The sequence below is a fragment of the Mytilus californianus genome, unplaced genomic scaffold (genome assembly GCF_021869535.1).
Source record: "Mytilus californianus isolate M0D057914Y unplaced genomic scaffold, xbMytCali1.0.p SCAF_22, whole genome shotgun sequence".
In the NCBI taxonomy this organism is placed as follows: domain Eukaryota; kingdom Metazoa; phylum Mollusca; class Bivalvia; order Mytilida; family Mytilidae; genus Mytilus; species Mytilus californianus.
In genome coordinates, this window is record NW_026262671.1 from 6,653,013 (window position 1) to 6,725,101 (window position 72,089).

A 72,089-nucleotide genomic window follows, 5' to 3' on the forward strand; every position below is an offset into this window, starting at 1 on the left:
ATTATGTAATAAGTTGTATTATCTAACTATGTTGGATTTTCTTCTAAATCAAACTGTGTAAAACAAATTAATCCTGTGCATATATTTGCTTTAATTTAAAATCATATAAATGATCTGGGTAATTAATTATCTTCACTTTTCAAAAAATTACAAATGGAAAATAAACTAAAATCCCACGTTTTAAAAAATGCAATAGACCACAAGTTTCCTCTTTTACAAAATACTGGATCGTGCTCAGAAGTAAAATAAAGTTGACGCAGTTATAATTGATAAAATGTGCACTGAAAACCAGAAGGGTTGATGATTTGTTTGTTAAGAGTTGTTTCATTAGCAATCATACCACAATTTCGTTTTCTTATATTACATATACGTTAGAATTGTCACTCGATAATCATGTTGTGCATCATTGTTCATATTTAATGATCCCTTTGATAATTATATTATTTCGTTATATTTCATATGCATTCTATTCCGACGTAAAGTGTTTATAAAGGTGGAGTTTGAAATTTTATTTGAAGTTGGCGGCTTTAATTGGGCAATGGCAGCGTCTATTTATTTTTCAATTGATCATAAAAAATATTGTTGAATGTTTGCGTTATTTTTTTCCCCAGAAAATACGACGTAGAACACACATTTTGCAAAATCAATGTTTAGGACTTATGCATTTGATACGACAAAAAAAGAAAAAACTTTGAAATCAGCCTTAGAATCATATTTTTATAAACTTCAAGGTCAAAACACAAGTCTTGTTAATGAACTGACTTTCATCATAGCTTGATTTAAAGCTGTCAGTTACCTTGTTGTACTACAAAATGTCAGAGAAAAGTTTATCTATATCTGACCAGGTACTGTTCAATTCCAGATATATATGATTGAAAAACAATTTGCAGCAATTCTTTGTGTCTTAAAATAAAACAAAAATTGTTGTCGTCGTCGTCGTTGTCGTCGTCGTCTTCGTCGTCATCATCATCATCATCATCATCATCACCATCATCATCGTCGTCATCGTCGTCGTCGTCGTCATCGTCATCATCATCATCATCATCATCATCATCATCATCATCATCATCATCATCATCATCATCATCATCATCATCATCATCATCATCATCATCATCATCATCATCATCATCATCATCATCATCATCATTTTATGCTGACCTCGATTCGAATGACTCAGCGCGAGGGTTTTCGGATGGTAAATGCTGTTAAAGAATTTTAGTCAACCATTAACACTAGCACGTTATGGATAAATGTATGAGAAATTTATATTTTTAATATTACAACGAAAGTCTTTGTAATAAAGTTTTTTTTTTTTTTTTTTTTTCATAAAACAACTAAAATTGGCTAGAGTTGACGCAAAATCGCTATTTTCTTCTGAAAATGTCTATGAGAGACGTTTCTTTAGTATATATACTTGTATGTAACTTTGGTTAAGGATTTTTTTTGCTATTTTGATATCTTTTCACTTTGAAAAATTTGTAATACAGAGTGAAAAGTAATATCACAAAAATACTGAACTCCGAAGAAAATTCAAAACGTAAAGTTCCTAATCAAATTGAAAAAAATCAAATGATAAAACACATCAATCGAATGGACAACAACTGTCATAACCCTGACTTGGTACAGGCATTTTCTAATGTAGATAATGATGGATTGAACCTGACGTCAGAAAATGTAAACGTCACATAGGAAGAAATTTTGTCGTTCAAAGTATTTAAAAAAAAATTATAATTTCACATGGGGAATGCTGGTATACAAGGTTAAAAAAATCAAAAGTTAAGTTATAATTAATTTCAGACACATACCGAGATTTAAAATTATCCAGAAGTTCTTTAGAATTTATAAGAATGCACAAATGGTATTACCACTACGCGAGTAAAATAATTTTGTCGTTTGTCGTTCAAAGTATTTTCAAATTTATAATAGAACAATAACATAATAACATATAATAGAACAATAACATAATGACATATAATAGAACAATAACATAATGACGGGATCTTACCAAAAATGAAAGATAATACAAACACATTGATGGGATGTATAAGTACCGAGCCACGTCAAATGAATATCACAGAAAACAGTGAAAGTAATATTAATAATTGAACAAAGACAAATAAAAGAACAACACAACACGTTGTTAAGATGATAAATAACGTAAGTACGCAGAATCTATACATCAAGACCATAATGTATTTTTTGTGAAGTTGATACGGAATATTTATCAACAAGGTCTTGGTACCTTCCGATGAACTTTTTTAGAAAAATAACGAGACGTTCTTTGACATACCACAGGCTCATCAACTTTCTGCTCAGACACTGGTGAAGTCTGAGTAATGTATATCCCATATGCAGGTGAAGTTGGTATATTTCTACTAAGGTGGGGGGAATTTATAATTTCAAAATTAAAATCGTCTCGTTTGTCATATATTCTGTTACTGAGATGACTGTGTATGTCAAATTCGAGATATAAGTCTAAAAATGAGACGGAGGAAGCCGTGTCTGTTGTCTCTTGCATTTCTAGTTCTTGGGGATATATTACTGAAACAGAACGGGTCACAAACTTTAATAATAATTGTGCATTCCTTTATTTAAATGATAAAAGATTTTTTGTAATTATTTTTTAAACTTAAAAATATCAAAATATTAGATATATAAAAATCATTGTAAAAATTAATTACTAACATTTCTTTAATTCAACTTGGTACACATAATTCCAAAAACAGGATGCAGCTGTGATTTTTATACAATGGTGGCTTATCCTTGCAATCATTTACAGGATTCATGCATAGTGACTTAGTATACGAGAACAGTATGTACTATAACAATTTAAATGCAAATCCAAGCAATTTGATATAGGACGAATAGTTGTATGTGCTAGATTTAATTTAAGTTGCCTTTCAGTATTAAAAAACTCACTTATAAGGGGAGCAGGATTTTTAATTGGTGTTTAACATAACACCAATTCCTAGTAAAGATCTAATAGACATAGAAAACGAGGACTTCGATGAGGCTTGATTTTTTACCTAGACAGATTATAATACCGACACTGAAATTGAAACTGACAAAACAATGGCAGAGACGGACATAATATCTGACACAGACACTGAAACTGATGGCGAATTGAACAGTCATGATTCAGCAGACAAAAATGAACCAACCATTGAATTAGAAACAGAGACAGTTATGGTAATTTAATTAAGTAATGCTATCGCCATATGGCTGATGAAGCAAGTGTCAGCATGACATCTACTGGTATACGTCATCGTGAATGGGCGCATTCTAAATTGTACGTAAAATTATTGTAAATAAGGAATTTATTGGTTTAACTTTTTTCTAAAATGTCAATAACCTTTTTTCCAATCATATTTGATGAAGATGTGTTCCTAATTTTCTGTAATACTACATTTATTGGATAATCCTGGATAATCATAGGACTGTTCTATGTTCCTTTGGAATTTCAACCAAAGATGAAGAACTGGAATTTCCATCCCTGTATTGGATACCTAAACTATATAAGTGTCCTTACAACAACGGTATATTGCTGGGTCTTCCAAGTGCTCAACGAAACCTCTTTCTGAATTATTTACATCTATTTTATCAGCAATCAAAGCGGGCTTCAGAGTTATTGTGAAACTGCCTATCCTATAGATGGCGTGAATCAGATGTGGATACTAAAGGTTGCACTTTGTAAATACAGCTGTTTCTCAAACCACGCCTCTTTTGGGGAGATATATAATATTCATAGATATGTTAATTTGTTAACGTGCTGGTTCCCATTTATGATCTCTGTGTTTCATTTCATAGAGACATCACTTGGGAATGTAACCAGTATAGAAAAACATGGTAGCGCCTAAATTTTAATTCTTAGGAGGTCCAAAAATGGAGGTAAGGGTAGTATAGATTTTTAGTATAAGTTTAAACTCTTAGAAGTTCAGGGCATATAAATGTTGAAAATATGCCGCACAGCCCTATATTTTGACCTTTGAATAAAATAGTAGTGCATATAAACTTTCCTTTCTAGGATATTATTTTTCACGAAACTTCATAGTAAAGTGTCACAGTTTTAGCCGCAAAGGGAGTTCCTATGGGAAATTGCATTGTCTATATTTACAGAATTGCAACCTATATAGGGTTAAAAATTAGAACATACAGAATTTCACAAAATCTTGTTTATCTCAGAGATTTGTAAGGATTTAACTCAAATATGAAGTTTTATAAATACTTCATGAAGATTGAAAAAATCCTGGGCCTAAACTATGATGAGTCAGCATAAATTCACAGTTTACAGTATGCATTGTTTACTTAAAGCCCTGAATAAAAAATAAATTCATGATATATGCCTATTTGTAATTTAAATTGTTTAGAAGTGCTTATATTTACTCTTCGCAGTCATTGCAACTCATTGATCCTTCTTAAATATTTTTGGTGGGGTGTTTTTGTCCTGTCGATAACCAAAAAGTAAGCCGTAACACCTAAATGTGCTTTTTTGTGACTGCGGCATAAAAAGTACAAGCTAGAATTACAAAAAGACCTCAATAAAACTTACAATAGTGCGTTCTATCCTAAATATGTACCAATTATTCCACATTGCTAGAAACAGGGAAAAAAATTAGGAAATGTGAGGCCCCAGGGGCAAAAAACAGAGAAAAATGCCTCCCCTGGGTCATAAAACAGATAATTTAACTTCTAAATGCTATGCTTTTATTATTTTAAAGGTCTTTTGTAAGGAAAACAATAACTGTGCTAGGAAGTTATGCAAAAATCAGATGTAAGCAGTCATTTCTATCAAACTTTTAGTGAATTTATGCACCAGACTGATATCTTCATAAATACAACTTTTGCAAATATGGCTTTGTTTAAACACTTGTAGTTCATATATTAACTAACTTATGTTAGATATATGGTTAGGGATGATACTGTTGTAACATGAATTCTAAACTGACCATTTGAGGCAGAAATTGTGAACTTTCATTGACAAATAGGCATACAGTAAGATGTGGACTGGAGACACAGGCAGGATTGGATACTTTGTATAATCTTGAATGTTGGAATGATTAACTACTAAACATTACATTTATAGTATTTTAAAATGCTTTCAATTTGTTATCAGAATAGTTTCAAACAGGTTTTAGACAGTTAATGTCAGAAAACATGCACATAGGGTAAGCTGGCAATTATTAAAGTCTTGTTTTCAAATTCTTTAAAAAATTGAAACAGGGGTAGGGGTATAAAATGTACTGTAAAAGGAAACTTAGAGTATATGCAGTGATTTCTTTAAGGCTATAATTCTGATAAATAAGTATTGTTTTGAGAAAAAATGTTTTTAGAGAGTTTTCTATTTGAATAAATGTTTGTATAGGTTGCACTTTGTAAATACAGCTGTTTCTCAAACCACGCCTCTTTTGGGGAGATATATAATATTCATAGATATGTTAATTTGTTAACGTACTGGTTCCCATTTATGATCTCTGTGTTTCATTTCATAGAGACATCACTTGGGAATGTAACCAGTATAGAAAAACATGGTAGCGCCTAAATTTTAATTCTTAGGAGGTCCAAAAATGGAGGTAAGGGTAGTATAGATTTTTAGTATCAGTTTAAACTCTTAGAAGTTCAGGGCATATAAATGTTGAAAATATGCCGCACAGCCCTATATTTTGACCTTTGAATAAAATAGTAGTGCATATAAACTTTCCTTTCTAGGATATTATTTTTCACGAAACTTCATAGTAAAGTGTCACAGTTTTAGCCGCAAAGGGAGTTCCTATGGGAAATTGCATTGTCTATATTTACAGAATTGCAACCTATAAACTTCCAAAGATCTTTTAGAGTACATACAATCTAAGATTCTCTCATCTTGCAATTGATTAAAAACATTTGACTTTTCTACACTTTACACAAGTATTCCCCATTCCAAACTAAAAGACAAATGGAAAGAGTTGGTATTGCTTTGTTTTGGTGGAGTTCTTGTTGCTCAGTCTTTAGTTTTCTATGTTGTTTCTTGTGTACTGTTATTTGTCTGTTTGTCTTTTTCTTTTTAAGCCATGGCGTTGTCAGTTCATTTCCGATTGATGAGTTTGACTGTTCCTCTGGTATCTTTCGCCCCTCTCTTAATGTGTTCTTATTTCCAATGCTTCAACAAAACTTGAGACGGTAGGATACATTGCGAAAAATAGTGACGTTTAACATGTTTGAAGTTCAATAAGTAGGGTTATCCCTTAACAGATAATACACTATTTATTTCAAGACGTCAGGTGGCATTCATAAATATTTTTGTATCCACATTTTATAGTTTGTTATATAACCATATTTGTAAAAGGATATGATGCAAAACGCTGACATGGTTAGTTGCTTTTTATTTAGATAAAGGTAAGTTTTACTTGGAATCTTATCCAATATTGTAAAGTTTACAAAACAAGATGTTTAACCTCATAAGTTTAAGTTTTGACTTTATTCTATCAAGATCATTTAAATAAAGTTATGATATGTATTGTATAAAAAAAACCAAAAGGTTTATTTTTCTTCTACTAGTATTAAATCATAGAATTATGATTAACGTTATCATGTGCATTGTATTAACTGAACAAAATGCTCATTGTTCTTTTTCTGTGATATGATGATAGTCATACTAAGTAGAATCTAAATCATAATATTTAAGGATCTGTATTTGCCATTCGTTATATATTTCTGAAACATTTAGGTCAATATAACATATTCAGAGTATCATAAGAGTGTTAAGCAATCTAGAAATGATTGACTTTTACTTAGACATTGGGTGTTCCTTTTTATTAACCGTCTTTGAAAATGTGTCATGTTTTGGGAATGATAAAGTTTCAAATAGTCAGAGCCCAAAGGATACAAGAAGAAAAAGACGAGTTTTATTGATTCATATAACATTCGGATTAGTATTTAATATTGCTGCCTTTATAACTGTCTGTGAAGTTAACAATGACATAATGAACGCTTCTCTGGGATTATTTATTACTATTGTGGTGTTTACTATGATAGCATATGTTGTTATTACAGTATCGGTTTGAATTGCGTATGTTGATCGCCACGATTCGTTGTTAGACCACATGATATTTTACAGACTTTATGAAATAGAATTTGATATCTTAGTGTTCATCTACAGTCTTTATTTATCATACTGGGAGATTACAGAGTTTACAACCGCTACAACTGTATTTTGGCTGCGTAGATATTCTTGTTAATATAATTATACTGGGAAGGAATGTGTATGACTCTAAAGAAAAAAAACGATGCTCTCTTGTATATTTGTTTTGGTATCTTTCTTGCACCTTTAGTACCATTTGGTTTTCTTATTATTATGCTTAAAAGGAAAGCTGACCGTTTGCGAGTTTCAGCTGATCAGAATTCATCTACTCAAACGGACAAAGAAGTGGCGTAGCTAGTCATAATTCACAATGACAGGGAAGGCAACCGAACGATAATGAAACAATAATCTATATCTTTCAATACAATAGAAACTGCAAATAGATAATCAGTTTATGAGGACTACTTTGAAGCAGAAACATTTTATTGAAGTAATAGTGTAATGTATAGTCATTTAAGATATTTATCATGACATGACTCCGATTGTGGCGACATTTTATAGGTATTATGATATAAATTCTTATATTTTGGTGTTATTCTATAATCTTGTTTAATAAAACTTGTTCAACCGCGGACATCACAAACAAAATATAAAGTCATGATTTTTGGTGGTATTTGCTACAATGGCGTATATATATTAAATGTAATCAAGCTCAAAGGACACTTAACAAAGTATTTAAGGTAAGTTTTTTATTTTTGTTGTATTTTATTGATTGATTTATTTTTTGCAACTTTCGTTTTCAAATGTAAACACGCCACCATTGTGACCGAATACGTTTTGCATGACCCATTGTCTTATTAAAATAAACTTAAAATATGGGCTTGGTCAAAAGTACTTCTGGAACCATTCAAGTTTAATTGAACAATGAGATTGAACAAAGAGATTGTACTGGTTTTGATTGAAGATCAGGTTTTGAGAGGCGGTTACTGGGTCTACTTCTCTCTCATGCATTCTAAAACTATGTTAATTTAATTGATAAATGAAAGTGTTGTTATGATATAACACTTAAGTGCATAAAGGTTATTTCTCACACCATTATGACTTCATACACAAATTGAAATATTTGACTTATATCATAATTAGTGTTAAACTAAAGTCTTACCAAAAGATTAATTTAGAATTAAGAAACGAAACGGGAATGTGTAAAAGAGACTGCACCAAAAAACATATAAAAAAGCCCAAAGTTACCATACATACATAAACATTGTATTTGAATAAATCTTGCATCATAATATATGTTAGGAAATACCTTGGCTCATATATAAAATTACAAGATTTCCAATTGAGACTTATTTTCAGTTTTGCACTTAAGGAAAGAACTTGGAGTCAATATTTATTTCACTTTCTATATATTGAGTGTCGGAAATGAACTTCTGGAATATGTCACTACTTTAAGCTTCATAATATACGATAAAGGAGGAACATGTGTATTAAATATGTAATAACATTGCCGATGTTATCAGATGTACCTGACATCTTTGAATTAGAAGCTATTTATATTCTTAATCATTCGTAAATACGTTAGATATTTGTCAAATCTAATTTGTTCTCTCTATGAAATAGACTTAAAGGCAAAATCACAAAAATACTGAACTCTGAGGAAAATTCAAAAAGGAAATTAAAGTCCCTAATCAAATGGCAAAACCAAACCCTCAAACACATCATCAAATTAAACGAATGGATAACAACTGTCATATGCCTGACTTGGTTCAGGCATTTTCTTATGTATTACAGATGATATCGGATATGTTCATTATGTCGTAACTACAATACCCTTCCCTTTTCCACGAATGTGACCTTCCGAATTAGACTATTTACTGGATTTGTAATAACATAAGCAACACGACGGGTGCCACATATGGAGCAGGATATGCTTACCCTTCCGTAGCACCTGAGATCACCCCCAGTTTTTGTTGGGTTTTGTGTTGCTTAGTCTTTAGTTGTGTCTTCTATACTATTATTTGTCTGTTTGTCTTTTTATTTTTAGCCATGGCGTTGTCAGTTTATTTTTAATCTGTGAGTTTGACTCTCCCTCTGGTATCTTTCGTCCCTCTTTTATGTTGAAAATAGTGGATTGAACCTGGTTTTACAGCTAGCTAAACCTCTCACTTGAATGACAGTTGCATCAAAACCATTGTATTGACCACGAAACAAACAAACACAATAGGTAAACATGTCAAAAATAGGGGTATGTTATAATCTTAATCACAATAAAACAAAACAAATATAACAAAGAAGCATAAAAAGGTCTACGTCAAATTTAACAACCTCATTCATTGCTTATTTTGACAAAATTAGCTAAATGGTATATTTTCGCCAAAAATGTGTGTATGCATTACCTAATATTTAAGAATTTGAAAAGGATTCGGTGATGGGTGTCTCAGTTGCTTACTCCTACCACAAAAGGATCTAAATCACCCCTTGATCTGAAAGATATAATTTGGTAGATATGTATTAATTAAATCTATTACGGAAATTATGACGGAGAATTTAAGCGCTGGAAAATCGTATTAATTGGGAATATATAATCAATACTGCATATAAATGGAAGATTCGCAAACTAGAAGATGAACTGATAGTTGCAAGTCAGGATATGAGGCGGACTTTTGTATATCTAGTGTATTCATCATTTTACTTTCTTTATGATAGAAAAGTTCAATATAGTTTCGAGCTTGAGGTAAAGGATACAACATATACAGTGTCGTCTGTCTCATATCGTTACTTACATCTAGAAATTGACAATGAGGGTTGGATTGAAAACAAAACTTTACGACCAAAGAGATGATTTCAGCTTCCCAATTGTGAACTTTGCATTTCTATGAAGCAACATTCCAGCAGCGCCTGCATACGGAGTATATATCTCCTAATTGAAACGATATTCCCGGACTTGTATTTCCTATCATGATTTTCTTCATAGAGGATTGCTGCTCACAAGGATCCTATTAAACCAAGAGCTCCAAATGGTGTAGTTGAAATCATTCCTTCGTACCTTTTACAGACGCCATCACGAGTCGGTTGACCGTTATGATAACCGTCTAACAGATGCTATCGGATATAATACTTATGTTGTAACTACAATCTCCTTCCCTTTTCATGAAGGTGACCTACCGAAATTAGACGATTTACCGGGTTTGAAATAATATGAGCAACACGACCACACGGCTTACCTTCCGTAGCACCTGAGACCCCCCTGTTTTTTGGTGGGGTTCGTGTTGCTTAGCCTTTAGTATTCTATGTTATGTTTGTGTACTATTATTTGTCTGTTAGTCTTTTTTACTGTTAGCCATGGCGTTGTCAGTTTATTTTTCGATCTATGAGTTTGACTGTCCCTCTGGTATCTTTCGCGCATATTTTCCAAACCTTGAATTATTCAGTAAAAGAACATCCTTTAAATGGCGGAACGTAAAATCAATAGATATCGCTAGCTTTTTATTCTTTTTGAAAAAAATCTGTATGAATAAATAAAGGCAACAGTAGTATACCGCTGTTCGAAATTCATAAATCGATTGAGAAAAAAACAAATCCGGGTTACAAACTAAAACTGAGGGAAACACATCAAATATAAGAGGAGAACTACAACACAACAGAAACACAACATTAAAATGTAACACACGCAGAAACGAACTTTAATATAACAATGGCCATTTTCCTGACTTGGTACAGGACATTTTAATAAAACAAATGGTGGGTTGAACCTGGTTTTGTGGCATGCCAAACCTCCCGCTTTTATGGCAATGTTAAATATAGTATTAAAACGACAACATTACTTGACATCTATAGATATAAGAATATGTGGTATGACTGCCAATGAGACAGCTCTCCATCAAAGTTACAATTTGTAAAAGAAAAACCATTATAGGTCAAAGTCTTCAACACGGAGCCTTGGCTCACTCCGAACAGCAAGCTGTAAAAGGCACAAAACAAGTGTACAACCAATCAAACGGGAAAATCAACGGTCTAATCTATATAAATAAAAAAGGAGAAACAAGAAACACTTTAGAACAAATGACAACTACAGAACATCAGGTTCCTGACTTAGGACAAGTGCAAACAAATACTGTGGGTTTAAACGTTTTAACAGATAGAAACATTCGTCCCTACCTGCAACAAACGTGTATAGAAAGTCACACCATAAAATATCAATTGAAATAGGTTGACTCAATAAAAAAGCATATTGTCACAAGTGAACATACACTGAACGAATAAATTTGATCTATGATACAATATAAATACAAAATCAATAAAATAAGGGGTGAATAAATAAAGGCAACAGTAGTATTCCGCTGTGAGATTTTCAATAATTGCAGAAAGTCAACCATAACCTAGAACAAAATGCCGCCAAATAGATTAATATACATAGTTTAATTAAAAAATACTCCAAATGAATAAAGAAACAGAAACATGTCAACACAAAGAGGAGAACATATGGTGCCCAAGGGAATGCCGATTTTATATGAAATGCACGTCCTCTAAACGAAAAAAGCTCTCTTGTCAATGTTTATAATTGATACTCCTTGTCCACATCATGCCATATGCACTGACCCTCTTTATGAGTTTAAATGTCGCTCTGGTATCTTCCCCCCGTCTTTTTTAAATGAGAACGATCAAAACCGACTATTTAAAATCCGAAACAGTTGATGAGCTGTATGACAAAAATTAAACTAAAAAAAATATAGCCAAATTAATTTGAGGTAAACTTAACTAGAAGGAATTGAAACATAAGATTCTTAGTAATTTCTAAATTTCTAAATTGACAATTTCAGAAAGGAAGGGTAGACATATATCATGTTAGTGTCGAATACCGACCTGATGATACCCTCGTGTACTTTTTGTGCACCAGCAGCGGTATTGACCCAATGTTTGAAAAATAAAATCAACACTTAATGTGATAAAACAAAGTAACACATGTTTTTATAACTATTAAGCAAAAAAAAAGGCAACAGTAGTATAAGGGCGTTCAATAGTCAAAAATCAATTAAGCGAAAACAAACCCCGGTCACAATAAAACCCTGAGAGAAACTATAAGAGGAAAATGACGAAACAACAGAAACATTCAAATGCAAATAAAAGAAGACAACATACATAGAAACTGACATTTGGTCTTATGAGTAATAATAAATACCAATGTCGAAGAGCAGCACAGTTGTTTGTCATAGGAATTCTGATTATGGGGTGAAAATGTATTCACAAAAAATGACAAAAAATTTGATTCTAGTGAACATGGTGAAACAATCAAGCATTATTAGGTTTTCACTTATTAGTTGTTAACAGTAATCACTTTGTTGTCGATGCTTGTGTTACATTTACTGCTTGCAATAATGTATGTTACAAACTTACCATCAAAAGAAGCGCCAACCATTCCTTCTACTGCACTAGTTTCTGGTACATTTAAAACGTCTATTGTTTTCTGGTGTTCCTCTCTGAGGAGAACATTCATGATATCTGTTGCTGAAACATCTATGCCTCCTTCCCCTGGAAAACGAGTTTTTTGTTATTTGTCAAAAGATTCTTTTCAGTAAATTCTAGACGAGAGTAATTCACTTATCTCATAGGGTTTGCTACCTTATCATTTAATATGACTTGTCATAATTATTTTTATTTTAGCGGTGTTTTTAACGTTGCCATATAAGCGGAAGGTTTGGCAAGCAATAACACCAGGTTCAACCCACCATTTTTCTTAAAATGTCCTGTACTGAGTCAGGAAAATGGCAGTTGTTATCAAATAATATTCTGTTTCTATGTGTGTAAGCGTTTGTTTTGTAGCAGTTCAGTGTTTCTGTTGTTCCGTTGTTTTCCCGTTATTTTTCTCTAGTTGATGTGTTTCCCTCGGTTATGGTTTGTTACCTGGATTTGCTTTTGTTCAATTGATGTATAACTATTGAACAGCGGTAAACTACTGTTGCTTTTATTGATCAAAGTTAAAACGGAAAAATATTGGGGATGTTACTGGTGCAACCGAAAAGGCTGACCATACTGGGTTATTTGTGTTCAATCTATCTTTCTTATTTAAGATTTATTATTTTTGGTGTAGTGTTTTTTTTTTAACTGTTGTTTGTCTTCCATGTTTTTTTTTCTAAGCAATGGTGCTGAATGTTTTTTTCTTTCTTCAACTGTTGAATTTTATTCATCCCTGTTTGTAGGATGCTTATATTTATAATAAGATTCCAGCAGTTTTCCATTTATGTTAAAATATATTTTTGAAATTTTCAACCGGAAAACTAAAATCTGCATATGATTATAACAATCAATACTGAAATTTCAATTTGAATAGAATATTTCCTTAACTGATACTTAGTAACCGATTATTTGTGTTTGTGTGGAGCGTTCTATATAACTCGGCTAATAAAAATGTCGACATAATCAGTCTCTCTCAGTTTGGTTTAGAGTTCAGTATGTTACCTTGTTTATGTTGTGTCTTTTTAATCGAAATATAAAATTCATGAATTTTGAATATCGGAAACCTACTGCTGCCTGATATACCAGTAATACTTTTCATTTAAAAATCAGGCACTTTACGGAAAAATATACACAAAATACCGTTATCTCTCATGAATAACTGATACGACTGATTCTTGTGATACTTTATGAAACAATGTGTTTTCTCACCTACGACATTCCTATATGGATTTTGTTTATCGTTTGCAATCCAATTATAACTCTTACGAAATTTCTTATCCCTGTCCTTTACCTAATTGAAGTACAATACATGAAACATTTATCTTATGGTATATATCTACATAATACTCGTTGTCGTTTAGATATCCTAATGATTTCTCCAAGAAAAAAAAATAGAATTCTAATTTTCACTATATTAAATTAGTGTAAATCAGAACTCATATTTTTGACGTTTTAACAATACAACTGCGTACGTACTAGTGCAGTGCAAATAGACGTCACACTAAGATTAAATAAACGTACAAGACTAACAAAGGTTAGAGGCTCCTGACATCAGACAGGCACAAAAATGCGGCAGGGTTAAACACGTTTTGTGAGATCTCAACATTCCATTATACATCTTGCTAATGTAGATTAAACAAACACACAGCAAAACGCACAGTAAAACTCAGGTCGAAAGAAGTCCGAGTCCGATTTTAGAAAAGGTAACAGAGAACTAAGCAAAATAACAATGATTCATACATTTACAAAGGACTACCAGCTGTTACTAGCATGCCAGATCCAGATCCGAATTAAACTGATTCAAAGATTAAGTTTCCATCATATGAAATTAACGCATAATCAATCACGTTAGGTGTTTAGTAGCATACAATCATAAAACATATGAGAGGAACATAACCCGTGTTTGCCAACAACTGGTTTTAGAATAACTGTGTTTATTTCCGATGAATACCAGCTTTGCGTGAATAAATATCAAATCCAAAATAAGACATCGTTTATAACCTGACAGCAGTGTTGTAACTATACCCCTTCTGTTTAAAGGTTTAGTTACCTCTGAGGTGTATGGCGACATTTTAACTATCATTTACCTCAGTTGAGTCTCTGAATTACACGTACAGCATCGACTACTTGTTGACTGGTAAATCCCATCTCCAAAACTGTTCTAGCTGCAATAGTCTGCAATATCCTGTGCTCTGTATGTTCTATATTTGTTGTAGAAACAGAATTATAAGTATTATTTACCCTAGAAGCAGACATGGTACTATCATTATTAGGAACTGTTTGTATGCCCAATGAGTTATTTCTGATATTTACATGGAAACTTGGTGTGCACATATTAGTGTGATCCGAGCCGGAAGTGGAGCCATGGTTGCATTTTTGTCAGATTTAACAGTCATATCCTCTTGTGTCTTTTTAGGACTGTGAGTGCTGTTTCCTTTACTTCTTTGATCCTGAAAAGCCATAAAACATCGACAAATATAGTTTTGCATCTACAAACATATCAAAGCTGTTAATTCTTTTTGCAAACATACAAATAAAACATGTTTTTGCGTAAAATTTTACAAATGCTCTGAACTATCGCGTGAAAAATGAAAGGTCGATACCTTTATGCATTTGTCTTTTGGCAAATCTTTTTGTCGATAACAGATACGGCTCTTGCAAACATACTGGTCAATTTTACATTAAAATGTATTCAAGTAACATTAGGTGTTTCTAGATAAACTCACCTTAGATACCAGGATTGAATGTGTGTACTTTCGCCAGACGCGCGTTTCGTCTACAAAAGACCTATCAATGACGCTTGAATGAAAAACAGTTAAAAAGGTCAAAATGACAAACCTTAAACCCACTTCGTAGGCACACATTTAGAATGAATCAATTATTCTAAATAAAAAAGTTTATCAACTCTTGCTATATATCATAAACCTTCCATTCACAATCGTTGAGTTATCATTTTTTAACATAATGATGACGAAACCAAAATGACTTGTAAACCATTCCGCATCGAATAAAATAGATATGCAAAACAATTTCGCAAAGAACAAATTATATGTAAGACATTTTCCTCATGAGTACGCAATTATTCATTGAACTTAAAGAAAATTAGAAAACCTATCTACTATATATTGCAGTTACCTGTATAATCTTAAATCCTAATATATTCGATTAAATATACGTAAAGCAAATAGGAATTTGAAGGAAACCTGCATCAAAACGGACAAAAAGAGAATATCAAGACTAGTTCTAGTTATATTATATATACACAAATCATGTCACATCATGTACCGTAAAACAAAACATAACTGATTGGATCACGATGAAAAATAAATCCAAATTTATTACAATTAGTGCAAATTCTATTTTTCGTGCCCCTTTTTAGACAATTTAAGCAAACAATACTAACAGACAACAGCAACACAATGATATTTGATATCCTTTTTTTGCATATTGAAATATTCGCAATAATAGAATAGAATATTAAGAAAGGTATCTATTCTGAAGCAATTAAATTTGCACCGTAGGTGACTATGCATGAAGGTATTAACCTTAGACTAATAAGAATTGTGTTTTACATGACGGTTCAGGCCATACGGTGATTTTTTTTTAACGAAAATACGCAAAAAACCCATTTTCACCTACTCTATTGAAATATGTACTAAAAAATATACCTTCATTTGCTGCTTTAAGACATAAATTCTTTAAAGACATTTATTTCAAATTTCGTTTTTTTTTTTGACATTTCAACCCCTTGGATAGACACATAACGTTTTGGTTTAAAAAAAAAAACACAAGCGGATTTTTGTAGAAATATTAGGAAAATCTTCTTAACATTAATATGCTCTAAATTTGTATAAGATTTCTTTTGAAATAATTCGTGAAAGTTTCATTATTTTAGAAGAATAACGCCATATTTTGCCTAAATTTAAAAACAAGTCATTGGTGACTTTATCATAAAAATTGATACAAATAATCTTCATACGTAATAAAAACCGTAATGCCACTTTTAAAAAGAGGGGACTCGTTTCCAGTTAAACCAGTCTGAATGATCAGTTTAAAAATGCATCTTTTCCCGATATGTCACAGTTTGGCGGTAGCAACGTCATGATTCACCTGTAACTGTATCGTATACCCTTAAAAGTACAATAATAATAATAAAAAAAACCAGAAAGTTTCAAATGACTTAGTGTGCGATATATGAAAAATTTACTTCAATTTGAGGGTTGAAGACCCGTAACTCTGTATCGACAGAACATAAATGTTCAAAAATTAAAAGGAAGCATTATTTTGTCAAATCAAAAGTAATGTTATAATTTCATGACTATTAATTGAGGCAAATTTGAGTTGTCAAATAAAATGTAAACATTCATAGTAAAGTATCAAATAGAGATAATTCCGGTTGCCCCTTGTCAAAAGTTTTGTATAAAAAAAAACACAGATTGACCAACGAATGAATGAACATTTTTCTAGGATTTTGCTTTAGATATACAGTCTGAAAGCGAGTGTTTGGGACAAATGCCATGACATAACAGAAAAAAATGTTGGTCTAGTGACAATGGTAGCAAAAGCTGATGTGCTGATCATTCAAATTAAACAAAATATGTTTGGGTAAACCGATATGTTGTATAAAAATCATGCAAGTTGGGTCAGTTTTAAAAGCTTTGATGAGATACAGACCAATCGGCAGTCAATGTGAAAACATTCTAAATCATCAAATTAATCGTAGGCACAATTTTATAAAAGCCTTCTTTTCATTGGAAACATTGCCTTTATGTGCACATTGAATTTAACATTTCAAACATAGAATACCATGTTATGCTTTTTCAATACAGCTTGTATGAAGTTCTCTCCCTTGTTTAGTTTCAGGAAGCCACATTGCGTGAACCAGCGTGCATGCTCAACCCATGGGTCATCGCCAGAGTCCCAGTGTCTCAGTCCTCCGCCACAATGGAAACTTCTTGTATAGTCATTGTACCCAGCAAACAGGAATCCAGCTAACGCCACCTCACGTGGTGTTTGGTTTAAATATCCTGGCCAACCTTCAAATGAACTTATTCGTATTTGAAGAGGAGAATGGTTTACGTACCTTGGAATTTGAGTATGAATACCGATATCTTCATAATTATTATTAGAACCACTTGCATTATTATATGCTGTAGAATTATTTTTTATAATAATATTCTGTGAATTGTTTTTGGTGGGAGCTTTATTACTATTTATATTACTATCATTGTTTTGAGCACCTTGAGGTGAAAATAAAGTAGGTTGATCTTCCACAATATCATCGTCAAAATGTCTAGCAGAGGGATTAATATCACTAACATGATGATGATGCCGTGCGCTGGTTAAAATATTAAAAGAACCAATGTTTTTATTTGAAGGCAACGTTACATTCCCTGTTGATGTATCATTCGGATAAGATGATTGTTCTTCCAATCGCTCCTGTTTTCTTACATTTTGCAATTCCTCTCCAATAGTGTCTTGCCTGTTACCATTCACAACGAGGTCATATGTAGGAGATATTTGTCTATGAATATGCATAGGATCATCACCGGAAATCCAGTCACGGTAAATTACTTCACATAAAAAACATTAAGTTTCAGTAGAATTCCCCGTGGAATAAAATCCAGCTCCGGCGAGATGAACCATACTTATGTTTATATTTCGCGGAAAATTACTTAGTTAAAATAGTCGTAGCATTTCAATTGACATCGAGTCATTAGTTCTTTGACCCTTTGCAATGCAATTGAAGTACTTATCCATGTTAGAATACATAACAGTTTAGTCTTAACAATAGAGAGATATAGAATCTCAACAGATCACAAACACATCAGTTTTGCCAGTTATGTTTTGATTGTCCAAATGATTTGATATGTCTTTCTCCAGTTGATATTACAATTATTTACAGTAGAACTAGCCTTGAATTCAAATCGTACAAAAGCTAGCTTTTTTCAAAGTTATCTGTTAAAGATACAGAAACTTCTGGCTATCTACTCGGTTCATTTTTGTAAATTTATATTTTCTTTGTTTATTGCACAAAAATCAGTCATAGTCATGTGAAGAGGTTTTTAATTGTATGTTTTTTTTAGATTTTACATGTCTGCATTAATTGTTAATCTCTTTGATAAACACGATGCAGAAGATTTACTGTAACAATGTCTGTGAACGCTATACCTGCGGCAGCTTTCCAAGACGGCTTCGATGATTGCTGTAAAGGAAAACATTGATCAAAATATAATCATAACATATTAATTTTCTTTGAATATAATTGTGGAGTTAAATACTGTAACGAATAAGTGTTATACTCCCTCACTCTATACACAACTCATCATCAAAGTTAGACGGAATTTGAAATATTACGGGAAAAAAGTGTTTATTATACAAAAGATGTATCAGTGACTTTCAAATTAAAGCAATTGGAAGGCCAAAATCGATTTCGGAGCTTTAAAAACCAAATATTTTATAAGATTTAAAAACACAAGAGGTCTTACTTTTTTCTGAAAAAAACTAATCTTGGTTCAAAGTCTCGGATAAATAACTAAAAAATAACCATGTTTTTTTCAACCTAAATAATCAATCTGTTAAAATCAAAGGGATAAAATAAAGATATTGCTTATACAGTCTGTAAAAGCAGGACCCTGTCCAATACCAAATATAAGTTTCGACGGGATTTTTAACCATGCTTCTAATGTATCTATTGTGTATCAATGGTTTTGAATGGATGACAATAAGCGTAAAATTCTCCAACTCACCGTCTGTAACTAAAGAAGCAGACATTATGAATTCTGGAATGTATTGACAAATTTTGTTATATTTTGACGGCGGACAAGAAGCCAGAAAACGCCTTGTGTTTACGTTTGACGCCAGAAACATACTTATGACGTCACCTAGTTTAGGCGCAAAAGATGATAACATCTTTCACTGAATTTTCGTTCAATGAAAATTTTACAATTAAGTTATGACTAAACTTGAATGATTAGTTTATTTTACATTAGAATTGAAATTACTGAATTGTATATGAAGCTTTCGGACATCCATCGGTAGTTTAACTGTCGCGTATATCCGTTTACCCGTCTCTGCTATGCGTCGCCAGGTAAACTCAATTTGCGACATTAAAACTACCGATGGACGTCATCAAAGCTTCAAATACAATACTGTTATCTCTTAAGTGTTCATCACTATAAATTGATACATGTTTGTTTATGTTTTAATTGATTACAAACAAAAGAAATGATACTACATAAAAAGATAATTTCCAAGATGAGAGGGTGTGCAATAGAGACGAAAGATATCTGAAATACAAACTAAGATATTTCTAAACTGTTAAGATGATAATATTTAGGAATAAGTTTTCAAAGGAACACAATTATTGCTATAATTTGAAAATTACCTGGATATATCCCACATACGCATTTTCAAAGTTAAGAAAATAATCCATTTGCACAGTGTGCAAAGATATCCACAACACTGATACAATGCCATCGAAATAAAAAAAAACATTACGATATATCATATGCGCGCATAAATCTTAACATGCTATCAAAAACTTTTAAGATTCACGTTCCACCACTTTCCACCTCTTTTAGTACGTTGTTTTCTGTCATATTACATGTATAAGTAGTACAATCTGGTAATTTCCAATAATACAATCTACATTTAAAAAGACAATTGATATACAATCTTTAGATTATTTTTAACTCTAATAGTTACGTATCTAAAAATAACCTAGGGCTTTACCTGATTGATTGACTTGTTGTTGAAAATTTTCAAATAAACCAAGTTCAATGCTATTGTTTATAAATGTTAAACGGACATCCTTTTATCACATTTGATATCAATCATTTAGATTTGACATCACTGCATACCATGTATTTGATTTCTTTTTTTCAATTCATTTTACTTTGGTTTTTGTTTTGATCGTAAACTATGATTCTTCTTCTTGTTGACCTTAAACTTTCTATATGATACATAAGTAATACGTAAAGCGGTATGCAAATTAGAAAATAGAAAAAAGTGAATGCTCAATATATTTGTAAAGAGGGTAAGAATAGATTCATTTTTTGTAACAAAATGCAATCGGATACCATGGATCCGTGGTACTGTCGATATCTTTACAAAACATCATTGAATAATAATTCTGATGACAAGGGATTTAAATACTAAATGTTTTCCATTGATCTTATTTTTGATTTTATTAATTTAGCTTTTAAAAAGGTACAGAGAATCAACAGCTATTGGTCAAACAAAGTATCGACCTCCTACATGTGATTATTTGGTCATGTGACAGTTTAATCTTTGAAAGGTTACAACATTCCATAAATGTTACCATTTTTACATTATGATGTCACAAACATAATAACAAAAATACCGAACTTCAATGTAAATTTTAAAAGGGAAAGTCCATAACAACTTACAAAATTAAACGTTATCAACCATCAAAAACTGAACAAGTTGACAACAACCGTTTTATTCCTGACTTGTTACGGGCATTTTCCGAAAAAAAATGATTCACTAAAAGAGGGGCGAAAAATACCAGAGGGACAGTCATAGATTGAATATAAACTGACAACGCTATGACTAAAAAAGAAAAAGACGGAAAGACAAATAATAGTACAAAATATACAACATAGAAAACTAAAGACTAAACAATACGAACCCCACCAAAAAATGGGGTGATCTCAGGTGATCCGGAAGGGTAAGCAGATCCTGCTCCACATGTGGCACCCGTCAGCTGGATTAACTAGCTGTTAATCAATACACTTGTAAGATAGTTGCTTATATTTTCGTTATATTTACAAAATTTGTAGAGCATCCCAACAAACATAATAGGTTAATGTGATAATAATTGGGATCCAGCCGTAAAAACTGTGTAAAGTTGCATCACAGACATACAACACACTTGACAAAAAAATAAACACAAACAAAAAAACAAACAAAGTTGCTTTTATTTAAAATTAAAGTTGGCCAATGGTTATGATTAGACCAATCAACAAAGATCTACAAAATCGTCCGACCAACAAATCTTTAATAGACGATACTACACAGCTAAGTTAAACATATATAAGAAACAAACTTTATGCAACTATACTGATTTGGCTTAAGCAATTACGAATTGAGTTTGAGACTACGACTCACTTGGATAAAAATGACCTCAGGTGAAATTGCCTTTGTTTTTTATTTTGGTCATCAAGCTTGCCATATAATCAGGTATTTGAACATAATAGTATTTTGAATGTTCTTAAATGAGTATGCTGGTGATAGCTTATCATGGAAAGCGCTTAAGAAGTTATTTCCATACTTCGTCCATCCGTCCAAACCCGACCTACATTGCAAACAAGAAGCCCAACGAATTATAGTTAGTGACATCACCGATAACAGATATATGTGTCTGTAACAACTAGCCGGAAACAGAGATAGAACTATAAACTCATAAGCAGAAGGTCGATCCATAGAGGAAATGTATTAATGGCTATCATTGACTCCACCAATTCAGCAATATACAGTTGGTTTACTCGTTCCGTTCCGTTCAGGGATTGGGTTGATTACTTTAAAAAGTAATTGAATAAATTACAACTACTTACCTCAATTCAAATGCAATCGATGCATATATTACTTTTCTTTTAATTAATCATGATTTCTCTTGATTACTTATGATAAAATTGTATTCTGTGCTTTTTATTAGTTTTTTTTATCTTCGCATAAAAAGCAAGATTTTGTAAATAATTGTGTGTTTTTTTTATTTCTGTATCATATTCATGTTATTGAGAACTTACACAAGGAGCCATATAACATGTGTATTGATTGATAGCATAGACTATCTGTGAAAGAAATAACATTGTTTTATAAACATTTTAGCCAAGTGCATATTTTCAATTTACAAAAAGGACCGAACGAACAATGAAAAATAAATGATCAAATAGTTTTATTGTCGGTGGAGACATAATTGACATATACATATGTTTACAAGTGTTAATCACTACCTCAAATGTTTGACAAACAATATGTGAGCTTAGGTATTAAAAATCATGTTTTGTCTTAATTGCAATAATCAATAAAATCATAAGTAGCTTTAAGTTTTTTTTATCATTATGAATCTAATTGTATGGAAAATTTCAACCCGGATTTGTTTTTGTCTCAATCGATTTATGAATTTCGAACAGCGGTATACTACTGTTGCCTTTATTATTCAAAACTTGATCAGATTTATCACCTGAAATTGCAATTTCAGGAAATTGTATAAACTCCAAAAGTATCAAGCCCGAGTGTATATACAGGATACGTCAATTTTGCTATGCATGCATCATTTACCACCAGAATCAACAATCAGTCTGAATGTAACAATCGAGAACATCTCACAACTGGTGACATTAAAGATTTGGCGATTTTACTGATATCACAAATATACGACTGCGCAAAATGTGTCGTTAGTAAGTTGGGGAAATAATCCTGTTTGAAATCGATTCTAGTTTAAAGTTGTCTATATGTGTTAATTAAAATATCAAGGAAAACAATCAAATAAAAATCGTTCATTTTATATATTCCAAGAGAGGCAAAATAAACCAAAGGATATTTAAACTCCTAAGTCGAAACAGAAATGACAATGCCATCGAAACAAAAGACAATGAACAGTCTAAAAAACACAATAAAGAAAACAAACCACACCAAAAACTGGCATTGATATTATGTGCTATATATATGGCAACCGTCGTGTCGCGAAGATGCCGAATCATTGGACTAATAAAACAAATCAACCTTTTTAGAGTAACACAACGGGTACCACCAGTACATCAACATCTTTGTCAATGTTGAGGAAACAATCAAGATATGAAACAGATATTATAATGTCGGTGGTATCCACGGATTCAATGGAAGACTGTTTTAAAAGCAATCTACATCAATTGCAGTTCATAATAAGTGCAACATTTTCCTTGACCTACAAACGACAAAAGAACTTTATTTTGTTATATTAATAGAGCTCCCCTCCCCCAAGAAATATTTTGCTTTTACAGCAGTTAAATTATTATTTGAGGAGTATTTAAAACTTGTACTTTTCTGTTAATATATCGCGATTAAATTTCAAGACAGCGTTTGATTTAGAATTGCTTTATTCTATTCGATATGCAATGTGGTTCATATGAGTTTAAGAAAATTTCAGAAGAACCAGAAAAGTACTTTGTCTAACGTATGCAAAATTTAGGAATGTATGTTGCAAAAAATGTAGTACATTTATTAATTATTGTTATTATTGTTAAATAATTTTGAAATTATAACAAGCTTAGGTTTGAAATCCCTCGGGTAAAGTTTATCTTAGATTGATTTAGATATTTTTTATGTTTCTTTTTGTCGTAGGGGTCTTCAGCTGTTTTGGTTCTTACACATTCTTGGCTTTCATTCGAATATTCGGTTGTGTACACTTTTGATAAAGCTTTACCCAGAAAAGCGTTTAGGACGCATGCCGTTTACACATTCTTTCTATTTTAAATTTTTTTAAGAAGCTTTCGTTAAGCAGTATGTAAGGTGCATTCAAATCATTAGATAAGAAATCTAATCAAAAATGTCACTCGCCGATACGTTCTCATTATGAATATTCTGTTCACATAATGAATATTCAGTGTATTCACATTTTGCTGCTTTACTGTTTATTATTTGTAATAAACGAATATAGATTTAAAACACACACAGGTAGGCCTGAATGTTATCTCTAGTCGACATACACAACACAACGATCACATGATTATTATTACTTGTATGTACACATGCAATCAAGGATGTTAGGTTGCATGACATGGTCTAACTTGTAATCACAAATTCGGTTATTATTTCTGGTAAGTTCGACTTAAGACATCAAATAAATAAATCTTATTTACGTTTATTCGTCACAGTTAACTGAATCTTTTTCATTCCTAAATACGTGTATCATTGATCAAAATGCATACTAAAATGAAAATCTACAATATACTTTATAAATGTATCTGAGGGTAAAATCAATTGAACAAAGACTGGTTACCGAAACTTTGGACACTCCTAACCATGTATTTGATATCTGAGAATCAGAAAATATATGCCTTTAATTTTAGAATTCATTGAAACATTTTTTGTATCATTCAAAATCATCCGTCAAATTGTGTACTACAAGAATCAACAGTCCTTCGCCTTCCATTTGATACCTAGATTTTATATATGTGGTTTTGTTTGCTGTGAATGTACTGTTTTGTATCATTATTTAAGAGATAAGCCTTCAACGCTCAATTTCCTTAAATTGATTCAATCCAAATTACATAAGCTAGAATCTAAACAGCTACTAAGAAAGTCAAACATATAAAGATACACGTGAACATGTGGCAATTTAAACTGATTTCTAGCATTCAACTTTCTCAAATGTTGAAATTCTATATATGAAGTAGGAACAGCTCACATAACAACACTATACGTTTATAAGTTAAGAGAAAGTGAAATAGTTTGTCCATAATAAATTAAAATATTGAAGTAAATAAAAAAATAAATTGGAGAGGATGACGATATCAAGAGGCAAAAATTTCTCAGGGTGTAAAACATTTTTTTAATTCGAGCGTCACTTACGTCACTTATGAGTCTTTTATAGACAAAACCCGCGTCTGGCTCAATTATAAAATCTCAATCCTGGTATATATGATGAGTTTATTTACAACCCCTGCGTCGATGCCATTGCTGGTGGAGGTTTTATTCCCCGAGGGTATCTCCAGCCTAGTAGTCAGCACTTCAGTGTTGACATGAATTATCGTTGATATGGTCAAAATAACAAATTAATTGTTTACAAAACTTATAATACTAAGGCTTTTCTACCTCAGGAATAGATTACCTTAACTGTATTTGGCAAAACTTTCAGGAATTTTTGGGCCTTAATGCTCTTTAACTTCGTACTTTATTTGGCCTTTTAACATTTTTGTTCGAGCGTCACTAATGAGTCTTTTGTAGACGAAACGCACGTCTGTTGTAAATATTTAATTTCAATCCTGGTATCTATAATGAGTTTATTTAACCGATTTCTCAAAGATTCGTACATTTGCTGAAATGCATTATGAATCTATCAAATGACGGTACATTCGGTAAAATTGTGACATGATATCAGATCCGTACACATGCTCAGAAATATATCTATATGAAGCAGCACAATACTAGCTGTAATAGATGTATGCATGTGTACAGGTTATCTCCATACTTGTATAATATCAAAGCTGCATGTTATCGTTATCATTTGTTTTCATTTACAGAGATGGCTGCAGAAAAAAAGTACAAAATGTACTGTTTGTGAGTCACAGTCCATTGTAAAAACTGCTGTGAAGTGGTGGTTCGAATGTGATTGAGCATTTTGTCATGACTGCCTAAAGTACCAAAGCAACGCTAAGTCAACCAAAAAGTCACGCTGTTATTTATGTAAGTGATTTAAAAAAGTTGCCTGAATTCGTACTGAAAATAAAGCAGCATTGCGAAGATCATGGGGCACTTTTCCAGAATTATTGCTTAAGTCATGAACGACCATGTTGTAGAAAATGTATCAATTTGACCCATAAAAACTGCACAGATATGCCTACTCTAGAAGATATAACCAAAGATGCTCGTAATTCAATAGCATTAGAAGACATTAAAGAGCGTCTGCAGAATCTAAAAAAGTATTATGAGCGTCTTCGTCTGGAAAAACAGTCAAATACCAATGAAATACAGGCTGAGTCGAACACAATTATTGAGCATGTTAAGTCCACCCGACTTAAATTGAATCAATATTTAGACTGTTTAGAAAAAGAAGTTCTTCAGAAGGTATCAGATCTTGAAAAAAATGCACTGCAAGATTTTGAGAGAATTTCAAGAGATTTGAAATATAAGGAGGACAGATTAGATGAGTTAAACAAAGGCATCATAAAAATGCAAAATCATGCGTCAGAACTTCAGATATTTCTCGGAACGAAGAAATTCGAGTTTGAAATAAGTACCCGGGAAAAAGAATTTACAAAAGATCATTCGCTTGACATAAGACGTATTGTTTTTAAAGAAAATATAAAACTTTCAGCTTTTACCTCTGATGTAAGTTCCTTCGGTGATTTTGGAATAGAGATGAAACCATCAACAATTAGTTACACGAAGCCTAAAGAACACTAGGCACAGATCTCAATTGAGGGACGAAAGTTTGATGATATCAAACTAAAATTGATGGCAGAATTTTACTTTGGGGTAGAAATGTTCATGTACGGATGTGCAATTTTGGAAAATAATATTGTATGTTATACTGATTATAACTCAAAAACCTTAAATGTGAAAAACACTAATGGAGTTTTGTTACACTCGATTGTTCTACCTGAAAAACCATATGACATCGTGTGTGTCAACGATGAGGCATTAGCTGCAACAGCTGGAGGAGGTAACATCTTAATCGTCAACCTAAAAATCAGATCTGTTGTGTAAACTATAGAGCATTCGAATCGATGTGACGGAATATCCCTTTCCGGTGGGAACTTGATATGCAGTTCAAGTAAAAAAGGACTATTATCAATTAATCTCGATAATGACACTTTAATTAAGCTTGATATTGGAAGTAAAACAACTGATTCATATGTTGCAGTGCATGATGGAAAACTGTACTGCACTAATACTGCAGGTCCTTCCATTCAATGCTACAATGGTGATAAAACACTTGCTTGGGAATTCAATGACAAAGCGTTGCGAGGACCACGCGGTATAGCTGTTGATAAAACTGCAGTCGTGTATGTCGGGAATGAGGGCGGTGAAAACATTATTTTGATCTCCCCCGATGGAGGCAAACACAAAGCGATAAAGCTCGTTACCATTCAATATCCGAGAACACTTAGTTTCAATCAAGCTAGGACACGTTTGCTAATTTGCAGTGTAAACGGTCAAGCGGGTATTTTTTACGTCACGTGATCGGTTTTTGAAAGAAAATTTTCATTAGTACCGTTCGGATGGTACGTTATTAAGTGGATTTGTGATTTTCCAAACTGTAAACTATTGAAATATCATTCTTCGTCAAAATATGGAATTTTTTTGTGTTTTTATTTTAATTAATTATTAAAAAAAGTATATCATCGATCTTAATTTCAGCTTGGAATTATGCAACATGGAAAATGAACTTCTAAGTCAAATTGATAAATACATTGAAACGGTATTGAATAAAAACCAACTTAACAATATTGTACTCTTGGCTTCTTATTTTAATGATTTGACGAATTTCTATAACTGTTATTAATTTAACGAGAAATCGATCTTAATAGAACATTGGTTAAGGATAAAAGATGAATGGCGAAAACGGTATAACTATATGCGTTGAGCTGTTATCACATACTGTGGATTCATTATTATTCATTATATACCAATTTTCGTGGATTTTGTGGGTACAGGTTAACTACTTATTTAAAAAGTAAAATCACAAAAATACTAAACCCAGAGGAAAATTCAAAACGACAAAATCAAACATGTCAAAAGCTCAAACACATCAAACGAATGGACAACTGTCATATTCCTGACTTGGTACAGGCATTTTCTTATGTAGAACATGGTGGATTAAACCTGGTTTTATAGCTATCTAAACCTCTCACTTGTATGACAGTCGCATAAAATTCCATTAGATTGACAACGATGTGTGAATAAAACAAACAGACATAATAGGTAAAAATGTCAAAAATAGGGGTACAGCTGTCAACATTGTGTTATTATCTTAATCACTATAAAAACAAACAAATATGTAAACAAACATGTTACCATGGCACAATAACAATGACGGGATGTATAAGTACAGCGCTACGTCATATGTAACAAAGAAACACAAAAAGGCATATAGACAAAGCATATTAGCAAAAATGAAAGACAAGAATACAAAAAGACCATCTTTCACTGCGGACAGAATTTTTGTCAATCTAATGGGTAATTCTTTAGTCGAACATGCAGATGAGCCGACAATGCACCGTTGCTTTTACGGAATTTTGTGAAGTTTAGGTATCTTATACAAACAAGGTAAGTCTTCCGATTTGTTGTACAATGTAATATTCATTGAAGTCATGAAGGACGTATGATTCTCAAAAATCTCATCCTTGTCGAATGATATGTTTTTGTATGTGGGATTACCTGAGTGCTTATTTATTCCTAATTCTTTTACAAGACACTCGTAGTAGTACGATTTACATATAAAGACAATATTATTTCAAGCTTTGTCCGCAGGAACAACAACATACTTATCGTGAAGAGATTATAGACATTTCACAGCCTCTTTGTCTCTGATCATTCACACAGCTTTTCAACTTATGAATGCGACGTGTTATCAGAGACCTGATTGTTTTGACCCATTCTGACAAAGTGTCCAGTTCAACTTCTTCTCGTTTAGCCCATGCTCTGGTGTAGTCCTCAATGGAATTCATAATTATTTTGAAGTTATGGTTCCAATTGATGTGTTGGGGTTCTCTAAACTTAGGACCTTGAGATATCACCTTTCGGAGATTTTCATGTAGAATTATGTTTAGATCCCCAGTAATAACATGGCCAGAGGGGTTGTAAATATAAGGCGAGTGAGAACAGTCACATGTCAGAGGGTTTTTAAGATATTGTTCCTAATCAAGGTCCTGCAATGCTTGTTTATAGTTTAATACTTTGGTTTTGGTGTAACTGTAGGATACAATAGGAACAGACTGATTTTGAAAATAAAGTGGAATTTTAGATGTTACCTTTTTGTGATGTAGAACGTTGCTGATGTTGATTGCATCAATTCTCTATTGGTAAACTGAACAGGAAGGAATTTCCTCTTTTCCTCATGTAAAGGTTTCGATCTGAAGGTTTAAATAGACGGAAAAGAGCTACATCACAACGTTTACTGACAAGTCTGTATACTGGAGAAAATGTATTTATGCATCCTTTGTCAAGCGCATAATCTTTCAAACATTTTAGAAAATTAACAGGCAGTGAAAAAATAATAGTTCTTAATGTTCAACTGCAAATTTGCTATAGGGTAGTATGCAGACTTTGGCAAAACCACGGAATCAAATATCCTTTAAAATGCAGGTTCATCAATCCACGAAAATTGGTACACACGAAAAACAAATGAATCCACAGTAATAAACTAATTGGTATTTTTAAATGCGTTGTATGACAAGGGACATTTGTTATAATAAATGCTCTCTTTAACTTATCATCTCGAAGATGCACGGTTGGATGCACTGGACTTTAACGTCAAGGGACAAATATATCATGATTATGTGGACGAAAACACGTTTATGTGATAAGATTGTGAATGCTGCTCTGTAACATGTGTAACAAATCGACAGAAATCAGAAATTTCAGCATGCTAGTTCACAACGTTTTTATTCCGTAGAAAGATGTGTCACTTTCTCAAAGACACTTTTCTGACTCCAAGCCGACTAAAATTTGCTCTTAACTTCAAAGACTGGGTACATAATGTTATATCTAATTATCTTATCAAAATCATAAAGATAAGTGCAATCAGAAATTGAAATATATATATATATATATATATATATACACTGTCTTAAGAAAAGTTATTTACGTAATTCTAATGCTTTCATGATTTCAACTGCACTGCATATGCGCAACAATGGTCTTTCAGGAGAAGACTACATAATTGATTTGGTATAGATACTAAGGTTAACACATGCACGCTTGCCAAGGTCAAACATGTTAAACTATGAATACATTTGTCTAAAAAAACACCAAATTTAAATCAAAAGTAAGTAAATACAAACGAATTAAAGATACAATCACCATTTATATTTATGAGCAAATTTACCTCTCTTCAGTTTCAACGACCCAAGTTGTTATATCAACCGATACAAATCATCAAATTCATGAAGCATGGCATCAGCAGATTTAGGAGAAAAATATACACATTGTTATCTTCAAGTCATTTAAATTTAATGGAAAATGTTAATATTCTATGAAAATATCCACATACTACAGTAACAAAACAATCAACGAAAAACAAAGTTGACAGACATGAATCAACGACAACCACTGAACTAAAGGATTCTGACTTAGGATAAGCACATATTGAATGTGGCCGGTTAAACTAGATTGCTGGCACTAACACCTCCCCTAACATGGGACAGTGGTGTACCAGTTTAACATAAGAACAAATCGTAAAAATCAGTTGAAAAATTCTCAACTCATCAGATCGATACAAAACAGAAAACATCCAAAGAAAACACAGACCGGGCGTGACAGCGTATCTATACTTCCCACAACATAACAGACAGTTGATGAGATCTGAGAGTCCTCGCAGTTACTGACATCTAGTTCAATGCAAATAACAACAAATACAAATATCATATGTATAAGACTAAAATATCAACAAGTACACATCAAACATCCGATGGATTTAGTGTAAACCCGTCATTAGCAGTCAGAGAAAGAAATGACTTTGTGCAATTCCAAAATATAGGTATCGACATATTGTAGTACTGTGAATGTGCATATGTGTATAACAATAATATTAAGTATGGTTTTAATTTACTGATCAAATCGTTTTTATACTAATAGAAACAATATTCTAAGAAAGAATTACAGTGTTGAACTGGTAACCTTTAAGAATATGTTTATCTAAAGGATTGAAAAGTTCATCCTGGTCGTTTTTTAATTTCCTTGATACCAAATCAATTGTTTCAACTTCGTACTTTTTTTGGCTTTTTAAACTCTTTTTGATTCTAGCGTCACTGATGAGTCTTTTGTAGATTAAACGCGCGTCTGGCGCAAATACCAAATTTCAATCCTGGTATCTATGATGAGTTTATTTATTTCTTTATTCTTGCAATAACAATAAATTTTTATTCACATTTAAAAACAGTCAACTTTTATATATAGATTAGTGGGTTTAATTCCACTTTATAATTGATCCTTTGGGTGTTGTTACACCTAAACACTCACACATGAGAAAATTAAATATGTCCCACTTGAATGTGATCGGTATAATGGGATACAGTTTTCTGCAGACATTTACATAAAACAGGAGTTTTTGACAGTATATAAGTCTGATCGTGTATATCTTAAGATTTGTCTTGTGGTACAAAACACCTTGGGCTGTCAGGTAGTCAACAGATACATTTGACCAATCCGGACAACCCTCGATGTGTTATACGGTAAGAAAAACCTTAAAATATGCATTTAATTTTAGTTCAATTATATGTTTTGGAGTTAAGTATAACGTCCACTTTCACTGAACTGGTACACATTTTTAATCAGGGGCCAGCTATAGCCCACCTCCGGGTGCCGGATTTTAACGGATCATATAAACCCGAAGGCAAATATAATACAAGCCCAAACGAAAAAATATAAACAAATCTAAATTGAAAACAACGTTCTAACCTATGATTGCGTTGGATAAAAACCGCAATTTTTATACGTGTGCATGCAAAACAAATTTATTGGTAGAGGGGTATAAATACAGCGCAAACAACATTTTCCAAAAGACCAAATGAGTGAAAAAGTATATTTTAACAAAACGCATTTGACTAGCAGGTCGAACAACTGATGTTCTTACACCCTGCTGACTGCCATAGGCGATTGCCATATAAACGGATCACAAGATGTAACAACATAGATCTTATTATTAATTTATTACCAAACAGGAACAAATAATCTCGCAGAAAAGATGGTATACCGCAAACATGAGGTGTTAAAATTTGTACACCATATCCGGATTTCGACAAATATTGTCTCTTCAGTGATGTTAGGAATCGAAACGGTTTTCGGAAGGCCATATAATTTACCTCAATTTAGGATAGACTCTTGAATTTTAAAAGAGTCAAAATAAGATGAACGGATCATATAAACCCGAAGGCAAATATAATACAAGCCCAAACGAAAAAATATATACAACTAAAGTCAAAATTGAAAACAACTTTCAAACCTATTATTACGTTGGATAAAAACCGCAATTTTTATACGAGTGCATGGAAAACAAATTTCTTGGTAGAAGGGACTAAATACACCACAAACAACATTTTCCAAAAGATCAACTGAGTGAAAAAGTATATTTTACCAAAACGCATTTGACTAGCAGGTCGAAAAACTGATGTTCTTAAACCCTACTGACTGCCATTGGCGATTGCCAAATAAACGGATCACAAGATGTAACAAAACACATCTTATTTTTAATTTATTACCAAACAAAAAACAATAAGCTCGCGGAAAAGATGGTATACCGCAAACATGAGGTGTTAAAATTTGTACACCATATCCGGATTTCGACAATTAATGTTTCTTCAGTGATGTTAGGAATCGAAACGGTATTTGGAAGGCCATATAATTTACCTCAGTTTAGGATAGACTCTTGAATTTTGAAAGAGTCAAAATAGGATGAACGGATCATATAAACCCGAAGGCAAATATAATACAAGCCCAAACGAAAAAATATAAACAAGTCTAAATTGAAACAAACGCTCAAACCTATGATTGCGTTGGATAAAAACCGCAATTTTTATACGTTTGCATGCAAAACAAATTGGTAGAGGGGTCTAAATACAGCACAAACAACATTTTCCAAAAGACCAAATGAGTGAAAAAGTATATTTTACCAAAACGCATTTGACTAGCTGGTCGAACAACTGATGTTCTTAAACCCTGCTGACTGTCATTGGCGATTGTCATATAAACGGATCACAAGATGTAACAAAATATATTTTATTATTAATTTATTAACAAACAGGAACCAATAAGCTTGCGGAAGAGATGATATACCGCAAACATGAGGTGCAAAAATTTGTACACCATATCCGGATTTCGACAATTAATGTCTCTTCAGTGATGTTAGGAATCGAAACGGTACTTGGAAGACCATATAATTTACCTCAATTTAGAATAGACTCTTGAATTTTGAAAGAGTCAAAATAGGATGAACGGATCATATAAACCCGAAGGCAAATATAATACAAGCCCAAACGAAAAAATATAAACAAGTCTAAATTGAAAACAACGTTCAAACCTATGATTGCGTTGGATAAAAACCGCAATTTTTATACGTGTGCATGCAAAACAAATTGGTAGAGGGGTCTAAATACAGCACAAACAACATTTTCTAAAGACCAAATGAGTGAAAAAGCAACGATTTACGATTGCCATATAAATTGGTCACAAAGATGTAACAAAATGGATCTTTATATTAATTTAATACCAAACAGAAACAAAATAAACTTGCGGCAAAGATTGTAAACCACAAACATGACGTGCTTAAATATATATATGTCACCGTACGGCCTTCAACAATGAGCAAAGTCCATACTGCATAGTCAGCTATAAAAGGCATTAAAATCACAAATGTAAGACAATTCAAACAAAAAACAAACGGCCTAACTAATTTACCAAAAAAATGAACGAAAAATAAATATGTAACACAGCAACAAACGACAACCACTGAAATACAGGCTTTTGATTTGGGACAGGCACATACATACAGAATATTACGGACTTAACATGTAAGTGGGATTCCAACCCTCCTCTTTATTTGGGACATTGATGTAACTTCACAACATAAGAACATGTACCATTACATGTGCCAGACATGCCGAAAGCACGGACAATCGTCCCAATTACTTTTGGGACTTGTCTCAAATACGTCCTAGGAACATTTTTCCTTCATAGCGTGTATTTCATCTACGTTAGACGATAGGCTGATACATGCGTATGTACGCTTCTCGTACGCCCTAAACACGCTTATAGATCGCTGTGAACACGATACAGATATGATTGACAAAAAAGATGCGTCTAAAATTACAAGAGTATTGGCAGCGTACATGGTTTTTTTGCCACTTCCGGCGTACGTTGGTGCTATACGCTGATGTGTGGCGCCAATATAAGATTCAATAACGATGAGCGGTCCACATTAATTAATAAGAGTAAAACTGGGTAGGGAAAACATGACAGATTTTTTAAGTTTATTTTATTGACTAACGAATAAAAATTTGTCAACCAAAAGTTTTGCTATAATTCTAAAAACAGCTTTCTGTATTGGTATATTTTTCAGATCTTTAATTTGCGCATTTAATTAAAGCAATAGAAGTTTTGGCTTCAATATTACCTAGTTATTGACTTGATACAGAAAATTTGCCCTTTGAAACAATAATTTTTTCACGAAATAAGACGTAGATACAAAGTAAAATCATTTTCAAAAAAACAACAAAAAAATCATTCGGATTGGTATAGTGGTATGGTCATAAAGTAGGTTGGAATGAACAATGGAATAGCCCTAACATTGAGAATGGAAATGGGTTATATGTCAAAGAGACACCATCCGACTAAAGAACAGACAACAGCCGAAGGCCACCAAAGGGTATTCAATGCAGCAAGAAAATACCGCACCCGAAGGTGGTCATCAGCTGACCCCTAAATAAAATGGTGCACTAGTTAAATGAAAATAGACGTCACACTTAACTTCAAATTATATAAATGAACTAAAATTGGAAAAACTTACAAAACTAACAAAGGCCAGAGGCTCCGGAAACGCGTTCAAAACGTTGTGATAGTTTTTCGGTTGCATGAATGAAGTCGCATGTATTTCATTTTATTTTGACGCGGATGGACATGAGCATGCAAGGTTGCTGCATGTATACAGGACGTAATTGCCTAATAATTTCGAATATCAAGTCCTGTTCATAATCTTACCAAATATTAGGCAGTAAAATTAAAGATAAATAAACAAATTGTCGGTAAGATATTTTAATTTGATAAAATATAACATTTATTGTATAGACAATACTTAATTCAGAAAAATCTTAAAATCTGACGTTGATCTTTTAGTAACTTTGTTTTATTGCGACTTGGTATCGGAAAGCTCTGAACATATCATGGACATGATGAAAGGGGATGTCAATAGCAATGTTTTATATTCGGTCGACATATCATATGTTTGTCATAAATAAGTAAGATTATTTTCATAGCAGTTTAAACTTTGGAAATTAAATCTAAAAATGATCTTTCATTGCAAAAAAATATGTTGTTGAAGATGAGTTTCATGAAGAGTAGCATATCATGCTATTGACGGGAACTAATTGTATATGCAATCAATTGGAAATGCTCATAAAACATGATCGGCTGGTAAGATTTTCATGTCAGTTGACTGCCACTTAAACAAAAAAGTACATAGCATTTTGCTTTTTATTCAAAACTTTATCAGCAAAACCTCACCTACTGAACAGTCTAAATTACTGTGTTTTCTAGTGTCCTTAATGGTTTGCAAAGATTTGAACTTAAGTTATCAAACAACATCTTTACATAATTTTTCTGAATGCTTATCTATATATAGTTGACAATGGGTCTTTAATGCAGTGCGAAAATCTCATACATGGAAGCGGGCTTTAGCTGGCCCCTTAACTTTAATGTATTCTATCGAAAAGACACCATAAGGGATAAGACCGAGAGGAGAAATGGGTAATATGTCAAAGAAACAACAACCCGACCGAAGAGCAGATAACAGCCGAAGGCCAACAATGGGTCTTCAATGCAGCGAGAAAATCCTGTATTCGGAGGTGGGCCTCAGCTGCTACTACATAAAAATATAAACTAGTTTAGTGAAAATGGACGTCATACTAAATTCAAAAACATAAATTCAGTCCCAATCATACAAATTAAATGAATTTAAAAAAATAAAACATGCAAGACTATCAAAGGCTTGCGATGAGTACATAGGCAGTGGGGTTAAATATGTTTTGTGGGATCTCAACTCTCCCCGTTACCTCTAGCTAATGTGGAGTAAACAAATTAAGATCAATACTCAAAATAAAATGCAGTTCAAAAGAAACTAAGGTCCGATTTTAGAATAGGTAACAGAAGAATTTTAGCAAAATGACAATAATCAACAAACAACAATAAATTGAACAACGGACTATTTTCAGTTACTATCATGCCATCTTCAGACGTCAATCAAACTAAATAAAAGATTATGTCTTCTTGATATGAAAATCAAGCACAATCTGTTTAGTACTTTTGTCATTCTATCCTAAATTGTACGAGAAAACCATAACCCATATCATGCCAACAACTGGTTTTCGAATAAATGTATGTTACCAATGCAAAGACTTTTATAAAAAAGAATTTAGCAGTGCTACAACTGGTTGAATTTGTGGTTTTAACCCTTTTGTATGCTTATTTGAAAACCAATTGCTCTAAAACACTGTTTGTTTTGCTGTATAAAGGAATATAACAAAACTACCGAGCTACAAGGAAAATTCGAAACGGAAAGTTCCTTGTCAAATGGCAAAATCAAAAGCTCAAACACATTATACAAATGGATAACAACTGTCATATTCCTGACTTGGTACAGGCATTTTCTTATGTCAAAGGTGAATTGAACCTTGTTTTACAGCTAGCTAAACCTCTCACTTGTAATTTAGTGCTGTTTGACATGTTCATTTTCTTGCTGCCTTAAATATGTAAGACCAATGTCTTCTTGTTTGTGTTATTTTTTTTTGTTAATCTCGTCAGAAATGAATTATTTATATTTGATAATGAAGTGTTAGTGCCTGCTTCTAACATATCAAACCGTTTTTTAGCAAAACTACAAAGATAAGAAGGCAAAACAAGTATTTCCTCCCATTCTGTTATTCTCCGTAGTATTATATATGTTATCAAACTGCAGTGGATCAGTGTCTCCATTAAACTGTTAAAGGTTTATCATGATTTTGTTAAAACCTGGCGCTCTATTTGACCGACACTTGTAGCAGATGTTGCTGTGGCATCTAGTGAGGAAATTGCTGCGGTAGCTGCTGTGGCATCTGTTATGGTTGCTGTTGTGGATGGAAAATGACAGATAGAGTACCTTGTTGATCACCAGCTGCATGACGCTCCTCTGCATGTTTAGCCATGGTTCATTGCATTTTATGAATGTATATTTACAGCTGAACTTAACCAGTAACTCATGTGCGGTATGTGGTCGTCTTGGTTAGAATTTTGGGTCCTCTGCCAATTGTCCAACTCAATTGTTCAGTGTGTTTTGATTGCGTGTTTTGTATTAGAGCTTTTTAAAGTGCTGTTGCAGGGATGCATCTGACTGATATTTGTTCTCTGACTGGCCTGATAAAAGTCAAATCTGTCAATTGAATATTCTTTATTCAATGAAAGATAATGGTCGAGTCATTCATTAAAAATAACAATATAACATAATGAAATATAAAGCAACAATAAAGTTAATAAAACAGATTCTAGTATGATGATTCGTACAATAATAAAAATGTGAAGTGTCTTGCTATTTCCCGTTGAACGGCGTAAACACTAGAGCGTTTACATAGTTTCTTAATTGTGCAGCCAAAGATGAATTAAAGAGGTACTAGTAGTTACTCATTGCATTTAACATATTTTACACACTTTGTAGTTATTCTATTTTGGAAGCAGAATAACTCTTTAACTATTATATTGACTGATTCTCATTATAAGGTCTTTCCACTTTTCCGTGGAAAGACCTATTGATTTTGTTCTGATTATTATTATTGTTTTTCTTCCGCCAAATTTTTTTCTTGCGTAATGTTGTTGTTTTATAAGATGTCGCTTTGATATTTGGAAGATGATATCGTACAGTTTATACGCTTTTGAAACTAACACTGCTTAACCAAAGACTTAACGTTGTAAGAGTTATCTCCCCAAACACTATTTTTCTTGTGGCCACTACTCTTTCGCAACCGTAAAAGATTACGACAAACTTTTTTTACCAAATTGCTCGATACGTCTTCAGGATAAGGGTGGCCATTTAAACCGAAGCTATACGGAGACTCCATATGAGAGTTTGTTTTCCCTTATGCATTTGATATAAGTGATATGCATATGACCTCATAAACCGTATGCCGTATAAACCTAGAGTCGTTTTTTTTGTGGTCCTTGGGTCCCAACTAAGAATATGAGGTCAAGGTCAAGTTCTAAATTCTGACATTCACTTCAAGCTGCTTTTACTTAGAAAAAAGTAAGAGTAAAAATTAAAACAAAATGTGATCAAAATGTTGGTCACAACATGATTTAACTGGAGAATTTTTGTCGAAATAGTACGCGTCATTTTTGGGGGGTTTTCATGCCACTGAAATGGAAAAATGAAATACAAATCCATTCTTACAAAAATCTGCTCCTATTCATGTATTTCTAAAATTTAATCGATAAACGTTTTGTATAAAGTACTATACCATTAGAAATTAACTAATTATAGTTTCAAACGTTACAGCTATCATGATGCGTACGAACAATTTATCTTTGTTAATCATCCAAGGCCCACAACAACCCCTCTAGTCCCTCCTCCTTTTTTGTTAGGAATCCCATTTCTATTTTATTATAGAAATGCTATTCCTTCTTTTTTATAAATAAACTTCTTTCTGAAATACAAATCCATTCCTACAAAAATCTGCTCCAATTCGTGTATTTCTAAAATTTAATCGATAAACGTTTTGAATAAAGTACTATAACATTAGAATGACTTTTGTGTGCATGCAATGAATGTAGACCAGTGGTCAGCGACTGGACACTTGTTTACCTGTAAAATGAATCGAGAAAATATATTTCCGTTTGCAGTATGAATCACGTGCAGTCAGCTTGACGTTCCAATCTGGATTGAGAAATTAAAATCAATGACGTAGAAACCTCTCCAAACCTCGTGAATATTTGACTAAGTAAAATCCTAAAACTAAATTTCTAAACGTGCATTAAAATACAATTCTGTGCTCCCGTAAATATGTGTACGTAAAAAGCATGCATGACCCGATATCAATGACCTGTAAATGAAAGAAAATTAAAACCGTTAGCACGACTCCTCTGCAAAGAAATTAAAAACAAAAATAGTCTATTTGTGTATATCTGCTTAGTTACGTCACAATCACACCATCCAGTGCGGCGCGTGCTTCCTAAAATAAAATAGGGGTTTTCTCCTTTCCGAACAGAATGAAAATGTGCACGGTGATTTAAAATAAAAGATCCATGCAGGTCAGGTCCGATTTCCTTTAAAAACAAAATTGAATACAATGCACATGCACACAATAAGATCAATAAGTAAATAAGACACAAATTTCGGGAAGCGCTATAAAAAAGAGAACATTAATACAGGAAAATGCAAGGATACTTTTTGTAAGTGTGTTTAAATCCTTGCATGTTCCTACAAATATTATAATTTAAATATAAAAAAACATGTTGCACGGACCCGTTTTCGTGGTTCCTAGAGCCTGGGTTTCAAGTGTTTAAACACTGTCACAAGGCTTTCTCTTCCTTTTTCGCGTATTCCTAGAGGCTAGGTCTCAAGTGTTTAAACACGGCCACTAGGCTCTCAATTCCTGTTTTGCGTATTCCTAGAGGCTAGGTCTCAAGTGTTTAAACACGGATACTAGGCTCTCAATTTTCTTTTTCACGTTTTCCTGGAGGCTAAGTCTCAAGTGTTTAAACATGCCACTAGGCTCTCAATTTTATTTTTCACGTGTTCCTAGAGGCTAGGTCTCATATGTTTAACCAACCAATCAATCATTCATTGCATACCTTTGTCGGTTCAATGTGTTTAATACGGGGTCCAAGATCTCATTTGATTCTTATTTGCTTGTTTCAAGAAACCCTATCTCATGTGTTTAATTAGTTAGTCAATCAATCAGGCAATCAATTAACCAACCAACAAACCAATCAATCAATCAATCAATCAATAAAAATCAATCAATCAATCAATCATGTTTCGGAGGGGAAAGACCATGAATAATTGTTTTTAAGACAATTGATTTATATTTAGGTCTTTCCCCTTTTCTGTGGAAACCTATTGTATTTGTTCTGATTATTTTTTTTTCCGCCTAATTGTGTTCTTGCGATAAATATTTGTTTCGCAATATGTCACTTAGATATTTCTCATATTGTATTGTATAGTTTATGCGAATTTAAATTTCACCCTGCTAAGACGAACACTTTTCTTTGTAAGAGTTATCTCCCTATTCACTGTTTAAGTGTGTGCATCACCTTCGTAACAAAAAAAGATATCGACAAAATTATTTTTCTAAATTGTTCGTTAAATCCTCAGGAATGTTTGGTTAATTTGGATCGAAGCGATTCGATTAAATTTTATAGGAGTTATCTACCTTTACCAAATAAATTTGAGGGAATGTTTTTTAACTCATAAACCGTTAACCGTATAACCCTGGAATGTTTTTTTTGAGGCCCTTAGGTCCTTACTTAGAAAATGAAGTCAATGTAAAAAAAGTCAAGGTCAAAGGTCAAGGTCAAGTTCTCAATTTTGACTTTTGCTTGTTTTTGCATTTTCTCCAACACTTTGAAAGAAACATATGAAAGAATAAGTGCAAAATGTTTGCTTTACTGTAATGAAGATATGCTACATTTGGTCTGATACAATTGAATGGCATCTTATAGGAGTTAGTGCCCCTGAAATGTCTTAATATAAGATTATTTGATTATAACTTCAACTTGGTTCATTATAAAGCCATATGACCTTTTACAAAAGGTTAGGTGACATATGACCTTGAACAATGACAACCGGAAGTCACCTTGAGAAAACCGGAAGTATCTATTTTTGCACTTTTTTCATATAAAAATATCCGTATATTTTGTAATAAAGATACCTTATCACTCAAGACTAGAAATGACTTTCAACAACCGGAAGTGGCCCATTATCTCCTGTTCTACATGCAAAAGTAAATAGAAACTATATATTTTTTGGAAAGAAGCTATCATATGAGACCAGAAGTGACATTTAATTCACCGGAAGTAGCACATTATGTCCCTTATTTAAATCAAAAATATATAGAAACCATTTATTCATCCCATCAGTATAAAGAAACTTATGATTGGATGCTAATTTTAACATTGAGTAAACCGGAACTAGATTCTTTTCAATAACTTTGAACATTGATGTGGAAAGACCTTCAATTGTTCTCTGAACAATTGGTTTTTAATTATTATTATTATTATTATTACTATTATTTTTTTCTTCTTTTGCCACATTTTTTTTCACGGTGCTTTTTTGTGTTGCAAGATGTCGCGTAGATTTTTTGCGTATGATATCGAACAGTTTTAGCCATTTTGAAACTGACCCTGTTAAGACGAACACTTTTCATTGTAAGAGTTATCTTCCCAAACACTGTTTTCCTTGTGTACGCATCTTCTTCGCAACCGTTAAAGATTACGACAAAATTATTTCACTAATTTGTTCGTTATATCCCCAGGATCTTATAAATAATTTTGACTGAAGCGGTCCGGACACTCCATATGAGAGTTATTTCCCCTTATATATTTAAAATAATTATAAAGTAATTGTAATTAGTAAACCATAAGTGATAGAGACCTAGGGTCTTTTCATTTGAGGTCCTTGGTCCAAAAAATAAAAATAAGGTCAAGTTCAAAGATCAAGGTCATTTTTAAATTTGGATTTTGGCTGATTTTCACCTCATTTCAAACATGATTTGTTAATATATCGACAACATATTTTTACTTGATTGTTAGTTGCGACATGTTGTAACACATACATATTGGTTTCAAGGGTACGCTTACATCAAATTAGAGTTTTCTCCCCTCTTTTATTTAAAAATATGCATATGGTGATATACAATGTAACTCATGAACCAAATATAATTAAGACCTAGGGTCTTTTGATTTAAGGTCCTTGGTTGATGACCTTGAAATGAGCTCAAGGTCATAGGTTAATTGACGTTCTAGATTTTGACCTTTGCTTTTACCTCATATGTTAACATGATAAAGCCATGGGACTTTATGCATTAGGTTTAAAGCCATTTAACCTTAGGAAAGCCAACCGGAAGTGACCTTGTGTAAACTTGAAGAAGCTTTTTTGTACTTAATTAATATAAAAGTTTAAAGACCCAGATATTTTTGGTATCAGAGTCAATTAAACGTCTGAATAATACTGGAAGTAACATTTTTTTCAAACCGGAAGTATCAAATTATCTCCCTTATTTAAAAAATATTGTGTATGAACAATATATTTTTGGATTCAGCGTACAATAAGCTTACTGTGTATTTGCATTCAGGTGTCATAGGTCAAATTTATTTGTTCATTGTGTGTTAATTTACGTTTTTTGATTGAGTTAAGCCTTCCAATTGATATTTTATAGTGTGTTTTTCTATGTTGTGATGTTATACTATTGTTTCAGAAAAGGGAGAAGGTTTGGTACCATTAAAACGTTTAATCCCGCTGCAAATGTTTGCACCTGTCCTAAGTCAGGAATCTGATTACAGTAGTTGTCGTCTGTTTATGTAGTTCATACGTGTTTCTCTTTTCTCGTTTTTATATAGATTAGACCGTTGGTTTTTCCGTTTGAATGGTTTAACACTAGTAAATACCGCAATATCATGATTTCCTACGATAACATTTCTTATAGAGCTTGAATAACGTCAAAAGTTATGTATATTTCAAAATTGTGGCATTAGCTATTAGATATAGATATAAAAAACAGGAAAAAAAGGCTATTTTATTGATTTCAATCATTAATGAAAGTGAAATGATATCTCGTATGCAATTATGATTTATCAATGGTCCTGATTAAATGATAATAAGCGTATATTCTGCCTGTCTGTAACTTGGGTAGCCGTTATTTTGAATTCTAAAATGAATTGACGAGTAGTTTCTCCATTAATAAGCCATACAAATCTCATTTTACACGTTTAATAACATAAACTGTACAAACTTTTCTGCACCAGATGTGCATTTCGACAATCAATGTCTCTTCGGTGATGACCGAGGCAAATTTTTACCGGAACATCCAAAGCATATTAAAAGATGAAGAGCTATAAACCACAAAGGACAAAAGTATATCAAAAGGCGGGATAGGAATCCGAGATCTGTATTATTGAGATCCTCACCTTAGTTTAAATTAGCATCAAATTAATACATTCTAAAGCAGACAAGAAGCCAGAAATCGCCCGGTGTTTAGGTTTGATACCAGAAGCATACCTTTGATGTCGTCAAGTTTAGGTGCCAAAGAAGATAACATCATTTCTCAAAACAAAATCTTGAATGAACAATTTTCACTGAAATAATGACTAAAATTGAAAAATTTGTTTATTGAGCATTATAATAAAGATAACTGCATTTAATTAAAGCTTTGCGGACGTCACTTGACAGATTTGCTGTTCCAAATATCCGTTTACCTGTTTCCGCTACTCGACGCTAGGTAAACAGAAGTGTTACAGTAAAAATACCGATGGACGTCCGCAAAAGCTTCAAATACAATTAAAACAGTTATCCCTAAATTGGCTTTTAGCAGCCAGTTTAGCATGTTTAGTTCAATTTTGTCCTAATAAGCCAAGAAAGAAAAGGTGATGAATATTTTACTTGCAAGTGAACATTGAATTAATTCCGTATTCAATGTCACCTATAATTTAACCTCTTAGCTAGAGATTGGTTACGAATGTTTAATGCGTGTTCAGCCAATCACAGAAAAATGGCAACACTAAAAGTGAAACAAAGGTGAATCATTTCGTTGAATGATTCGATCCACAAAATAGTTCTGATACAGTTAAAAACATGATTAACTCATTATCATTACTCTACAATATGAAATCAAACAGGCATAGAAAAATCAAATTGCACGGGTCACAATCGTTTTTATATGTACGTTTATATATAAAAAAGAAGATGTGGTATGCTTGTCAATGAGACAACTCTCTACAAGAGACCAAATGACAAAGAAATTAATTAACAACTATAGGTCACCTTACGGCCTTCAACAATGCGCAAAGCCCATTCCGCATAGTAGGCTATAAAAGGCTCAGAAATGACAATGTAAAACTATTAAAACGAGAAAACTTATGTACACACAAATATGTAACACATAAACAAACGACAACCACTGAATTACAGGCTCCTGATTTGGGACAGGCACATACTTACAGAATGTGGCGGGGTTAAACATGTTAGCGGGATCCCAACCCTCTTCTAACCTGGGACAGTAATGTAACAGTACAACATAAGAACGGACTATAAAAATCAGTTGAAAAAGGCTTAACTCATCAGATGGATACAAATACAAATAATACACAGATTGGAAGTGACCGCTTACTTGTATGTCCCAACAACAAAAAGACACTAAGTTCAGATCTGAGAGTTCTCGTATTAACTGACAGCTAGTTCAAAGCCACTAACAACTAATAAAAAATATCAGGCATCTAAAACTAAATTATCAATCAGTACACATCCAGCATCCAATGAATTTAGTGTAAAGACGTCATAAACAGTCAGAGAAAATCATGACTTTGTGCAGTGAACTTAGCACATTAATAGTCTTTTTAGAGGGGACCTTGGAACAGACAACATGTGTATATATTGACGGAGCCGCATACTACAAGTTCATTTTGTTCTTCAACAGCTCGCGTATCACACGATACATGTTTCTTATCTTGTACAATTTAATTACACGCTCATCGATTGATTTCAGCTAATGTGTATATGTTAGCATGTGTTTGATTACCTGATGTGTACTTTAATGCCAGTGAAGAAATGTCACTAATGTGTACTTTGGGCGTTTCTATTTCTCTCAATGGCGATTTTCTCTTCAAAGCACGATTTTTGTATAGAATAGAAGCACGTTAAATTGTATATTCGTTTTCCTCTAGCATATTCTAGAAGATGTTTTGCAGTACAGATTTGTATTTGATCGTATGCACATAGTCTTGATTTCAGAATTTTAGTCTCAAATTGAGAAATGTACAATGTGTGTTTTTTTTTGTCGTTTCCATGGCAACCGCGGCCATTTTGAAAGTTTCAAAGACATATGACATTTCAATAGTATTTAACCGATAATGAGCTTTAAAATTGTAAGAAAATGTTATTTTGACGTTTTTTTCCCATATGGATCAATATTACACTTTTAGCCTGATCTCCATAGTAACAACAGCAATCTTCAAATATCTAACGGCAATCAATTCTACAGTTCATACTGTTGTTACGAAGTTGAAGTTTGGGGGTCGTATCTGTAACGGTTGATTTTCTATGAATTAATTAAGGATTTATTTGCGTTTTTTTTTCACGTTTGAACTGTTTCCATGACAACGGTAGCCATTTAGAAAGTTATTAAGATGGATGGCACGCTTTCGAATGATGAGTTATAAGTTCTGAAAGTTTCATTTAATTTTGACCACTTTTCGATTTTTCACATTTTTTGGCGTTTTGTTTGATAACGGCTGCAATCTTGAAAATTTCAAACCCAAGGTGCACATCTGCACATGGAGATTATCATTATGGAGCAGTTTTATCAATGTATAATAATAATAATAATAATAATAATATCTTTATTTAGAGAGAGTAGCTCATTTGGATTACACCAATTTCCAATAAGGTTCTCTTAATACAATAATAATTACACTAAAAATAAACAATACATATTCAATAATAATGATAAAAAAAGATGTAATACAATTTAAATACAATAAACAATTATTATATATGGCATTACAGTACAAATATCATGGTAATGTTAAAAGTACATAGATTTGTAGTTATGTTTAAATTGTAATACTGTGTTTGATTTTTTAATTGAATAAGGAAGAGCATTCCATACTTTTGGTCCATTGTACGAGAAACTAGACTCTGTCTTTGGTTTTGGAATTATAAAATTATTTGAGGACGAAAATCTCGTATTGTATTTTTGGTTTGCAGAAGCTGATACAATAAGACTGAACATATATTCTGGATATAGCTATGTTTTGCCTTATACATTAGTAATGATTTATGATAATGTATTCTTTGTGTAATCGGCACAATGTTACATTCGTGAAATAATTCGCTTGAAGGTTTGGTGCAATCATGTTCGTCTAAAATTATTCTTGCTGCCCTCTTTTGCAGTTTTAGTAAACTATCTAATAGAAAGTTATTACAGTTTCCCCATATTGAACAACACTAATCTAAGTGAGGTAAAACGTAAGCGTTATAGAACATTTGTCTAGCTTTGTGATTTAAATATTTCTTTATCCTTTTTAGTAAAGCTAAAGAAGAATTAACCCTTTTTATGATATAATCAATATGAGAAGACCAAGATACAGATGCATCAACAAAAGTACCTAGAACCTTTTCACATGTACTTTCTTTTATTTGTTGTCCATTCATAGCAATATTAATGTTTTCATTTGATGTAACTGAAAGCTTCTGTTTAGAGCCAATACATATAGCCTTCGTTTTAGATACATTTACAGCCATTTTATTGTCATCACAACAGCGAAAAATATCTTGTAAAACCGTATTAAGTTTATGACTGATACAACTTTTGTTTTGTCCAATGACTGATATGGTGCTATCATCAGCAAACAAATCGGTGTTATGATTAGGATTAGACAAAGGAAGATCATTTATAAAAATTAAAAACAACACAGGTCCTAAAACGGATCCTTGAGGTACACCCGTTTTTTGTTTTTGTAAGTCTGAAAATGTATTTGAAATAGATACCTTCTGATATCTGTCAGCCAAATATGATGTAAACCATCGTAGCGAAGTATAAGCAAATTTGTATTTGTTTAAATTTTGAATAAGCAGTTCATGATTGAGAAGATCAAAGGCTTTTGCTAGATCTAGAAACACTGCCCCAACAAGATCGCCATCATCAATGGCTTTAAGCCATTTATCCAATAAAGCTGTTAACGCAGTTTGATAAGAATGGTTTGTGCGAAAGCCTGACTGAATTCTATACAATAAGTTGTATTTATTAAGATACTTTTCTAAGTGTGTTTTCACATGTTTTTCGAGGATTTTAGAAATGAGAGTTTAAATTACAATTGGTCTGTAATTAAAAACATCCTGTCTTGAACCTTTGTTCTTATAAACTGGTATCACTTTTGCCAGTTTTAAATGAAGATGGAAAAATACATTTTTTAATACTTAAATTAAAAATGTGACAAAGTGGTAGTGAAATAGGATGAGAAGACATCTTTAAAAACTTTGCACTTATGTTATCAAGACCTGTTGCTTTTGATTCATCTAGTGCTTTTAGTTGTAAACACACAAAATCATTACTCATAAGTGGTATAGAAAAATACACGTTATCTGGTACATGACCCGATATGAAATCATCAAGTGTTTTTAAAGAACTATAAATGTAATTATCTATAAATATTTCGGATAACATATATCCTTCATGCACCATGATGTAAAATGAGTCATATCAATTTACTTTGATTACACTATACCAACTTGAAATTTATACAATAAAACAGTTAAAACCGAACATCAGTTAAGACGCTTGTAAAATTCTAAATTGTTAAACATGACATAGATTATATAGCTATTCACAACAGAGACTGCAAAGATATGCTTCAAATAAAAATCGTAATGTGCGATATGAACAGTCACAACTCTAAAATCTAAAAGTGACGACAGTTATGATGTTACAAGAATGATTGTGTCAATAATTACATTCAGAGTTTCTTCTTTTTTTTTGGTTATTGGTGTTGTTTTGTACACTTTTTAGGCGATTGTATAATTTAGTTATTGTGTACATGTATCGTTACTCGTAACGATCCAGCGCCCTCGTTAACTATTATTCAGACGTTTAATATAAAGATATAGCTATAAGTAATTGGAAGGATCTATTATGACTTAAAGGTAGAAAGCGATTCAGATATAACAGTACTGGTTGTATGTTATGATTTATTCGGTGTCACTACTTGCAACAGTTAAATTAAAGTTTTGACTTTTGTTATATTTGAAATACAAGAAAAATGATAAACAAAGCATCTAACATATCTGAGTTGATCAGAGAATATTTATCAATGTGTATATAACATAAATGATATTGCTGTAGTTGAAATTGTAATCACATTGTATATCGTACTGTTGTGGTTTGAGTTTACAACTCATTATGTTATGTTTGCAATGAAGTTTAAAGTAAACATTTAAAGTTTTCTTCTGTAGCAGAAACGCGCGGCATACGTATTAAATTATAAGCCTGGTACCTTTGATAACTATTTACACCATATACATTACTGTTGAGTAACAGTTATTCTTTTTGTATAGTGTAAAGTGAGCTTTAACTTAAATTTCTAATAACTGTTAGATAATTAAAACTTTTGATATGAAATCTTACTTTGTTGGAGTAAACCAGTTACAGATGGGTGCGGTCCTAACCTGTACACATCTTAACTTAAAGCAGTCCTTATGTCTGCTCTATAGGTTAGCTTGGGAACATTTTAGCAGACCTGTTAGTTAACTTCATCTCTAGCAGACCAGACCTCATGTCTACTTTTTTAGGACTGCTGCAGACCAGACATGAGGACAAGTTTGATAGAGCAGACCTGTCCTGCGGACAGGTCAGCTTGACCAGACCAGACCTGTGGACAGGTCTGCTTGACCAGACCAGACCTTCGGGCAGGTCTGCTTGACTGGACCAGACCAGACTTGTGGACAGGTCTGCTTGACCAGACCAGACCTGTGGACAGGTCTGCTTGAAAAACCAGACCAGACCAGACCTGTGGACAAGTTTGCTATTTAACAGAGCAGTCCTGTCAGTCATGGGGACAGGTCTGCTTTTTAATCTGTCCTATGAATATTTATTTCCACGTTGATACATACAATGTGTGTTAAATGATTACAATTACTACCAATGAATACATCCATTAAATTGTATCTCAACAGTACATTTATCATGATAACGTCCAGATTAAAATTTAATTTTTATTTTGAATTTTTTCAACCTTATCGTGAATTATTTTCTATTTTGAAAATATCGGTCTCGGAAAATAGTTTACGAATCCCTTCGTTCAAAACGGAGGTGGGGTACGTAGTATTGTATGATTTGTTATTTTTCACGCTTTCCGTTTCAAAACTTAACTAGTTATTCAGCGTTAACATGGTTAGCTAGGACGATGTAAAATTTCTAATTGAATCGTCAAATCTCATTTTTTTATTATTATATAAATGATTATTTTTCAATAAACATCAATAAGAATTTTTACTATTACGATCTATTATTGTTCAGGTTCGGGGAGGGGTTGCAATCTTACATCCCCTGCTTACAAACACAAAGCACTGCCCGTTTTATATTTTGTTTACAGTTTATATAAGGTCACAACTGGACACAAGTTTCAATAACTTTTGTGGGTCATCCTAAGGTATTAGGCTACAGAGAAAATCTAGTCAATTTAAATTTCACTCATTTTTTAATTTAGTCTTTTCATATTGTCAAAATATCATGACAATTTTCATAATATATTTATTTTTGAATTTAAATTTTTAGTAATTATGTAAGTCATTTTAGTGTCTATAAACTATGTCTAGTGCTTTATCTGTGTCATTGTAATGTATTGTATCAGTCAAATTCATGCCTTTTATCTTGAATAAATATATATTATATTTATATAACTCTTTTTTCACCGCCGACCGTGCTTACGACTCTCGCTAAAACATTGACGCTATTACAATAGTTTCTTTCCCGTTCCTTATAAATGCTCCTACACACTTAAAACTTGTTACATGTTGGATGTGTTTGTCTCGTGTATGTGGTATGTTAGTCATCGTGGTCAAACTCATGTGTGTATAAATGACAAAACACGGGTAAACATAACTATTATGAAACTAACGCTAAGGGGACAACCTCTTAATTATTTTAATGGGCGGGTTGAAATGTTCTGTGCCGGTACATCACTACATGGTCATGGTGGTAAGAACTAAAAAAAAGTGTGTCATACACATGTAGTGCTACACGATTGGTTTATAAGTTGTTATTGGCATTGAACTAAAAATGTAGCTTTCAGTAACTGCAAGTACTCTTACAACGAAGTGTCTCTTGTGTTTTTGTAATTTTTTTGTGGGTTTCTTTCAACTTGGCGAGTTGATCCTATTTCAAAAGAGGGACAAAAGATACCAGAGGGACAGTCAAACTCATAGATCGAAAATAAACTGACAACGCCATGGCTAAAAAAGAAAAAGACAACCAGACAAATAATAGAACACAACACACAACATAGAAAACTAAAGACTAAGCAACACGAACCCCACCAAAACCTGGGGTTGATCTCAGGTGCTCCGGAAGGGCAAGCAGATCCTGCTCCACATGTGGCACCCGTCGTATTGCTCATGTTGTTACAAACTCGGTAAATAGTCTAATTCGGTAGGTCAAAATCGTGAAAAGGGAAGGGGATTGTACGACATAAGGAACATATAGATATCAGATATCATCTGTGAAACGGTTATTCCATAACGATCAACCAATTCGTGATGGCGTCTGTAAAATTTATGAAGGAATGATTTCAACTGAATATGCTGAATGTACTCGGATACACCTCTTTCCAAGGAAAGGGGAAGTTTATAGTAACAGTGATCATGTTTTTTCCTTCATTGTTTGCAACATAAATCATGTTAATCATTTTAAAATTAGGCAGTTAATTTTTTCGTTTGTATTATTGGCATACATTTTCATCATGTTCATTTCGGGATCTTTTTACATGTTAAAAGCGTGATCCATGTTATATTTACTTTGCTCATTGTTGAAGGCCATGCAGTGACCTATATAGCATGTATAGTTATTAGCTTCTATGTCTTTTTGTTTCTGGTGGAAAGTTTATTATTAATTATACCATGTCTTCTTTTCTCCTAAATAGAAAATTTTCAAAAGGTAAAAATGAAAAAAAAAATCCTCCTGGACACCCTTTCTCAAAGGATTACCAAATGATGGTGCAAGAAACAAGAGTTCAACTGTTATTGTTCACTGATCAAAATTTAACTGAAGGGTCAACAATTCTAATCATTTTCTGTGAAATCATAGGTAAAAAAGTCCACATATAATAGAATGAACAATTGTATAAAAATGTGTCTGGTCATGCTGGTGTTACTTAAAACCACAAGACACATCACAATTGAAAACATTTCACTGAATAATTTGAAAGTGATTATTGCATGATGTCAGACAGATATTCAGAGACTGATTTAGGGTCATTCAGAGAAAGTGTAAATACATCTATCATTGTCTATAGTTAACAAGTTTGATAGCATTGCTTGTTATATTCTTATTCATGAATGTATAAGAAACACTAATCCTGAGGCGGATTTAGACGGGAATCCAGGCCCTTCCCCCCTTTTGTTGATTTGGTTAATTATTTAGGGAATTACTAAAGAATGACTGGAGTGGGCACCCTCTTTTGAAATTAATGGACCTGCCACTGTCAATGACTGAAATCACTTGGAAATTAAATAATTTAAGAAAAAATAGAGAAAAAATCATTTTTAATATCGTCAATGTACAACATTTACATGATAAAAATTGTGACTTCAACAGAATTAAGGAAGATAATTACAACAAAAGTTAACTAAGCTTGTGTCCTTTACAAAATTGACCACAATAAAAAAAAAAACAATAAGAAAACACTAGTCCTTTTATCTAAATTGAAGATTTCAAGCTTTGGTGGGATGAGTGTCTTAAATATAGTTATATAAAAAAATTAACCATGATAACAATTCAGTCCAATCTCTGAAACTTCATCATGTCTTTGCTTAAAGGTTTTCAAATACGGTGAATTAGACGATCATACTGCCAGGGCTAGCTTGCTCATAGAGGCATTATCAAAATGAATAATACCATTTTTAACCTGATTTTCAAAGAAAATGTCGGTTATTGATTTGGGGATGTACGGCGGTACATGTTTATAAAGCAATGTATATACTCTGACAGTTCATGGACTCTATTGGTATTTTTTTCTATAAAATTATTCACAAACAAATTGTCAGACACACAGAATCCAACTACATCAGGTGTTACTACACAAACATTACCAGCATTTTGATTAGGCTAAATAAATTAATATGTGTGTCTTTAAATAAAATACATGTAGGGTAGGAAGGAATTTTTTTTTATTTTACCTTTTATTACACATTGAGAGAAATTCTTGACTTTAACAGTGGTAATTGAAAAATTACCAAACAAATGTTAAGGTCTAGGCTATTTCTAAGCTTAAAATATAGGGTAGGTGGAGAAACAGGAGAAACAGGAAAAACACATTTTTTTTTATTTGGCTTTTGAAATTTGAAAATTCTGAATGTCAGTTTCTCAACCGTTACTTCTATTCTGCATTATTGTACTCAAAGATGAACCTTTATTCAAATAATACCCATATCTCCTTTTATTCATATCTATATGACATTTATATTCCCAGCTGATATAGCATGGTTATATTTTCAAATCGAAAGTGCTGCAGTTTTTTATGCCCCACCTAGGGGCATTATGTTTTTTGGTCTGTTCATCAGTTCATCCGTCCGTCTGTTCTCTTCAGGTTAAATTTTTCGTTCATTTTAGTATGAGCTATATAATTTTAATGCCAAATTAGAGTTTTGACCCCAATTTCACTGTCCACTGAACATAGAAAATGATAGTGAGTGGGGAATCGATATACTATGAACACATTCTTGTTTTAATTCATAGAAAGGAGCTACCATTTATTTTTCAGTTGTAATCTCTGTCCTGCCTCTTTATTTTTCACTCTTTCCAGACCTGCTTTTTTTATAATAGCTTATCCAGACTTTTTGTACATAAATTGTCATCCTGCTCGAAACTCCTGTCCTGCCTTTTTTGAAATTTACATCGTAGCCCCCCCCCCCCCCCCCCCAAAAAAAAAAAAATCATCCCCATTAATAGTAGTTAAGTTATTACAACAATTATTGAAAGGAACTTTTGAGATTAATGAGAGGCATCTTGTGACAGTCCTTGCCCTTTTTGTAGACCTGATCTGATAAGTATACCAGTATATATATTATATGATTATGACTTTTTATATATGCATTAAAAAAATTCATTTTAATCAATTATTTCATACCTGTAGGAGTGATTTTTTTTTAGGTAAATGGACATGATGGACAGAAGGTCACAGAACAAACATGACAAATAGTCTCAGGACAGAAACTTCTGAAAGTCACAAAAAATTAGTTGACAATTGTTTAAATATTTGTAAGAGGAGGATCTTTAACTATTTTCTTTTTATTACATGTAATAATTTAACTTTTTGGGAAATTGTTCATTTGCCTTAATAAATGAAGCTTTATTAAATTTAAATCATACTAAAGATATATTTCTTGACACCATGAAGCCGTTGAAATACCAAGCCTCTTTGACATTTTGTTTTCTTAACAATTTTATCATTACTAGTGATTTAAAAAAAAAATTGTTACTAAGTTGCTGAATATATACATGATATATATAGTCCAAGATTTTTTTTTAAATAAATGTTTTCTTATTCAAAGAAAAAAAACTCTCAAAACTGAATTGTGACTTTTCTTTCCTCTGACTTTTTGTTTGAAAAATTTTGTCTGTGACTTTTTATCCTGTGATTTTCCGTCATACTTTCGAATTTTCATGTGCATTCAAACATACTTCTTATTCGTTTTATTTATAAATTTACTCAATCATATATTGCGACTTTTTTTACCTATGGATGTTTTATACTTTTTTCCATTTACCCTTACAGTGAATTTAGTTTATTATCACAAAATCTATAAAGTTAAGTTATAATTACAGAATACAAGTTCTGCTTGGTTAAATCAGTTTATGAAGTTTCTTTTATGTTTTTTTCAGAAAGTTTTATTCTGCATGTTCTGTATTAACATTTCTTGTAAACATGGAAGAATTATATTGACAATATAGAACTTCCATGATCTGAATAAAGAATTTTTAATTTTTTTTTTTGTAATCTTTACTTGTAATACAATTTTAGGATTTTATTCATTTACTGATATATTTTAGAATATTTTTATAAAATTTATTGGTTATTTTAGAGTTGAATATTTTTTATACATTTTACCTGTTGGTTTAGGGTTGCATTTACCTGAGAAATTTGATTGATCAATGCCAAAATGTAAAAAAAGGTGTGATAATCCCCTATGTATGTATTAAACTATTGAAGCCATAATCCTATTAACATCCTGTAAACTGTGTAATGTCAAAGTTGACAATTACCAGATCTATGTATTTTTGAGTTATAATTAAATGTTTGGTTACATCAAACTTTATTTGAATGCTTACTGACTGTGACTGTCCGTCCAATTTTTTGTTGTTGCAAAATTTGAGCATGGGCATTTGTCCCCGTACACATTCTTTCATTCTAGCATTATGGTCAAAGTTATAGTATAAATTTGGGATAAGAGTAAGTTCTTGTCATATCAACTTGAGACTATGTACAAATTTTCATAATGAAGTGAACTGTTTAACATTTGTGTTAAGTTTGAGTTTGACTTGAGATTTCAGAGCTATTGGTTGTAGAAACATGACATTATGTTTATTTTTTTTATTTTGTTGTAGGAGAAAAATGAAAAGAAGAAGACGAACATTCTTGCAACCACTGCTCCACCTAAGTCTGTCAGTAGTACCAGCAGTGTAAAATCAGCAAAGTACCTTGCATCAGAAGAGGTGATGAAGCAAGTCATGAGCTTTACATCAAGTTCAGAAGAAATGTCTCCTGGGAACTCACCACCTAAACAAAGCTTATCATCTCATATTCAACCAACACCATCTTCATATCCAGTTTCTTCTCATTCAACAAGTCATAACCAGTCAACTCCGTCTGATATTCAGCCAGCCATTCTGTTGAAAACTCATTGTCAGTCCGCTATATCTCCTGAGTCAGTATTATCTACAGAAGCTAATTGTGATATATTGTCATTGTCACCTCCTCCGTCAGTACTTTCTACTCAACCAACTTCATCTCAACAGTCACCACATTCATCAGTTCAAGCCGTATTGTCACCCCCTCCGTCAGTACCATCTACTCAACCAACTTCAACTCAACAGTCACCATATTCATCAGTTCGAGCCGTATTGTCACCTCCTCCGTCAGTACTTTCTACTCAACCAGCTTCAACTCAACAGTCACAACATTCATCAGTTCAAGCAGTATCTCAGTCATCTTTTCAGTCAGCGACACCTTGTAATTATGTTTCTACTAAATCTACTCATTCAGCACTGTATAACCAGCCATCTATTCAGCCTGATATTCAACAACCACTGACCAACTCAATATCTGACATACAGTCTACATTTCACAGTCAGTCAACTACATTCCATTCTCCAGGATCTACACAGTCACCAACATTCTCTACTCAGCAGATATTTGTAGCAGAACCATTTGTACCAATGGTATCTTCAGCTTCAGAGAATTCTACTCCATTATCCATGTCATCTGCAAGACAAGGAACAAGTTTCACAGATGATCCAACTGATTCTTCGGACATTCTATCTAACAGCAATTTTCAGCATATAATATCAAGCCCAGAATCAGCACGTCTTCTACAGAGTATTATGAAGGACAACATAAATACAACACCATCCTGCCAAATGGTACACCACTGCAGTTACCTTGACAGAATTGAGAAGACAATGAATGAAGTTCTCAGAGTATTGATATCAATTCAGTCTCTCAATCCTGTACAAATTCAGGTCGTTGACGTAGTGACAAGTAACACAGATTCTATCCATCAAGTCATTCCTTAAATACAATCTTCAGTTGAGAGCTGTATTCCAGAGTCATTACCTAGATATACAACACAAATAGCAAGTTCAAATCTGCCGTCAACTATCGCTCATAAACAAACTATGCAACAAGTAAGAAATCCAAAACCATCATTGCCATCAGCTACAAGTAGCAACATATTGTCAACGTCATCTGCCAGAGACATCTTAGCGGAACTGAACTGCCAGAGCAACATTCCAGATATAGAACCAGTTGCACCAATTTCTCTCCATATTAGGACACCAGTGATTGACCCACTATTTTTATCTTTGAGTTTGACAACAATTCTGCAAAACAAACCTTCTTCTGTTAACACCAACTTGCAGTTGTTTCAACCAGCACCTACCATCTCACCATATAATCAAATCCCTGACAACCATCTGCAAGATGCCAAAATATCCTCAGGTGATTCAAGTAGACGATTTGCAGTCAACCTGTTCAGAAGTATTTGTTCAGTGGAAGATGTTATCAACAAAAATGTAAAAGGGAAATTTTTTCAAGGGAAAGCTTCATTGAAGGGACAGATATCCACGGAGAAGATAAATGCAATTCGCTTTGCCTGTCAGAGTCATTATCCGTCAATACCATCATTTGCCGAGAAGAACTGGTCAGCTTTTGTGAGAGCAATTGACAAAGCAAATTGGAACTTTCATCAGCATTTGAGGAAATACTTTGATCTGTCTCATCTCAACCTTTAAAACTGTATATTTAAAGCACTGATCGATCAAATTGTCTCCAAAAGCTTGTATTGATTTTTGGATCTCCTTGCAGTAAAACTGGATAAACATTAAGAGTTTGAATTTTAATATTAGTAAGAAACTTGATTTTAGGATGGTTTGATACATTTAGACAATTATATGTTTTTGTTGTTGCAAATACTATTTAAAGTTTTAAGGTGTGAATGTGCTTTGCAAGTGGTGTGCAAAAAATTGAATTATGTGTTGTACAGTATATTTATATATATTTTTTATTAACTTTGTTTGTAACCGTCTTGCAACAGAAATGGATAGACATTTGAATTTTAATGTTTTTTAGGTGGTTAAATACAATGAGACATATTTTTTTTTTACATATGTGTGATTGTGCTTTTCAAGAGGAATTGCAGTGAATTGAATTATGTGCTGTATAGCAATATTAATATATATGTTGATTTTCATAGTTTTATTTGAATATTCTCATCTTATCTGACCGTATGTTGATGTTCATAGTTTAATTCAAATATATTCTCATCTTCTCTGAACATGAGTATAATTTTATAAATAAAACATCAGTTCTCATAAGTTGTAGTTTTATTTTATACTGAACACTTATGTTTATTCCAAATATATATATTTTCAGACTCTATCCGTTTTTTTTTATACCAAAGTTTTAGGAAACTACAACATACTTTACAGATACAGGTCATTGTAAAAGTATTAACCTGTGGTACTATTGCCAATCAGACAACTATTATCTGATACAGAGGGACATTGCTGAAAACATATAACCTTCAACAATGAGCAAATTTTTCCTGTATTTTAATATGATATAAAAGGCCATGGCACAACAAAATGGGAAACAATACATAATAAAACCCAATGAACAAGCAATGCTCAAATATGAAAAAACAGCAAACAATTACAATGACCCTCAGTTTTAGTGGTGTTCGTGTTGCTCAGTCTGTAGTTTTCTATGTTGTGTTTTGTGTACTCCGGTTTGTCTTTTGAATGTTCAGCCATGGTGTGGTCAGTTTATTTTCAAATCTAGAGTTCAAATGTCCTTAGGTATCTCTTGCATCTCTCATACTGAATACAGACATTTACATTGGACAGGCACTTAAAGCGGATTGAACATGTTTGTGGGTTCTAACCCTCCCCTAACCTGGAGTTTGTGGTTTAACAGCACTAAATCAGAAAAAAACAGTAGAAATTCAGTTTGTATGGCCTCGTCTCGTCAGGCCATTTATTTTATATTGATAGCCTAAATATTTAATTAAACTAAAAGTATCACATTAACTAAACATGATCCAAGAAAATTACGGTCAAGGTCCGAAGTACATTACATATTAAATATGAGGTCAAGGTCAGATGAACCCTACCAGACACTTTACAATCATTCAATGGATCAAATATAGTTGACATATTAAAATATAGTATCTAAGAAACAAACAACCAAGAAAACATAAAATTAAAGAAGGAACCAAGAAAATGCAGTCAAGGTCAGATGATTCCTGCCAGACAGACACATAAAGCTTACAATCATTCTATACACCAAATACAGTTGACCTATTGCCATATGGCGACTAAGATATCTTTAAGTACGCTAAACATGTTGATGCATGGGTTATTTAAATATAAAGCTTTACTACAAATATCTCATAAACTTAACATGATAAAAGAAAAATGAGACCAAGGTCAGATAAACCAAACAAGAAATACATGTACACCTGACAATCATTTAATACACCAAATATAGTTGACCACGTGCTTATAGTTTCTAAGAAATAGACTCAACCAAGAAAACTAAACATTGACAAAGAACCATGAAAATGAGGTCAAGGTCAGATGAACCATGCCAGACAGACATGTACACCTTACAATCAATATATGCATTAAATAAAGTTGACCTATTGCTTATAGTATATAAGAAACAAACTTAACATTAACCAATGAACCAAGAAAATGAGGTCAAGGTCAGATGATACCTTCTAGATAGACATATACACATTACAATCTTATACAACAAATATAGGTGACCTATTGCTTATAGTTAAAGAAAAAAAGACCAATTCACAAAAACTTAACACTGAGCAATGAACCGTGAAATGAGGACCTTGCAAGGTACGCACATACTAAATATAGTTATCCTATTAATCATAATAAAAAAGAAATTAACATTACAAAAAAAAAACATTTTCCAAGTGGTCACTGAACCATGAAATGAGGTCAAGGACAATGGACATATGACAAAGTGAAACTATGTAACATAAGGCATCTATATACAACGTATGAAGCATCCAGGTCTTCCACCTTCTAAAATTATCACTCAAAAACAGGACTACAAAAAGTATAGTCTAACACTGGTTGAAGCAAACAGTCAAATGAACTTTATCTTAAACAGCTAATCAAGACACAAGAAATTATATCATGATTTTTCTGTTGAACTATCGATTTCAACCTTAAATTTTCTGATTATCAACAAGGCAGAAATATGAAATATACATTTTATTGAGTAAATATAGACTTAACATTAATTGAATAGTACATAATGACATATCAAGTTTTGGTTGATAATGTCTTAAAAATTAAACAAAATGAAGGTAGACAACTATAAATCATATAATTTATAGAACACTTTGCCAAATTTTTTAAATATAGCATATCAAACATTTCCACACAAATAATAAAGATTTTAATGTTTTACAAAGACAAAATTTTATCCTTTCAGAAAATAAAAATATAACAAAAGCAATTGCATTTATAATTAAAGAACAGAAATGAAACAAATGCATACTGTGAAATTACAAAAAAAAAACAATATTAAACAAAAACATCACACAAGAAATAAAGAAAAATATGAACATGATGGAAGAATGCATTCACCAATATATAAATGTTAAAATAACTGCACCAAAAACTGTTTAAACATGCTAGTATAATATTAAATTCAGACAAAGTATTTTTCTTTAACCAGTGCAAAAAGTTGATAAAAATAAGTTTAAACTGCATTCGATATTTAAAACAGGTAAACAATATGTAAATCTTCTAAACTGATTTTTTAACTCAGCTGTGTCTGCTAAAAAATGATTTTTGACCCTGAACTCAAATTGACAAAATGTATGCCTTGAGTAAAGAGAATGAACTCAATCAGCAATTGTAATCTACTAACAATTCTATTTTCTAAAACATTATTCTTAGTGTTGGTATCTATAATTTTTCCTGAAATGCTATCTATCAAATTCCAACAAAACATATACATTTGTAGTTGACAACTCATGATCAGAATATCAAACTAGTTCTTAATGTCCAGTTGCTGCTCCTCAAGCTGTAACCACAGCTGGTATAGCTTTGTACAGATGGTCAATGTAACGCACACATTTTTCAGGTGTCATTGTCTGCCAAAACACTGTAATACCATCAAGAAGTTCTTGCTTATTTTTAGGTTTCTTCCTTCTCCTTATATGGTGTTTTAACTCAGCCCAAACCTATAATTAAATAAATATATACACATATATATTTAATAAATCTGTAATCCTAGGATTGTTTTAATGAATTAAAATATATACTGGTATCTTGTGATGTGTATGAATTATTCAAGAACCAGTAGCTTTTCATGAATAAAATGGGCTTTGTGTTTTTCAGTTTAAGTCTGTGTATTCACCATTATCATACCTTCCATACACTCCTACAAATATCATTGGTTTAAAAGCAAACAGTGGAAACAGTGTATATGTAATATTGGGTCTGTGGATGTGCCTCATTTAAAATACACAGCACGTGCACCGAGTTTTTTTAAATAAACAGTAGTAATAGTTACGTTATTTAAAAAAAAAAACGGTATTGTTCTCAAATTAACATTCATTATAAATATTCATCAATATAATTTTTCATACATTTAAATAGCAAAAACATTTGTTAGAGTCACACATTGATTTTCTCACTGCAAATAATTAAAAGTACTGTTTCTTTATGTATCAAAATTTTGATATCAAGGTTTACAACTAAGTCTAATTCCTAAGGTAACAAAATAAAATTGTTACTCATGTGTGCTAGTAAACAAATACGATATTCAAGGTCAATAAATTCTATATAGGGCTCACTGTGCTGGCTCTTGCACTATATACAATATAATATAGACTAGAAAAGAATAGGTTTTTTAAAACAAATACAGACATGAAGTTAAATTTGAAACTATTTTGCACTTGGTAATAATAATTACCATTTCAATTGGATTCATATCAGGGGATTCAGGTGGTGTTGGCCAATGGTTTATGTTGTTTGTGGTCATGAACGTCTTTGTGGACCTTGAAACATGATTTGGATCAATATCTTGGATAAGACGGTGGTTGTCTGGAAAAGTTGTTTGAATAAACGGAATGAAAGTCTGTTGAAGAATCTGCTGATAGAATATACTATCCATTATCCCAGTAAATATAAATAGTCCAGTGGCACCTCGACGGGAGATTCCTCCCTAAACATGAACCTGAAAAAAAGAAATGTGTTTATTCATTAAATGATTTTAATACCTGAATTCAACATGCATGCATGTTTGACAGTCAACTCTGTCATAAAAAAGAATTGTATTTTAAAAGTTATCTGTCACGTCTGTGCCTAGCCTAAACACCTATCTTAAAGTTCTACGAACAAATCAGTACAGTACAGAATATATTTACTGTTCTGCCTGCCAACAAAGAGCAAAACCGAATACTGCTAAAAAAAGGCATCCCGGTAAAATAATAAAATAGCTATACACTATTGTGACTGAAATGACGTACATGTATATGAAGTGTGGGACATTGTAAAGTATATAATTTCACCGAAAAAACTAAACTACGATGACTCTGATCTTATCCATTAACATGTGCATTTAAAACACACAAAGATACACCAACCTCAAGCTGATTTTTAAGAATGAGTATCACCTGTTGACCCAGGGTGTCAATCTACATCTAGGTAAACAACATCATTGAACAATTGGTTCTTACTGATACATGCTGTACATAATCATTGATAATGATTTCACAGGGGCGCTTATCATAGATGTTTTGGGGCGGATATATATGCCAGTCGACTGGTATGCGTAATAAGGTACAACAAAAATGAAATTACCCTTAGTTGAGGGTAAGAATGCCTTTCATTCTAGCATCAAAAGCCTTACCTTGCAAACCGTCTTAAAATGATTTTGGTTCCTATCTAAGTAGTAGTAGGAGATAATTTTATGTAGGAATCTCATATTTAAGCATCCTTTGGACTCTGAATAATTAAATTACTGTTGAAGTTTCAAGTGACTTCACAATATGCCTCATTCTTCCTGTACAGCAGGAACGTGTTTAATTTAGTCTAATCAGGGATGAGGGAAGGTAACCAGAACTACATGCCCGTTGTGGTTTTAATAATGATCAGATGAAACTCCGGTCAATTTTTCGCATGACGTAGTGGGTGTTAAACTAATTCATACCTGATAGGGATGCTTTGGTTTGCCCTTTGCTGGAACTCGTTCATCTTCTTTGCGAAAACTGTATTTTGTGGATGTCTGAATTTTTACTGTTGTTTCATCTGTGAAGATTGCATTATCGAAATTTTCATGTGTGGCGATGCATCTCAATGCAAAGTTCAGTCGTTTCGGCTTGTTGTTGCCCCTTATCATCTGGCAGTATTGAGTTGGAGAATGCTTCCATCCTAGACGCCGTCTTGTCCTTTTAACGGTGGTTGAACTGGCTCCAAATTGGAAACGTCGCCGTAAACTAACAGCTACTTCCTGGGCAGAAATTTCCCTATCTTGACAAATTGTCTGGTCAATAAAAGTTAAATGATTTCGTTTCAGAATCGGAGGCTTGCTTGCGATATTTGGGATGTCTTTTAACGAACCACTCTGTCGATATCGTTTTAAAAATGCACAAATAGCATTAACTGACACCTGAATATTTTCACTGTCAATCAAAGTTTGTCTAATTTTCCGTAGAGATTGTCCCCCTCTCCGCAAACTGACTATTCGTTCTCTTACATACAATGAAAGTCTTGGTGGTTTAATGGGGGCATAGTTGATATTTGTTTTCACATAAAAAAGACAAAGATCGTATAATTTTCACTAATCGGAAGTCGATACTCATATGCTTACAAGTTAACTTTTTACCATGTTAACTTTATCTTGGAGGAGCAGACCACACCAAAGTTAACTTTGGATCAAATAACTTTTAGAGGAGCAGACCAGCCCAAAGTTAACTTTGGATCATGTTAACTTTATCATGGACCAAACCAAAGTTAACTTTTATAAGAACAGGTCTGGTTTGACTTTTTTAAAGCAGACCTGGGCATAAGTTAACTTGTGTGTAGGACTGCTTGTGGCAAGGTTAACTTCGTCCAAAGTTAACTTCAGTACTGGCCATGGACCTATTGTGAAGTTAACTTTTCGGGCAATCATTAAACAGTCCTAGGACCAAGTCTGCTTTTTGAGTTTAGAAAATTATGTCCTAGGACCGGTCACAGCAGTCATAAAACCTGTCCTAAGTTAACTTTAACCAGTCATAAAGTCTGCTTATTAAATTAACTAGCTGTACAGGTTAGGACTGCACACATCTGTATCATGAATTTAATGTATCTTCTTTATCTTCTAAAATCATCTGCAAATCTAATGTTTAATCGACTTATAAGTTTTTGATAACTTTGTTTCATTGTGAAATGGTTATTGAAAATTTTCTTAATATATCATGATAGGAGGATTTTCACTAATGCAATGTATTATATTCTGTCATTATATCGATATCACATCAACGTTTTTCAAAATTAAAGAACATTGTGTTAAAAAAAGGTTTACATTTGGAAATTAAATCTGCAAAAATACTTTTGTTTTTTATTTTGACCATGACCTTGAACGTATATATCTGTATCAATTATGTACGTTTGAATTGTACACATCATTTATCAATATACTGAAGATCTGTCAAAAAGACTCATCATTGATGCTCGAAAAAAAGATTTAAAGGCCAAATAAAGTACAAAGGCGAAGAGCATTGAGGCACAAGATTCTAAAATGTTTTGCGAACAACAGCTAAGGTAATTTATTTCTGAGGTAAAATAAAAGCCTTTGTGGTTGGTTGTCTCATTGGCAATCATACCACATCTCCATATTGGTATATAAGTATTTCGAAAATGCCATCAATTTTACATAAAAGAGAGGCGACTGTTATCATTAGACCTTTAAACTCATTAGTCGATAATAAACAGACAACGTCATTGCAAAAAAAAGAAGAAGAAAAAAACACAAAAAACGAACAACAGTATAAAAACACAATAAACAAAAACTAAAGGTATCTATTACATATATTTCAATCGGTCTCTACTCATTTTTTTTTTCATTGTAGTATAAAGTATCTTTCATTGTGAACAAAACATAATGTTGAAGAAGAGCTTTATGAAGAGTAACAGATCATTTTTTTTAAATGCTAATGACAGGAATTACTTTTATACAAAATTAATCGAGAACGTCACTTGACTGGTCAAATAATAGCCTAATATTCTAAAAGTTATACATGTTATGATAGCCTACAGGACGTTTGATTTTTTTATCATGGTTTTAAGGCTGCCTATAAGCATAAACACGACATTTGTTCACTCATTAGATACTTCTTTCTACTACAAAAATTCAAGACAAGTTTATATATAACCGGCCCTGTACTTGTCAATTGTAAGATTCATTAGTTTTCAAGGACAAATCGAAGCTTCATTTCGTTTCTAAATGTAATTGTAAATTAAAGTTAAAAACTTTGTAGTATTTCAATTTATTTGTGATGTATGTTTACACAGGTTTGGCTTTTGGATCCCAACTAATGTCACATTAACCTATTATATAGATTTGAGAAGATGTGGTATGAGTGCCAATGAGATAACTATCCATCCAAGCCACAATTTATGAAGTTAACCATTATAGGTCAAAGTACATTCTTCAACACTGAGCCATGGCTCACACCGAACAGAAAGCTATAAAGGGACCCAAAAAAATGACTAGGGTAAAACCATTCAAACGGGAAACCCAACAGTCTAATCTATATAAAAAACGAAAAACGAAACACCCATGAACCACATAAACAAACGACAACTACTTAACATCAGATTCCTGACTTATGACAGTTGCAAACAATTGCAGCGGGTTTAAACGTTTAAATAGGTATCAGCCTTCACTATTATCTGAAACAATAGTGTAACATCACAACATAGAAAGACAAATTATAAAATATCAATTGAAATAGTTCAACTGAATCCTAAAGTAACAAGTTTTTTTTTCAAGCGTCATGTCAAATTTGTCAATTTCACAGTTACTACCTTTGTTTAAATCAGTTTTTAACAAGATACATTTTGTACGTTCCGTGTTCATTCTTATCTCATATTCTAATAATTGTGCAGTGCAAGTGCATGGTTGACACTCTTCAGTAATAATTCGTTTTTCTAATTGTAAGGTTTGATTTCAGTAAGCATTCATATTTTCCGCCTTTGTTGCAAAACTTTCTCGAGATATTTTTCCGCATACGTGAATTTCGGTATTAATGATTTGTTATAGATATACATATATATTTCTTACGACAAATCATTTTCATATCATTTATCTATGTTCCTAAAATGAATATTTTCATGAATTTTTTTCATGAAATTAATATAATATAACAAGCAATAAGGAATGTCATTTTGCACTCAATAATATCCGCGTAATTATACGAAAACTGTCCGGTTATCAGTCAAATGGACAAGGAATTTTCTGCGTCAACATAACACCCGGATGACCTCTCAAGGTCACATCCGATGTCAAAATATTCAACTATTTTCTAAAGAAAAAAACAGTATATGCACTTTTGCAACGGTTCTTTAACAGTTTGATTCCATATATATATATATGCTTCTGAACTTCTGGATTTTTAGATGAAATTACTGAAAGAAGAGATTATGTTGGTGTTTTGTTTTTATTACATATCTCCGTTACAAAAGTCATCATAGCAAAACTAAATGGAAAAGTCAAAACTAACTCCGTTACACATTGCATAGCAGGTCGACCTGAAATGAAGGTGTTTTAAGTAAATTTAATACTTTATGAGGTCAAATCCCGTGTGAAAAGAGGAGTATCTTCCTGCTAGATATGCCAATATATATAACAAAAACATTCTGGTTTGACTGTTACTAAAACTCAGTGTCACAGATGAACAACAAAAAGGGGGGGGGGGGTCTCAATATGGGATTTGAGTACAGACATGAATCTGGGATTTCAACCCTAATTCATATATTGAATGAAGTATTTTAGAAGTCACCACCTATAAATATATTTCATGGAAAAATCCTAATCCTTTCAAAGATTTTATTTTTTATAGCATATATACATTTTTTTACATTTTAATTTGATGTAAAACAATTACACAGCATTTATACAAACAACTAATTGAAAGATGAAAATAACTGACACATTATTCTCATATGCAAATATAGTAAATGGTAACTTTAATATACAATGATTGGCGTCAGAAAGGCATTTTGTACTTTAGGACTATTGTACTAATCATTTTACATTCTGTTTGAAACATGTTTTTGTTATACAATAACGTGGCTTACTGGGTAACGTTATGAATGGAAAGTTATGTCATTGACATTCATAATTCATCTTCTTATATATATATATATCTTACTGAAAAATAGACAAGAGAAATTCCACCCGTTGTCTCTCAATAATATCGTACTATCATAGTCTTTCATCAAAACAACTATTTTGCTATTTAGACAAATATGTTGTGCTCATATATATAATCTTTCATCTTTTTTCCTTTGTTTCGGTAGGTGTCATAATAACAAAGACTTGTGAGGCGTTGAACAAAAATATTTAGAATATAACCATCATTTGTCATGCGGTAATTGTAATGTATCTCTCTGAAATATCACTTTAGATTGTCGATTAAAAAAAATGTAAAAGGATCTTTAAAAAACTATGTCCGTGTAGCATTAAACAATTCAAAATGCTTGTTGTTAGTCTTTTTTTTTAGACCCGGATTTGTTTTTTCTCAATCGATTTATGACTTTCGAACAGCAGTATACTACTGTTGCCTTTATTTTAGACATTTTTTATAAAAAAACATAAAATTTAAAAATGTCTTCTCAAGTATTTCTTGGCGAATATAGTAGAAAACAATATCATAAAATTAATACCACATCTAAGATACATACCTCCCTTGAAAATTAATTTGAAAGGCCCTACCTATCTTTAGCTACCTGTACTTCACAAAAGTTCTATCAAAAGCCGTTTCGTCTGAGCTTCCCGTAGTTAGTGTTCTACAACTGACCTTTCTGTCCTGTTGACTAGTTTTCTGACAACGGCAAATACGAAACTGAAGAATTTTGACAATTTAAGCAGATACAAATATTTATACCAATTATTTCTGAAGTGTAACATGTGTAACAAACTCTTTGCTTCTTTAAGATACCATTATTTGTTCTTACAATTCCATTGATAGTCCTGTCTTTTGTACTCTGTATTCTACACTTCATAACAATGTTATGAAATATAAGTTTCTTTATTCCAATCGAATCTTTATTCGAAGCATTTGATTGCAAATATATTTGCTACACTCCACATTAAGTCTTATGTAATAATAAAGTTACACATGATATGTGCTGAAAGTAAAGGAATTGACCTTTTTAAAAGCAGCTTTGTTTCGGTATTATTTGCAAATTCAATAAAGGCCAGTTTGTATCCGTTCGAATTAAATTATTTATTTATATTTTTATTGATGAAATGCAATTATATACCCCGAAGGGTTGAATGCATATAAACAATACAATACAAATATATACACAATGCAAATAATAGCACTCATTAAGACGTTGCGCACGGTATGTGTGTCTATTTGGAAATATGCGATAGATAGCGGGTTATTCCAATTCAAGCTTTTTTCCAATTCCTTTGAAATCACAGTTCGGATTAATAAGTAAGTGTAATGTTATTTAATTTTACAACTGTATTGTATACCTTTAACATGCAATGGCGTTATAGAAGTGTTTCAGTGTGAGAGAAGGAAAATCGTCAGAAGAGTTAATTAGTTGCTCAATCCTTACAAAATTTTTGTTTTCTTCATTTTTATAAGATATAACGGATGAACATGAATTTTTATAACACCAGAAAATGTAAACATGCCCTTAAGATGCTAAATGAAGTCATCATTATGTAACTGCGGTCTTATTTGAAAATATCGTCAGTTTTTTCCGTGTCCAATAAAATGTCCCGATGGAGAAAATAATACAAAGAATAATTCGGAGGCTTTTTGTTAAACAAAATTCTACTGATCTCAAAAGTTTAACACCTGTTAACTAATATGAATGGAAAATACATTTAATTTCCTGTGAATTGATATGAATTGTACTTATAGATATAAGAAGATGTGGTATGAGTGTCAATGAGACAACTCTCCATCCAAGTCACAATTTATAAAAGTAAACCATTATAGGTCAAAGTACGATTTTCAACACGAAGCATTGGCTCACACCGAACAGTAAGCTATAAAGGGCCCCAAAAATTACTAGTTTAAAACCATTCAAACGGGAAAACAAATCTATATAAAACGAGAAACGAGAACCACTCATGAACCACATCAACAAACGACTACTACTGAACATCAGATACCTGACTTAGGACAGGTGCAAAAAGTTGCAGTGGGTTTAAACGTTTTAAATGTTTTAATCGTACCAAACCTTCACTCTTATCTGAAACAATAGTGTTACATCACAACATAGAGTGACACACTTTTATATATCAATTGAAATGGTTAAACTCAATCAAAAGAACACAAGTGAACATACACTGAACGAATACATTTGATCTATGACACAATGTAACTACAAAATTAATAAAATATGGGGTGAATTATTAAAGTAACAGTGAGTATTATACCGCTGTGAAATGTTGAAGGGGTACTAGCTTTTAAATTCATGTTCACCGATTTGACACACATTCTCATATTTGATTTATAATAATGTAAAACATATATTTGTAAATAATGAAAAATCTAAAATAAACAATATACCGGGCATGGGATCGATAGTATGTAGCTTCGTTTCGTGTGCATTTTTAGTCTAGACGCCATCTAATTAATTGTCGAGTTGAACCCCGAAGAACTCAGATTGCCATCTAAGCGATATAAACATAAATAAAAATAGAAATAGATAGCAAACTCGTGCATTTGGATTTGTATAGGTCGCTAATTTCATATTATAGATCACAAATATATCATGTATATGTTAATCATCGTTTTTACCTGTATAAGAATGATTTTTTGTGGATCGAATCAGTCATTAAAATGAGTTACGTTTGTTTCACTTTCAATGTTGAAATTTTTCTCTTTAAATGATTGGACAAACGTAATGCATGCGGTATCCATCTCTAGGAAAAGGGGTTACATTGAAGATTACATGAATACGGATTCAATGAGGTCGAATAATTCACTTACAACTGAATAATTTAATATCAATGTTTATTAGCTTATTTTGACAAAATTAAACAATAATGACTACTTAAAGCGATATCTTATTTCATTATTTCACTTTCATTAATGATTGAACAAAAACAAATCATATTTTATATTTTTAATATATCGTGTAGCTGGTGCCCCTTTAAACAATTTCAGGAAAAACAACAAAAACTTTGTACAAAATTCCGCCAGTTACAATAATAATCACAGGCAAATGAATTTATTTTTATAGGTATACAGTTTAAATACAGAAGGGCAATATTTTTTACAAAATAAATAATTTTGATGTTCATAGTACAAAGAAGTGAAAATTTATAGAAATATCAAACATATTGCAACTGTTTGCGGTTCTCACCAAATGTTTGTCTATACAATGAAACTTTAAACATCATTTTCGTTGGAAACGTCCTTTACCAAGTCATTATTGATGTGTAATCATTCCGTCGGTGCAATAGGAGTCACTGTCAACGAACATATACACCACCTGCAGTTCACAACATGTCATAATACTCGAATTAACTCTTTTCCATACGCTACTGAAATCTCAATTACCGATTCAAGAGGCCAACGCACTCCCGTTATTCATACAAATTGTGCGAAGCACATTGGATGCAATAAGTATGCAGAATGCTAGCCATAGTCTATTTAACATGTTTAAACCAGTGATAAATACTTCTTTGTTACATATGTGTTTCTTTTTGTAGTGATTAAGATTATAAAACAATGTTGACTGCTGTACTCCTATTTTTTCATTCCTGTTTGTTTTGTTCACTCATCGTCAAAAATGTAAAGGAATTGGATAAGACTCTCATACAAGTGAGAGGTTAAGTTAGCTATAAAACCTGGTTCAATTTACAATTTTCTACATAAGAAAATGCCTGTACCAAGTCAGGAATATGACAGTTGAAATGCATTCGTTTGGTGTGTTTGAGCATTTGATTTTGCCATTTGATTAGTGACTTTCCGTTTTGAATTTTCATCAGAGTACAATATTGCATAGTGATTAAGATTAAAACACCATGTTGGCTGTTGTACCCCTATTTTTGACATTTTACCTTTTATGTGTGTTTGTTTTGTTCACGCATCGTTGTCAATATAAAGGAATTTGATGCGACTCTCATACAAGTGAGATGTTTAGCTAGCTATAAAACCTGGTTTAATCCACCAGTTTCTACATTAGAAAATGCCTGTACCAAGTCAGGAATATGACAATTGTTATGCATTCGTTTGGTGTGTTTCAGCTTTTGATTTTGCCATTTGATTACTGACTTTCCGTTTGAATTTTTCTTGGAGTTCAGTACGTTTGTACTTTGATTTTTTTTCCATAGTTTTACAGGTATAATTACATGAGTTAGCAAATACAAGTTTTAGGGGAGTGATTTTTAAGGACTTTTATGCACCAACTTAACACATGGGTTTGTCAAATATATATTTTTTAAAAGTTTATTATCTATTCTTTTTGTTCAGACAAATCTTATTTTACTTGCCATTTTCTGGGTCTTAGATGATAAAAAGTAAAACTCACACAGATTTTCGAATCTTATAGAACAGAATACAAATAACAAATCAAATGCAAATTTAGAGGTTAATTGCGCAATATTTACACAAAATTGGATTTCTTAAAAATCTTCCAAAATAAAAATGCAATGCTCTAAAAGTTAAATATTTCTTGTGGGATCAATATATATATACTCAAAATAAAACACATTTATAAATGTAAAATAAAGGAAATTTTTTCATCATTTTAAAATTGAAATAACTTGATTTTTGAAGCTTTTGTAGGCTAAAAACATCTGCGAATACATCATTTTATGTTTATAGTTATTATGTAATTTTATGTTCTGATAAAACCTTGATTTATGGTCAATATCAGGACTACAATGATTCGCCATAATTAGAGAGGCTGAAATCGGAAACATGTACCTGCACCTATACGTAAAACTTATATTCCATCCGAACTGAAGTGTCACGTGATTTTCGCCACGTTACAAGTTTTATCAAATAGTTATCAAAGGTACCAGGATTATAATTTAATACGCCAGACACGCGTTTCGTCTACATAAGACTCGTCAATGACGCTCAGATCAAAATAGTTATAAAGCCAAACTAGTACAAAGTACCAGTACAAAACGGGTGAACAGAAGCTATTATAAGTAAATGTTACACGTGTAAATTTAACAATGCCACTATGTTTATAATTCTAATATGACGTGCTTCTTTCGCTTTGTAAACAACACCGTGATAAAATTATCGATATATCTATACTTAGCGCAGACTCAGAGATATACATAAACATGAATGTTACAATATACCTCCCACGTAAATCCACATGTATTGAAACCTATTTGTTAACGCTTTGTCGATTTAATTGTTTTAAAAATTACAATTAAGTAAAGACAAATGAAGTTTTATTCTTATTCGGATACATAACAAAAAGAATTAATGCACAAGAGCTCGGAGAAATCAACAAAATAAAAATAAAATAAAATTCCGCGAAAGTCTATTGATGTTTATGGCGCATTTAAGTCACTTTCAAAACCTGACGTCATACAAATGAAAACGCTAGAGTTGTATGTTTTCCGTTACGGTTACCATCGAAATTTATATAATATTATCTTAAAATGGATTTATGAGGTATGTTTTGTTTTATTTTCTATTCTATTGCATTATATGCATATTTATTGATTTCAGCAAGTCAACATGGCGGCTCCTTAGTTACGAAATGTTAACTTTGGATATGACGTTAGCTTACGAGAAAAACATGTAAATTGAAAATGCCAAATGTTGGGTTTCAGAATTAAAAGAATTAAACAGATTTTTTTCTGGCGGTTATTCACGAAATAATCTATGCAAGCTACAGATTTATTAGAATGTTTGAGCTTTATCTTACAGGGGGTAAAAAGAACAGCCACACACACGGCATTCCAACACTCGCTTCCGTTTTTTAATGACCGTATTTGT

General features: G+C 32.4%; 1 protein-coding gene across 1 annotated transcript; it reads left to right on the forward strand.

The window, feature by feature from the left end:
- The first annotated feature begins 26,077 nt into the window (after nt 1-26,077).
- Nucleotides 26,078-55,917, forward strand: LOC127732247 (putative protein TPRXL). The gene is made up of 2 exons (XM_052241328.1): nt 26,078-26,308; nt 54,730-55,917. The coding sequence occupies exons 1-2, from the start codon at nt 26,078-26,080 to the stop codon at nt 55,915-55,917; spliced, it is 1,419 nt and encodes a 472-aa protein (XP_052097288.1).
- Nucleotides 55,918-72,089: the final 16,172 nt, after the last annotated feature.

What these genes read in the sequence shown, in the direction of transcription:
- LOC127732247 (XM_052241328.1), top strand. Translation starts at nt 26,078, where the DNA reads ATGCCTACTCTAGAAGATATAACCAAAGATGCTCGTAATTCAATAGCA. An exon ending in AAAAAGAAGTTCTTCAGAAG is followed by an intron (nt 26,309 to 54,729) that starts GTATCAGATCTT and finishes ATTTTGTTGTAG; the next exon opens with GAGAAAAATGAAAAGAAGAA.